This window comes from Heptranchias perlo, chromosome 19, assembly GCF_035084215.1.
Source record: "Heptranchias perlo isolate sHepPer1 chromosome 19, sHepPer1.hap1, whole genome shotgun sequence".
Taxonomy (NCBI): domain Eukaryota; kingdom Metazoa; phylum Chordata; class Chondrichthyes; order Hexanchiformes; family Hexanchidae; genus Heptranchias; species Heptranchias perlo.
Genome location: NC_090343.1, coordinates 5,042,609 through 5,103,556, shown reverse-complemented (window position 1 = coordinate 5,103,556; position 60,948 = coordinate 5,042,609). Strand labels below are relative to the sequence as shown.

General features: G+C 43.4%; 1 protein-coding gene across 1 annotated transcript; it reads right to left on the bottom strand.

Moving 5' to 3' along the window:
* Window positions 1-20,279: 20,279 nt before the first annotated feature.
* On the bottom strand, window positions 20,280-59,057 carry LOC137335400 (double-strand-break repair protein rad21 homolog). The gene is made up of 13 exons (XM_068000753.1): window positions 58,914-59,057; window positions 58,205-58,334; window positions 56,193-56,292; window positions 51,082-51,182; window positions 47,793-47,984; window positions 44,402-44,509; window positions 42,506-42,619; window positions 37,633-37,862; window positions 31,872-31,971; window positions 29,161-29,306; window positions 26,499-26,609; window positions 24,929-25,009; window positions 20,280-20,501 (listed from the first exon to the last, which is right to left on the bottom strand). The coding sequence occupies exons 1-13, from the start codon at window positions 59,055-59,057 to the stop codon at window positions 20,313-20,315; spliced, it is 1,746 nt and encodes a 581-aa protein (XP_067856854.1). The 3' UTR covers window positions 20,280-20,312.
* Window positions 59,058-60,948: the final 1,891 nt, after the last annotated feature.

The window sequence follows — 60,948 nt, the reverse complement described above, 5'->3', positions numbered from 1 at the left end:
CTTTTATTGCGAGGGGGATAGAATATAAAAACAGGGAGGTATTGCTGCAGTTATATAAGGTATTGGTGAGACCGCACCTGGAATACTGCATACAGTTTTGGTCTCCATACTTAAGAAGAGACATACTTGCTCTCGAGGCAGTACAAAGAAGGTTCACCCGGTTAATCCCGGGGATGAGGGGGCGGACATATGAGGAGAGGTTGAGTAGATTGGGACTCTACTCATTGGAGTTCAGAAGAATGAGAGGCGATCTTATTGAAACATATAAGATTGTGAAGGGGCTTGATCGGGTGGATGCGGTGAGGATGTTCCCAAGGATGGGTGAAACTAGAACTAGGGGGCATAATCTTAGACTAAGGGGCTGCTCTTTCAAAACTGAGATGAGGAGAAACTTCTTCACTCAGAGGGTAGTAGGTCTGTGGAATTTGCTGCCCCAGGAAGCTGTGGAAGCTACATCATTGAATAAATTTAAAACAGAAATAGACAGTTTCCTAGAAGTAAAGGGAATTAGGGGTTACGGGGAGCGGGCAGGAAATTGGACATGAATTTAAATTTGAGGTTAGGATCAGATCAGCCATGATCTTATTGAATGGCGGAGCAGGCTCGAAGGGCCGATTGGCCTCCTCCTGCTCCTATTTCTTATGTTCTTACATTAACACGCGTTCTCTTTTCAGACCTGCAGTGCGTTTCCAGCAGTTTCTGTTTGATTTATAGTAGGGCGCTTGCAGCAGAGGAACATGCGAAAAGTTGAAATAATCTATTTCTCACCTTACCTTGGAGAAGGCAGTGGTTTTTTTCAATCTGTAAAACACTGGCTGTAGAGAGCAGCCTGAGGCATCACCGAGTCACTCATTCTGTCACGTTGACCAATCAGAAATGGGAATATCAGCAGCTGAAACGGACATCCTTCTGCCCTGGGCCATTGAAGAAAGGAGAGTTTAAAGTTGGGAGCACCCTCCCATTGGTGTGGGCAGACCAGCATATTAAACAAAAACAAATTAAAACACTCCTCACTTGTAACTCTGTCCCTTCGAAATATACTGAACCACCTGACAACGTATTTAAAAGAAACAATAATAATAATTTTAATCAGTTATGTTTTCAGTTGCTAGAAATGACCACCCATTTTTCGATTTCAAACGTAAGGAATGTGTCTTCAAGAGGGAGCTTGACCGATTCTTGACTGGGGCAGAGATCGCACCATATAGAAGGAAAGTGATTTTACAGATAACAGATGGTCAGTGTGATCTTCTGGACTGGTTTTGATCACCTGAGGAGGCTGGAGTGGAATTTTCCAGGTATTTTTTTCCCCTTATTGGCCCTGGGTTGTTCTTTTTTTCCCCTCTCCCACCAGGGGATTACATGGATTTGGGGGGGTGGGGGGGGGGGGGGAGAAGTGTCTAGTCACGATGCTCCAGCCATCATGAGTGTAGGGCGGGTTGATGGACAAGCTGGTCTTTTCCCGCCCATCATTTTCATATGATCATATAGCAAAGATGGACCTGCACATTTAACGGAACATCCTGACTCTCTCTCTAGCCATGTAATCTCCTGGGAGAGGCAGAAAAGAAAAGAAAAAAAACCTAGGGCCAATAAGGGAGAAAAAACTCTGGAAAATTCTTCAGTTGTGCAGACAAATGCTGTGTGTTTTACATAGCATTTACAGCACAGAAACTGGCCATTTGTCCCAACTGGTCCATGCTGGTGTTAATGCTCCACCCGAGCCTCCTTCCATCCATCTTCATCTCACCCTATCAGCATCACCTTTTATTCCTTTCTCCCTCATGTGCTTATCCAGCTTCCCCTTAAATGCATCTATGCTATTCGCCTCAACCACTCCATGTTCCACATTCTTGACACTCTCTGGGTAAAGAAGCTTCTCCTGAATTCTTTATTGGATTTATTAGCGACTATCTTATATTTATGGCCCCAAGTTTTGGTCTCCCCCGCAAATGGAAACATCTTCACTACATCTACCCTATCAAATCCTTCCATCATCTTAAAGACCTCTATTAGGTCACCCCTATTATAACTATATAATTATAACTATATACAAACATACAAAATGGACAGGCAGGAAAAGAGCTGGTCAATCAAGCCTGCTCCACACCACGATGGCCACAGCATCATAACTAAACATTTCTTTTCTCTCTCTCCCTCCCTCTTTCCCCCCCGCCACCATGTAATCTCCTAGGAGAGGCAAAAAAAAAAAAGAGAAAAAAATCCCAGGAACAATAAGGGAAAAAATATGCTGGAAAATTCCTCTCCGACCTCCTCAGGCGATTGAAACCTGTCCAGGAGATCACGTGGACCAAGTGTTATCTATAAAGACACTTGCCTTCTATATGATGTGATCTCTGCCCCAGTTAAGAACCGGTCCAGCTCCCTCTTGAAGGCAGGCAGACAGTCAGCACCCACCACACCAGCCGGCAACCTATTCCAGATGCTCACAATTCTCTGGGAAAAGAAGAACCGCCTAACATTCAGTCTATTCTTACTCTTACTATGTATAACTAGAAGTTATGTTGCAGTTATATAAAGCTGCGGTTAGACCCCATCTGGAGTACTGTGTTCAGTTCTGGCACTGCACCTCAGGAAGGATATACTGGCCTTGGAGAGCATGCAGCACAGATTCACCAGAATGATAACGGGGCTTAGAGGGTTAAATTATGAGGGCAGGTTGCATAGATCAGGCTTGTATTCCCTTGAGTATAGAAAATTAAGCGGTGATCTAATTGAGGTGTTTAAGATGATTAAAGGATTTGATAGGGTAGATAAAGAGAAACTATTTCCTCTGGTGGGGGGAGTCCAGAACAAGGGGGCATAACCTTAAAATTAGAGCCAGGCCGTTCAGGGGTGATGTCAGGAAGCACTTCACACAAAGGGGAGTGGAAATCTGGAAAACTCTTCCCCAAAAGCTGTTGAGGCTGGGGATCAATTGAAAATATCAAAACTGAGATTGATAGGTTTTTGTTGGGTAAGGGCATTAAGGGATACGGAACCAAGGCGGATAAATGGAGTTAAGATACAGATCAGCCAAGATCTAATTGAATGGCAGAACAGTATCGAGGGGCTGAATGGCCTCCTCCTGTTCCTATGTTCCTTCCTTGTGCATTGAGAAGCACCTGCTTTTTACTCCTCTCCTCTCTATGTCTGGGAAAGCGCCCGATTTAACTCGACTCCTCCTTCCTTACATGAGGAAGAGCCCGGGCTTCAATCATCTCCATCTAATGACAAGAGGACGGAGGTCAGGAGCTCAGGAAATAGGCATGGGTGAACCCCCATCTTACCACAGCATATTAGCGGATCGCCATAACAAACGTGACTGCTTTATAATATTCAACGGAGAAACCATAATGTGAGAGGGTCTGTGCTTTGAAGCCAGCGACAAAAGAGCTGTTTATTTTCTGTGATAGTTCATAGAATTATCTTCTAATAAAGTTTATTAGCAGGGCCCAAGACACATTGAGGCATTACTTTCATCAGGCAATACAATAGCTGGTATAATGAGATTGAAAAAATTCCACAGAAGTATTCTTCTTTATAAAATGCTTCCCTCCGCTAATAATAAAATCTGAGATATAAATAGGCCACATCTGACCTCTGCGTACTAGTTCTTGCAGCTTTTGCAAGATTTTTCATTATATTTCCTTTATTGAATCTATATTTGGAGCCATCTCCTGCAATGGCTTCTCTTCCTGCTCCCGCACCGTTACCTCTGGAGTCCCCCAAGGATCTATCCTTGGCCCCCTCCTATTTCTAATCTACATGCTGCCCGTCGGCTACATCATCCGAAAACACGTCAGGTTCCACACGTACACTGACGACACCCAGCTCTACCTCATCGCTACCTTCCTCCACTGCCTCTGATTTGTCACACTGCTTGTCCGACTGGATGGGCAGAAATTTCCTCCAACTAAATATTGGGAAGACCGAAGCCACTGCCCTCGGTCCCTGCCACAAACTCTGTTCCCTAGCCACCTACTCCATCCCTCTCCTTGGCCACTGTGTGAGGCTGAACCAGGTCGTTTGCAATCTTGGCGTCCTATTTGACCCTGAACTGTGCTTCAGACCCCGTATCCTCTCCATCACCAAGATGCTCCTTAAAAGCTACCTCTTTACCAAGCTTTTGGTCACCTGTCCTAATATCTCCTTGTGTGCCTTGGTGTCAAATTTTGTTTGATAACGCCTTGGGATGCTTTACTACGTTAAAGGCGCTATATAAATGCAAGTTGTATATTTAATTATTTCAAGTCCAAAATTACAGTCCTGAAATGCTTCCTGATCCCACACACAACTGATTTTAATTGTTAGCAATGTAACCAAACACTTAGAAAATAGAAGGGTCATTTTCAAAAAAGAATAAGTATGGCAAATACTTAAAGTACCTTCTGAAAACTGTTGAATTATATCTCTGTGTATGATCTGCTACAAAGAAATAACTATAGAACAAGTAAAATGGACAAACTCATCCATCGCACTTACATTCCTACTGTCCCCGACTTTTATTACACGGACACCTGTCATCTCCATGCAACCCTATATGCTGGGATGGCTAAGGGGCTATGGGTGTTGTCGTTGCCAATCCCATCAGCTAATGGAAAGGTTGAACTCTCATCATCCATCCATCCATCCCGTCCATTGTCCCACACTTACCAACAGTTTCCCCAACTCAGCACACTATTTACATAGGAACAGGAGTAGGCCATTCAGCCCCATGAGCCTGTTCCTCCATTCAATTAAATCCTGGCTGATCTGTATCTTAATTCCATCTACCCGTTGTGGTTCCATATCCCTTAATACCCTCGCCTAACAAAAATCTATCAACCTCAGTTTTGAGGTTTTCAATTGACCCCCAGCCTCAACAGCTTTTTGGGGGAAGAGAGTTCCAGATTTCCACTACCCTTTGTGTGAAGAAGTGCTTTCTGACATCATCCCTGAAAGGCCTAGTTCTAATTTTAAGGTTACGCCCCCTTGTTCTGCACTCCCCCTCCAGAGGAAATAGTTTTTCTTCATCTATTTGATAGAGTGGTTCAAAATAATTTAAAGAAAAATAGAGAAGGTAAATGCAGATTATTCCTATTAATAGGAAAGAGGGCATGATCTCAAAATAAGCACTGGATACATAAAGGAGGAGATTAGGAGAAACATTATCAGAATGTGGAATGTTCTGTGGTGATCGATGTTCATTACAGTGTTCAAAAAGGTGCCGGAAAATATTTGAAAGCAGAAGAATAGCACAACGATGGGAAACGTTTAAAGAGGAGGTGGAAAAGGCACGAATCAGTAAGGAAAAAATAGAATCTATTGAAGGCTGGGGTTCCTTGGATGAATAAGGAGATAAATCAAATTTGAAACTAAAAAAAGTATTTATTGTTTACAGGGCAGGTAATAAACAAAATAGAAACAAGGGAAGTGCTAAATGAAAAAAGACCAAGATCCATCTAGTTCGCCTTCTCCCACCCTGGTAGTCGCATGATACGGTGATAATGGAGTTGACGACTAATTATAGCAATCAATCTCTATCAATTAGTCTACAACAGATCCAGGCATGAGGCGAGGAAAATCCCCAATGGTGGAGAGCTTTGGGAACCATCGATCCAAAGTCACCTGTTCCTCCCCAGCATGTTACACTCACCACATGTCCAGGATAAATATGATGAACATAGGAAAGCTACAAAAAGGGAGATTAGAAAGAGTGAGGGAATACAAGAAAATGAGCAAAAACTATATTTATAGGCACTTAAGTAATATGACGGTAGTCAAGTTACGGGTAGAGCTGCTATAGGATGAAGGAGGAAAGCTTGTGGTGAAGAATGATGGAATGGCCAGGATATTAAATAAGGTTTTTGCCTCAGTTTTCAGAGGAGGTAGATATTGGGATATTAAAGTTGGTGGAGGTTATTAGAATTATAGAATGATACAGCACAGAAGGTGCCATTCGGCCCATTGTGCCTGTGCTGGCTCTTTTGTAGAGCTATCCAATTAGTCCCACTCCCCTGTTCTTTCCCCATAGCCCTGTAAATGTTTTCCCTTCAAGTGTTTATCCAATTCCCTTTTGAAAGCTACTATTAAATCTGCTTCCACCACCCTCTCAGGCAGTTAATTCCAGATCACAACAATTCGCTGCATAAATTTGTTTTCCCTCATGTCACCTCTGGTTCTTTTGCCAATCACCTTAAATCTGTGTCCTCTGGTTAACGACCCTTCTACCACTGGAAACGGTTTCTCTTTATTTACTCTATCAAAACCCTTCATGATTTTGAACATCTATCAAAATCGCCTCTTAACCTTCTCTGCTGTAAGGAGAACAACCCCAGCTTCTCCAGTCTCTCCACATAACCGAAGTCCCTCATCCTCCCTGGTACCATTCTAGTAAATCTCTTCTGCACCCTCTCTAAGGCCTTAACATTCTTCCTAAAGTGTGGTGCTCAGAATTGAACACAATACTCCAGCTGAGGCCTAACCAGTGTTTTATAAAGTTTTAGCATAACTTCCTTGCTTTTGTACTCTATTAATATTATTCAAATAGACACAAGACTAAAATAGCTACTCAAAGATAAGCTAGACAAATTAGCAGGACCTGATGGTTTACAGCAGAGGATCCTAAGGGACGCTAGGGAGAAAATAGCAGAGGTTCTAACTATAATCTTTGAAAATTCTATGGAAGGGAGAATAGCGCCAGGAGACTGGGGGTGGGGTGGAATGTGACTCCCCCCTTCGAAAAAAAGTGATAAGCGATGAAATTGTAGACCAGTAGGTCTTTCTTCAGTTATTGGTGAGCTGCCAGAGTCATATGAGACTGGATGAAACTACTACGCAGTTGGAGAAACATGAGCTAATCAGAGTTAGTCAGCAGGGACATCTAAAATGCAGTCTGTGCTCAACCAGCTGAATAGAATTCTTTTGAATAAATAACAAGAGCTTTGATAAAGGATTTGCAATGGATGTGTATCTACATTTACAAAAAGGATTTGATAAAAGTATCACATATTATGGCCTGTGGTTATGGTAGTGTAGAGGTTATGTTACTGGTCTAGTAATACACAGGCCTGGACTAATAATCTACATGAATGTGAGTTCAAATCCCACTATAACAGTTTGAGAATTTGAACTCAGTTTTATAAAAAAAATCTGGAAATAAAAAGCTGGTACCAGTAAAAGTGACCATGAAGCTGTCGGATTGTCATAAAAAACTCAACTGGTTCACTAATATCCTTTAGGGAAGGAAACCTGTCGTCCTTACCCGGTCTGGCCTACATATGTCAGTCAGTCGCACACCAACTGGGTTAACTCTTAGCTGCCCTCTGAAGTGGCCTAGCAAGCCACTCAATTGTATCAAATCGCTATGGGCAACTAGGGATGGGCAATAAGTAACGATACCCACATCCTGAGAATGCATGACAAAACTAAAGGGAATGGGCCACGTGGATACAGAGTTGGTGGAGTTGGAGGGCGGAAAGCACAGGGTAGGGGTAAAAGGAAGTTTCTCAGACTGGAAAGGTTGATGTACCCAGGGGTCTGCGTTGGGGCCAATCTTATTTACTATATATAATCTGTATAAATGATCTGAACATAGGAATTGAGGGACAATATTTAAATTTGCTGATGACACCAGATCAGCAGTATGGCAATTTGTGGCAAAGATTGTAAAAGACTGCAAGAGGACACAGATAGGCAGTAGGGTGGGCAGATAGGTAGCAGGTGCAGTTCAATGCAGAAAGGAAATATACCGTAAATGGTGAGATCTGAAAGAGGAGCAGAGGGCTCTTGCTGTACAGATACACAGGTTAGTAGAGGTGGCAGTGCAAGTGGATACGTCCAATAAAAAGCAAACCGAATCCTTGAATGTAGCTGGAGGCACAGAATACAAAAACAATGAGTAAATGTTGAAATTTTACAAGACCTTAGTTAGGCTGCAGTTGGACTACTGTGTACAGTTTTGAGCATCCATTATAGGAAGGATATAAAAATATAAAAAGGTGCAGCATTGATTTACTGGGATGATACTAGGATGAGGTATGAAGTTATGAAGAGAGACTTGAGCAGTTAGGGCTTTTTCATAGGAGTGGAGAAGGTTAAGGGTGACCTGGTTGAGGTGTTCACTATAAAGCACCAGGACAAAGTAAATAATGATAAATTGCTTCCACTAGTTGGAACGGCAGTGGCAGACGGGCGCGAATTTAAGAAAGTCACAAAAAGAATTAAATGGAAGGCTGGAACATAAATTTCCTTACACAGAGGGTGAAGTGAATGGGGAGTATCTCTGTCACAAACCATTGTTGAAGCAGAGCCCATAAATTCATCTCAAAGGGAATTAGAGAGAGATAATTGAAAAAGAGGAATATTAAAAGTTATGGGAAATGAGCAGGGGAATGGGATTTGTTTGGTGGGGGGGGGGGGGGGGGGGGGAAATAAGGCAGGAAAATGGGACTGTGTAAAATCAGCCCCTGAATTTAGAAAGACCTAAATTCATGGCAAGCCAGAAGGGCTTCACGGCCTCCTCCTCCTGCTATAAATGTCTACGTTTCTATCTCATGGCCCAGTTTAGGACTCATGAACGCAGCAAATTATGCAAAGTAAATGACAGCACCTGAAAGACAGGGGAACCAGCCTTCTCAAGTTGGGAGTCCAAGTGTTTCAACACTTGAAGCGCAGCAGCATTTTAAACCAAGAAAATGTTTAATTCACGGAGACTCTGAGTAACTGTGAGATGAAGGAATTGCGAGTTCACACAGTAATATCAATTATCAAGGTATAAAACCTGGGACTGGTTCGCAGTGTAAAAGTGGTCAATATTAAACTCTGCAAAATCCTGAAGTAAACACATGCCAAACAAAATTGCAGGGCTATGGGAAAAGAGCGGGGGAGTGTGACTAATTAGATAGGTCTTTCAAAGAGCCAGCACAAGCACGATGGGCCAAATAGCCTTCTTCTGTGCTGTAAGATTCTTTGTGGGCTTGTCCCACACCTTTCTCATTAACATTTTCTTTTATTTTGTAACTACATTTCCTTGTTCTCTGTCCCCTCCCACTCCTCATTGGGTAGTGGGATCACACAGTCCTATTGAAATGCCACAAAACAAAGACAGCAACATACATTTCTGTAAAACTCCACATGCAAAGAAAACATCAGAGAGTTTACGCGATAGAAAAGTGGACACCTAGAAGGAGGGGAAAAATGGGAGGGGCGGGAGCAGTCAAGGCCGAATTCAACAAGCCAGAGACATGGGTTTTTAAGGAGGTTTATGAAGTCAACATAGGAGGTGGCAAGGCAAGGAGATTTTGAGAATTCCAGAGGGCAGGTGTGCAATGGTTGAAGGAACTGCCATCAATACTGGAATGAAGGGATCAGGGAATGAGTAGTAATGTAGAGGAGTAGCAGGGGTGTGCAGGAGATCCCTCAGATAGGGAGGCTGTGAAGAATTTTGAAAATAGATCCTGAACTTGCTGAAGCCAATAGAGTTTACTAAAAAGCGTGGGCTTGTGGGACTTTGTAAGATAAAGGATGCGGCCCACAAAGTTCTGAATAAGTTTGAATTTGCGGAGTATGTTGGTGGAGAGGTCAACAAGGAGAGCTTTGGAGAAACCAACCCTTGAAGTGATAAAAGCATAAATAAGGGTTTCAGCAGTGGTGAGGCAGAGGCATAAGTGGATAATGTACCAGAGATAATATTGATGAGGAGATGTAGTCCAGAGAAGGTTCTGGCCTCCTACCTAATCCAGCCCAGCTAAGATTGGCACTCTAGGGGAAACCCCCAATGTAAACATCTGTTGAAACAGAGACTAGAGCTTAGGTTTTCCTCTAACGCCTACACTGTAGGGCTGGAGCTACAGAGCTCAGCAATTTGTGTGTTCCCATTGATACGGCACAGTAAACCATCAAATCACCCTAAAACATCAGTCATTCAATTGCAGTATGAATGAGACTTGAAAGAAAGAACTTGTATTGGGGATATAGCACCTTTCATGACCTCAGAATGTCCCTGAACACTTCACAGCCATTTAAGTATTTTTGAAGTGCAGTCACTGTTGTAATGTGGGGGAACACAGCAACCAATTTACACACAGGAAGATCTCACAAACAGCAATGAAACAGATCAAGCAGATAATTTGTTTTTAGTGATGTTGGTAGAGGGATAAATATTGGCCAGGACAATAAGCTATTTTGTATGTTTCAATGAGATCACCTCTCATTCATCTAAACTCTAGAGAATACAGACCTAGTCTACTCAATCTCTCCTCATACGACAATCCCGCCATCCCAGGAATCAGTCTGGTGAACCTTCGTTGCAATCTCTCTATGGCAGGTATATCCTTTTTTAGGTAAGGAGACCAAAATTGTACACAATACTCCAGGTGAGGTCTCACCAAGGCCCTATATAACTGCATCTTTACTCCGGTACTCAAATCCTCTTGTAATAAAGGCCAACATACCATTTGCCTCCCTAATTGCTTGCTGCACCTGCATGTTACCTTTCAGTGACTCATGTACAAGGACACCCAGGTTCCTTTGAACATCGACATTTCCCAATCGCTCCTGTTTTTCCTGCCAAAGTGGATAACTTCACAAAGATCCCATAGAACTATTTGAGAAAGAACAGTGGTGAGGCATAAGTGGATAATGTACCAGAGATAATATTGATGAGGCGATGTAGTCTAGAGAAGGTTCTGGCCTCCTACCTAATCCAGCCCAGGGCTCGACAAGGTAGATGCAAGGTCTCCCCTGGCTGGGAAGTCTAGAACCAGGGGTCATAGTCTCAGAATAAGGGGTACGCCATTAAGGACTGAGATGAGGAGAAATTTCTTCACTCAGAGGGTGGTGAATCTTTGGAATTCTCTACCACAGAGGACTGTGGAGACTCAGTTATTGAGTACATTCAAAACAGAGATCGATAGATTTCTAGATATTCAAGGCATCAAGGGATATGGGGATAGTGCAGGAAAATGGCGTTGAGGTAGAAGATCAGCCATGATCTTGTTGAATGGCGGAGCAGGCTCGAGGGGCCAGATGGCCTACTCCTGCTCCTATTTCTTACATCCACCTGAGGGGGCAAACAGGGCCCTCGGTTTAACGTCTCATCCGAAAGACGGCACCGCCGACAGTGCAGCACTCGCTCAGTACTGCACTGGATTATGTGAGCCTGGATTATCTGCTCAAATCTCTGGATTGGGACTTGAACCCACAACCTTCTGTCTTAGAGGAAAGAGTGCTACCACTGAGCCAAGACTGACACCACGGCTTCTTGATGTTCTATGCCAGGAATGGGAAAGTTGCACCATAATAATGTAAATGGGGAATTTTACCACAACTCATCAATCATTAAATGCTGTGGCAATAAGCCTCTTATATATTGGGATACATCAGCAACACAGACATTTCTTAGGTACAGTAATTGGCCTCCTAAAACCTGGGTGTCATGCTAGGCCTCTCCAGGTGGCATTAAGAGTTAACCACATACTGTTGGACTGGAGTCACTGGCCAGACTAGGTAAATGGCCAGTTCCCTTCACTGAAGGACATGAGTGAACCAGTTGGGTCTTTACAATAATCAGACAGTCCACAAAGTACCAGATTTATTAAATTTAAACTCATAACTTGCCATGGTTACTGATCTAGCACCATAACCACTACACTGCCATACCCCAGTTAATGCCAATTGTACTGTTCTTTCAGATACTTTGAGCTGTACAATAAAATGGCCAGCTAACATCTAAAGATTTGATTTTTAAAAATAGCATGGAAGTTATCTAGCAGCTTAAAGGAAAAGGAAAAGTGTGTTATGGAGCCATACGGACAGAGATAGTCCGAGGTTTAATCTCTCATCTGTGTGGAGTGAGGGGAAAACAAACAAACAATCAGCCTGCTCGTGATCAGTGACCATGCTTAGAGGTGCAGGGGCAAGTGCATATGTGTGGATATTGGTTGAGGACAGGTCCTGCCTTGGTTGCAGTCAAATAACCTGCCAACCCTCACTGTCACTCGGGTGAGGTACTGGTGGGTGGGTAGCATAGGTGAAACACCACCCCAGCACAAGAGAAGATAGAACTTAAGGGCTTGCATTTATATAGCGCCTTTCGCTACCTCAGGATGTCCCAAAATCGCTTTACAGCCAATGAAGTACTTTTGAAGTAGTCACTGTTGTAATGTAGGAAATACAGTAGCCAAGTTGTGCACAGCAAGCTCCCACAAAGAGCAATGTGATAAATGACCAGATAACATGTTTTTAGTGATGTTGGTTGAGGGATAAATATTGCACAGGACAAAAGAAAGCCAAAGTTTTAAATTTTTTTTAAAAATCAAGGGCTTTCTTGAAGACCCAAGGCCATAGTCGTTGACTTAAAGCAAATAAAGGCCTCCAAGGCTGACAAAGATCAGCAGCAGCGAAATGCAGCAATGAAAGTTGTCAGAGCCCCTGGGCCTCGGTTTGATGAATAACCCGCACGGATGAGAGCCGGGTGATGCTGCAGAAACAACCAGCTGAGGCCGGGGCAGCAGTGCCGGCGCACACGTCTAGTCTTGGTGCAGCGGCACTGCGGTATCTGGTGCTAGTTCATCACTGGCCGGCTCCTCATCAGCTTTTTAAAAAAAAAACCACCGGCTCTCTAAGCTCAACAAAACTCCCCCTCCCCTCTTCCAGCTCTCGCTAGTTACTATCGTGTAAATGCTGCATTTAAAATGCATTGAACATTTATTTACTAGGTGATGTCCTGTCCTTGCTAACCTTAACAATTTGCATCCTGTAGCTAGCCTGAGATTCAATAGTCGCCCTCCCCTCCGTTCCCAATCGGTCCAAAGCTCTGGGCATTCACACTCCATATAATCTGTGCATACAACAATAGGTCACTTACCAACCTCGGCTGGGGCAGTCGCTGAGGGTTGTCTGAGGACGAGGAGCCCCCAATCCCCCGCTTGTTCGGCTTTGTTTTGGGAGGGTCTGGGCGGAGCGCCTCCCTCCTCCCCCTCCCCAAGCATGGAGCCAGAAATCTGCGTCTCCTCGCCTTTTGCGTGCGCTGGTACTTGTCACAGTCCGTGTGGGAGCGGCGGCCTGAAAGGGGGGGAAAAACATTGAAAAGAGACAGAGATGCAGGGCAAGCACACACCTCCCGGGAGGCTTGTGCTATTTTTACCCAATTGTTTGTTGTGGGGGAGGGAGGGCGGGGAGAGAGAGGGGAGAAAACGAAGCATCAGCAGCATGGACCTGCAGAACTGACATACTGAGAGCCAGTAGCTCAGTCCAGGGCTGGCAGACACAATAGGATAGATTCCCCAATCAGTCCTATCCAATGAATGGGTGCAACCACTCGGCACAGTCAGGTGTACTTTTAAACTACATGCGGAGCCAAAAAATGAGCACCAGTCCCCACTGGGATTGCCAACTCTAGTTGGAGATTTGATCCCGTCACGTCTGCAAATGTTATTACACTTCCATCTAAAGGTTTTTTTTTTCAAACCAAAACCAAGTGTTCAAATTAAAATTTTATTCTCCTCGCTCAGGATGCACTCCAGCCCCTGCGGTGCCCATCGGTCGCGGAAAGCCTCGAGCGACCATCTAAAGGTTGGGTTCCCGCAGTGGAGTAACTTTGCTCGTTTCAGTCAACACCGTTTGGTCCTCCAGTTCTGGCCTATAGTGCATCATCATCAACAACTCGCATTTATATAGCGCATTTAATGTAGGAAAAACGTCCCATGGTGCTTCTCTGAGGCATAAAAAATGGACACTGAACCAAAGGAGATAATAGGAAGGGGTGACCAAAAACTTGGTCAAAGATGTGTCATTAAGGAAGGCCTTAAAGGAGGTGAGGGAGGTGGAGAGGTGGAGGAAGAGAATGCCAGAGTGTGGGACCTGGACAGCCGATGGCATGTGCATCAATGGTGGCGGGGAGAAAGGAATGCACATAAGGCCAAAGTCAGAGGAATGGAGATTTCTGGGGAGTGGATTGTAGAGCTGGAGGTTGTTACAGAGTTAGGGAGGGGTGAGACCATGAAGGCAATTAAATACAAGAATGAGAATTTGAAGATGTTGATAGATCAGGAGTCAACGTAGGTCAACAAGGACAGGTGTGGTAGGTGAGCAGGACCTGTTGGGGGGTAGGATGTGGACAGCAGAGTTTTGGATGTGCTAAGGTTTACAGAGGGTAGGTGGAGGATTGGGGGCTAATCAGGAAAGCATTGGAATAGTCGAGTTTGGAGGTGACAAAGGCATGGATGAGGGTTTCAGCAGAAGATGGCTGAGGCGTGCAATGTTACAGAAGTGGACGTAGGTGATATTTGTGATGGCAACTATATGGGGTCCATAGCCTATAGATTACAAACAGTCTGGTTCAGCCTAATACAACAGCTAGGGAAGAGGCTGGAATCGGTGGTGAGGGTACAAAGTTTGTGGTGGGGGCTGAAGACATTGGCTCCAGGCTTCCCAATGTTTAACTGGAGAAAATTGCGACTCATCCAAGACAGGATATTGGCCAAGCAGTCTGACAACACAGAGATAGTGGAGGGATCGAGAGAGGCAGTGCAGACATACAGTTGGGTGTTGTCAGCGTACATGTGAAAGCTGACCCCATGCCTGAGGATAATGTTGCCAAGGAAGAGCAGTGCATCAAGGAGAGATCCATGAGAAACTCCAGAGATAATACTGGGGGGAACAGGAAGACAGGCTGAGACTCTGGCTACGATTTGATAGGTGAGGGTGGAACCAAACGAAGGCAGTCACACTGAGCTGGAGAGGTCAAGGAAGGATAATGCACCACGGTCAAAATCACAGTTGCAAAGGATGTCATTTGTGACTTTGGTTAATGTGTTATGGCAGGGCTCGAAAACTTATTGGAGAGATTGAAATAAAGAGCTGCAGGATTTGGGAGGTGAACACACTTTCAAGAACTTGAGAGGAAAGGAAGGTTTGGAGATGGACTGGTAGTTTGCAAGGGTAGAGGGTTCAAGGGTGGGTGTTTAAAAGGAGGGGGTGATGACGGCGGTTTTGAAAGCGAGGGGAGCAGTAGCTGAGGAGAGGGAACCATTTACAATGTCAGCTAGCATGGCGACCAGGAAGTGAATCTGGGTGGCAAACAGTTTAGTGGGAATAAGGTAAAGGGAGCAGGAGGTGGAACTCATGGACAAAATGAGAATCTCCCTCTCCCTTCACCCCACCATTTGTGGCAAAGACTTCATCCACCATGGCCCCCTACTCGCTGGGTCTCCCAGACCTCCCTAGCTCTTCTCTTCCCACTCCATCTTTAAAAACCTACTCAAAGCCCATCTTTTTGACCAGGTCTCCCTCTTTGGTTTGGTATCCAATCCCTTTGTGAAACACAATAGGACCTCTCTTTATTTTAAAAGCTGTATTTAAATACAAGTTGAAGTTGCCCAGTACGATATTAATGGCATCAGAAGCCTGGTGGACCCATGCGTATGTAATTTCCGTGTGTTTATGCCAGCATAGCTGTGATCCGCCCATCCATATAAATAGGGGTTTCAAAGGTTGTTAGGATCTGTGCCGTTGACAGATGTGTAAACCTATAGGAAGATTTTAAGACATTTCTCAGCCCTTCTCTTGCTTTCTTTCTCTGTTTGCACAGTAGTGTTACAATGGATTTCCCTATGGGAGTCCCCCATTTGTAGGGTTAATAAAAATTTAGTTCCAGTGAAGTTGTAGTCGGTGAGTGTTCTTGCTAAGGTTTTGTATCATGTTTGCACAGGTGACAGGAATGGGAGATTTTGGAGCTGAGCACATTTGAAGAGGGACTGGGGAAGATGTAGACAGGACTTTGAATGCTGTGAACAGGAAAGTAATTGTAAACAATTTTACAACACCAAGTTATAGTCCAGCAATTTTATTTTAAATTCACAAGCTTTCGGAGGCTTCCTCCTTCGTCAGGTGAACGATGTGAAAAAATGTTCACCTGACGAAGGAGGAAGCCTCCGAAAGCTTGTGAATTTAAAATAAAATTGCTGGACTATAACTTGGTGTTGTAAAATTGTTTACAATTGTCAACCCCAGTCCATCACCGGCATCTCCACAACAGGAAAGTAAGATAGGATGAGGATGGGAAGAGAAAGATGAGGATGAAGATTGATGTGAAAGTGAGGAGGATTTGAATTTTGTTGTGAAGGGGGTCCTTGGCATTGTTGTGTGTTGGGGGTCTTGCTTTTAAGTGTCAATAATCTGTCTTTTTGTGTGTATGTGTAGTTTTGATTTTCTTTTATGGATGGGAGTTTAAATTTTTGTGTTTGGAAATGCTTGGATTTTCTGTGTATTGGAACTCTCATTTTGTGTAATTGTGCAGTGCAATCGCTAGTTTAACACATGTGTATCTGGCCCCAGCTCCAAAAGATTGGACATCCTTGTCCTACTGCACAAATGATCATTCATGAAAGTACTTTTAGACAGTGTGAAGGGGAAGTAATTGTAAGTGTCTGATACACTGTATTAATAGAAGGTAATGGTGAACCCCTCCTATCTTGTCAGACCTAGTAATGTTATTAAACATCATCCTGAACTGCTTCCAGTGCACACGGAGGCGGTATTAACACTGGTTGCCACCTCCTCCCATTCTCCCCGTGCTCCTACACAAGTTCAGGGGCCTTATTCCCAGGCTGTCTGCACCCAGCCTTCATGAAACCCCTGACACACGTACCTAGCATGGCCGAGAGTAACTACGTCTGCAGGGTCTGGTTGCAGAGCGGTGCCATTTGCTGAAAAGATACTTGCAGCCAACCTCCATCACAGGAAATGAACTGCCAGTTAAAGTTGTTTCCTCTCTCACTAGTTTTGCCTGCACCTCCATTGCAACAACAATGATAATATGGCTACCCAATTTTATCACTCCATTTTACTAAGTGCAGGAGTAATGAATGGCTTCCATGTGGCCATTTTGCAGCCCATCCTGTGCATCACTAACTGAACATTCATCATGCAAATAGGAATTGGCAGTATTTGCTAGTTGAAGCACCATTAAGATTTCAATGCAACAACAGTTCAAATGTAACACATCCTCTATGGTGCTGTGCTGTTTTTAGGCCATGTATGCTAAGCATTCAAAGAGCTGTAAAGTTGCAGGAGTGCTTTGGAGGAGTGAAGAGCTGAATCCATGCTTAGGACAGATTCATCCTATAGACATTTTTCCTTTTTCCACTTTTGCAGCAGGTCTTTGGATGTTGAGAGAGCAATCATTCTGTTACCATCTTCTTCCAGGTGCATTGGATTACTATTCTCTGGGAAGGCTGCCTTTGAATGCCAACAAAGACATCCCTTTCTTTGCTGCATGTAGCATAACGGCAGCTCAGAGGCACTACACACCTGCTTGCTTTCTCGATCTCTCCACTGGTAAGAAACAGTATGACTCTTTAAACCCTTCGGTTCATTTAACACAAAATTAAGTTTAATTCAGAAGACTTGTTAATACAAATTTCAAAATATTTCCTTAACTTACATAGTTGTAGATCATGTGCAAAAAACTTAAAAATAAAACCTTTGGGGCAGCTCGCTCACTATTGCCGTTGCAACTTACCAAGGTTGTTTTTAAAGGCAATTTCACCAATGTACAAATTTCATACCTAAACAAATTCTGCTTTTCAATGCAAAATGCCTTTGTCCACTGTGTTTGCAGACATTTGTTTCTGTTGAATGTTGGTTAAAACTGTGCACTCCCTTTTCTTCTTTCCATGCTCTTTAATTCAACTGTATAATCTGCCAGGGGTAACTATATGTATTTCAAAATCCATTCTTTTCTGTCAATGCAGATAGAGGGATAAAAAGCCTTCTACACTTCACTGCTGCAGCTCTTTAAACTGCTGCAGCTGAATGGCAAATTCTGCCTTCAAGTGTATGAACTCCAGGGGCAGCCCACTCTACGGGTGAGAACTCAGCATGTATAACTAACTGGAGGCCTACTTGGAAGGTCCAGCAGAAATGACCAAATGCTGTACGTCAAGTGGATGTCCTATACACTGTTGCGACCTGATTTTCATCTATTCCAGGATCTATAGACCAACTCCATTGCATTCCATTACCAACTATGCCAAATCCAACCCAGGACAAGAAGCAATAATGGAGTGGGGGTAGTATCAGGACTGGGGCAGATTTTTCTCTATAGATCTTGGGTGTAAAGAATCACCAGGGCAGAGTGCTGGGCGAGGTAGAATCACAAGAAGAAAACAACCTTTCATTCATTAATTGTCACTATTAGACCCTGTTGTTATATTCTGATGGCTCAGGGAGTTTATCTTTGAATAACTAAGCCATACAGAGGGAAGTTTAATTGCCCTTTTGTTTGCCCGAGCTGTGGGGGCTGCAGGGCACAGGCCAGAGGCTTTCATCTGCAGGTCAGACAGCTGTTTCCATTTTTAATCCAATTATATGTCATCAAGACATTATGTGGGTATGCGAGACCTGTATCTAATCAAGTTGGTGCATGGAATGCAGCCATCTCCTACCAATGTGTCTTTGTTCTGATTTTCACTGACAGATGGGTATCAGCAAGCAGCTCAGTTGGGAATAAATGCAACAAGCTTTTCCTATCACTCTAGTTCACATGATTCATCCACATCACAGCAGTGAGACGAAACTCCTCGATGCTCTATGTTATGACCTCTGATAAAGGACTAAGAATCCCAAAGAAAACAGTTTAATGTACCAGCGAAAGTTAAATAATGTATTCCTTTGTAATGCAGTGTCTGATTCTTGCAATAAATTTGAACTAGTTTAGCCAGAAGGACATGGTGTGTCGGTAGATGTTTTTCCACTTAGTCAGAGTGTTCAGGAGAATGCGGTGATATCCATACTATTTCCAGTCATACTCAAACAGTATATGGGTTTGTTGTTTGACCAGATACTTCACCCAAAAGATCAACTTCCAGCTCATAGAGAACTGGCTTTTGTGGTGGGCAAGAGTATTGGGAAGTAGCCTGAATTGAAACAAGCTTGTGGTGCCTAATGGCCTTTTACTGTTCTCATGTGTACGCTGGACTGCTGTACAACTGTATTTGAATACATTGCTTATAAAAAAAGTTTTTAAAAAATGAAACTAAATTAATGTTCAATAATATTTTAACACACTACAAGTAGAATTCTGTGTTGTTGTGAACATTTTCAATCCAATCACCCTACAGAACAAAGCCTGCCAAAATGCTAATTTCCATAATTAATCAACCGCACAATGAAACTCTCTGCCAGCCCACTGTTTGCAAACACCAGCAAACATGTTTATTTACATGTAAAGGTTAAATAATCACAACCTAAAACCATAGCTCCAAACAGCACAAAACAAACACTCCCTATTGAGCAAATACAGATTATTTTGTGGCAATATCTCTGGCCAAAAAAAAATTACCTGCCTTCAAAGTGAATACAGCCGTAAGGAATAGTTATAACAAGCAGAAAAACAGAATGTGGAGCAAATCAAATTATTTGCAAAAATACAACTGTTTTTAAACACAAAAAAACAGCAGAAACGTAAAACTTTAACTCCTTACAATAATGTTTTGTGGTTGAAATTATGCTGATGTAAAGAAATGTGTAATATCTCTAAACACTTTCAATGTTACAATGTACACAATGATAGAATGAGGACATTCACCATGTAACAAGGTAAGTAAGTGCATCAACAGCCAACAAAGATTTTTGGGGTTAGGTTACCTGGTTTTGCCTCTTGGGCGCCGTTAAATCGGGTGGGTGCGATCAGGCTGTGTGCTCCTCTCCACCCAGTTTTCCTGTATTGGCTGCAGCCAGGTTGATCCAATACCCCAGGCACAGGACAAGGAAATTCTGCCCCTTTAAATTAACTTAGTGGTACTGAACATTGGCGAGTTAATGCAAGCAGAGGATAGATGGACCAAAGTACACATTCCAAATGGTATTGCTGTCATGCTTTAGGCTGACCTTCATTCAATGCGCTTTGAATTCTCTTCACATGTTAAGCTACACTCAAGTCATTAAAGGTGAACGCGGACACCAAGCTACTGAAGCATTAGATCAGCTAGGAATCCTTTTTTTTTTGTTTGCAGAGCCAAAACTAATTCTGAGAATTTAAACAGGTTTTCGGATTGCTCAGTATGTTTTAACTTACTTGTAACGGTGTTAAACTCTCCTTTATTCCTGGAGGAACCCTCCTTTATCCCGGGAAGGACTGCTGCATTATCTCAGGTCAGAAATATTAAAAAAGTTTATTTTAAGATATTTGTGACTTGAGGAATGTGAGTGACCTGCATCATTTGAATCTTGTGTTGTAGTTATTCAACATTAGAAGAAGGTATAAAAATACTTCTTGTAATTCTGAAGGCTATTTTAAAAGAGACAAAAAGAATACCAGTAAGTACTCAGAGGTTAAACGTTGCTCCTGGGGTTGCAATGATGTCACCATAGGGTTCTTTTTGGGCGAGTTCGAGCGCTAACTGTTTCTTGAGCATCAGGAGACTGTAAAATTTGGCAGCAGCCTGTTTGCGATTGTTGTTCCTGCACAGCTCCAGTATGCTGAAGAATTTTTCACCTGTTCTGTGCTGGATCCGCTTTAAAAATAAAGTAAAAACACAGGTAAAATGAACAGGTGCAGTTTTTAACGGCATGGAAAATAGCCAGGGGAAAAGTGATTTTTTATATATATAAAAAAGATCGATAACCCAGGTGAAGGGGCAGCACTAACAGTGCAGAACACCATCAAGGTTGAAAAGCATACAAGAGAATGTAAATCACAAAGCAAGGGTTGTGATGAAACAGTGAGGGAGACACGAGTGCAGAGTTCTTGTGTACTTGACTATTCAACTGCTCTCCTGGCTGGCCTACCAACTTGCACCTCGTAAAATTCAGCTTATCCAAAACTCCGCTGCTCGTATCCTAACTCGCACCAAATCCCGTTCACTCATCACCCCTGTGCTCGCTGACCTACATTGGCTCTCAGTACGGCAACACCTCGATTTTAAAATTATCATCCTTGTTTTCAAATCCCTCCATGGCCTCGCCCCTCCCTATCTCTAACCTCCTCCAGCCCTATAACCTTCTGAGATCTCTGCATTCCTCCAATTCTGGCCTCATGCGCATCCCCGATTTTAATCGCTCCAGCATTGGCTGACCGTGCCTTCAGCTACCAAGGTCCTAAGCTCAGGAATTCCCTCCCTAAACCTCTTCGCCCCACTACCTCTCTCACCTCCTTTAAGACGCTCCTTAAAACCTACCTCTTTGACCAAGCTTTTGCTCACCTAATATCTCCTTAAGTGGCTCGGCATCAAATTTTGTTTGATAATCACTCCTGTGAAGCACCTCGGGACATTTTACTCTGTTAAAGGCGCTACATAAATGCAAGCTGTTGTTGTGGACTTAGCAGCGTCTATGGGCACTTTTGCTTTTCTGCAGTGGGTTTGGGAATCTGGCACCATACCAGCTGCCTGCTGCTAGTGAACCTCATTTAGTTTTCACCCGGCACTGTTCTCCAACAGGTACTAAACGGAGTGAAGGCTGGCGAATCCAGGGGAGGCAGCTCACAACACCCATGAAGGCGTAGCCACCAGAACAAGGTGAGTCAGGTCATTTACATTCCTAAGTGGAGTCAATGGCAGGAAAACAGTGAGTTTGATGTTAGCATTTTATATTGGTAAACGCCTTCAGAGAGATGGCAGTAGTACCATCTCGGGAGTTCCAAGCCTACAATAATGAACTGACAGATAGCTAAAAAACGTAAGAAAAAAAGAGGATTCACTGCCTATTAGGTTGCAAGTAGATAAGGAAATATATCAGAACTGAGTGATGCCTGTTGCTCAGTTCAATTTAATACAGTGGAATACTCATATTACAACTGTATAGTGCAAGTGCACTCAAAATGACTGTCCTGGTAACATATGTAAAGTATTTCTAAAAAGGTGTGTCTGGTTCTCATGCAGCATGTACACTGTAAGGAATTTGCTGACAAACAACATTTCTGCAGGTTTACATTATACTAATACATGAATTTATTTCAGGTTCTTGCTTATCTTGTAATTTCTCACACACAAGATGAAACATGATTCCACCCTTAAATGCCAGATTGCAAAAGCCCCAACACATTTATTATTATTTTTTAAAAGCCTAAAGATTGTAAGAGAAAGGGAAATAGCGAGGGAGATAATGGGCTCGATAGTTCTGAGGCCATGGAAAAGAATAACTTTTAATTAGGATTTAACTACAATTTCACTACAGGGAGGATGTAGAGAAGACATGTAGATTGCTGCTGTGTAGGTAAAACAGCCTATAGTTGTGCAACTGTTGACAACTGGGACTCTTAAAAATCACTTTCAGAAAACAATCTGAAATATGACATTTTTAGGGTGCACTGTTACAGAATTGCTTCAAGTCAGGCAGATTCTTGTTTATATTGACTGGTTCCCAATCAAACGTTCATGGCCACAAGACAGTTTTGTGCCTGTTTTCTCAAAACATTTAAAAGTGCCCTGGAGGTCTAAGCATGTTATAAACAGCTTTAACAGTTATACTCCATGCAGTGTTATACCCAAACAGTCCAAGATAGTCTCCTCCAGAGATCTTTATTTCTCATTCATTCTCAGGATGTGGGCATTGCTAGCAAGGCCAGCATTTATTGCCCATCCCTAGTTGCCCTGAACTGAGTGGCTTGCTGAGCCACTTCAGAGGGCAATTAAAAGTCAACCACATTGGTGTGAGACTAGAGTCACATATAGGCCAGACTAAGTGAAGGAGGTAGATTTTCTAAAGAACATTAGTGAACCAGTTGGGTTTCTAATGACAATCTGGCAGATTCAAAACCAGCGTTTTTAAACTGAATTCAAATTCTCAAACGGTGGGATTTGAACTCATGTTCTACTAGATTATTAGCCCAGGGCCATTGGATTACTAGTCCAGTAGCATAATCACTACACTATCCTTATACGGCACAGAGTACAACTGTCAAAACTGGTGATAACGTGCTTAGTCCTCCTGGGCACTATATGAACCTACTCTGACAGCACCTTAGTTGTTGCTGTAGGACAGTTAATCAGACGGTTATGGGTCCAAGTTATAATTTACAACTATGTAATAAGTATGTCTCTAAACCAAACCTATCAAGTGGAACTTCCTGCTCAGTTACCTGTGTAGGATAATACATAGTACAAAGCTTCAGTTTTGGAAACATGGTCCAATCTACCCTATTATAAATCAATTGTATCGAGAGCAATGAAGGAGTCATATAATGCCAGGCCTGTTGGGCCATACATCCACACTGATGATGGGCGTGCACCTCAAATTTTCATGGCTGGTGAATGTCTCAAATAGCTGCAGTATCACTGTCTTCCAGCTGGTGGCGACACCGCGCTGTTACACGCCAGTGCGCTCAGCGGTGCCACCGACAGGAGCAAGTGGAACTGCAAGTTAGATATACATGCCGAATCCTTCAACCCTGGCAGGGCATAAAACGGGTTATAATCAGATCGGCTGCCTGTTATACACCCACGCTCGATTTTCGAAAATTATGCCCAGAGACTAAAACAAAAAGTCATGGATGGAAAAAATGGCCATTTACCTTATCTTCCTGTCCCTGTAGTAATTCAGCTCAGCCAGCCTAGCATCCAACTGCTTGAATGCCTCTAATGACTCTGAGAACGGCAATTCACCTGGTAGATTAATCTAAGTGTTCAGCACCCTTTGAACAAAACCATTTTTTCTAAGATCTAAATTTACTTTTCACAAACTTAAAATTCATTAGCAGATCTCCTATGACATTGCTCAGTGTGCTGCAGGATACTCTGCTTTGTCGCAACAGTTGTGTTATACCAAGTATAACACGCATGCAGTTACAAGCAATCTAATACATGATACAATTAATCTCCTGTATTTTCCTCCTGGACAAAAATAAACATCAAATTGTCTCTTTTCCTGCAATTGTTTTACTTGTTTTTTCCAACTCTAATTTTTTCTGTGTCGCCGTGTCTTCCACTCTGATTTCTCTTCTTTCTATGGCTCTCAATCTTTTCTTATTGGGGTGTATATCTGCTTGTACCTCCTTTTCTGTATCCCTCCCAATCTATCTGTACGGCCCTTACTTTTGTTCCTTTATCTACGTACTCAATCTCTACCACATCTTTTTTAAGGCCCAAAATAGCAGTACAATAGAAGGCAGAAAGTACTGGGTTGAAGTTAGCTCCTGGCAGGGAGAAGCTGTATGAAAGGTGATCGAATACGAGAGAGAAATTATGGTCTGGGGAGTGGGTCAGAGGCCGGAAGAAAATGGGGGTGGGGTGGGGCGGGGCTTGGGGTTTGTGTGTTTCGGACAATGGATGCAGAGGCCTGGGGGCACTTGTAGGATTGCTACCTGGGAGTTCTCATGAAGGACGGTGTCTGAGAGCCTTGACATCTGGGCTTGGGAGCATTCAATGGGTCTGGGTCTGGGTCTGGGTCTTGGGGGGGGGGGGGGGGGGGGCTGCTGAGGTTTAGGAGTACATAAGGTGGGCTACAGTCTGGAAGCACATGGGGAATGTGGGACAACTGAGGTGTGTGAAAACAATGGAAGGACAAACAGTGGCCATATCTTGACCAGAAGTAAACACTGTGCCCCCCCAGGACTGTTGCCAGTCCCCTCCCAATTGCCTTCCCACACCCACAGGACCAACCTGAGGGCTGATGCCGGCACTGCAGGGGCCCGAAATCGATGTCTACTTTGCCTGCCAGCTGCCTGGGGTCACACAGCAGGCGTCTACAGCTTGCTGGTCTAACTTAAATGAGGCTCAAGGTCCAATTTCAATCGGGCCTCGGGCCTACCTGACCTGGAGCAGGGATCGTTCCCTGCGCCCAGTTTGCACTGGCAGGCTGGCGCTATCCAATTTCTTCCCCTAGTGTTAATCAATAATGCCTTAAAGTAACAAGGACAAACGGGAATCATTTTTAACTAATTATGTGTACTAGTAGATAGTTGGCTTTATCTGTAAGCACAGGGAAGTACTGTGAAAATATATACCTGTAGGCTGTGCCAAAGGTGCTGCGTTCTTTTGTTGCAACGTGTCTCGTCACCATCCTGATCTCCTGCTCTACTTTGTTGCTGTGCAATAAATCAAAGTGAAGATTAAAGTTTTAAACTGTTCTCACTTTAAAACATCCACCACAATTCACAAAGACAAATACAGGTCGATACAGTAGCATAGCAGTTATGTAAATAGACCAGTAATCCAGAGGCCTGGGCTAATAATCCAGAGATCGTGAGTTCAAATCCCACTGTGTTTGAGGATTTGAAACAGTGGAAAATCTAGATATAAAAAGCTGGTATCAGTTTACCAGTAAAAGTAACCATGAAGATGTCGGAATGTTGTAAAAATCCAACTGGTTTACTAATGTCCTTTAGGGCAGGAAACCTGCCGTCCTTACCCGGGTCTGGCCTATATGTGACTCCAGTCCTATAACAACATGGTTAACTCTTAACTGTCTTTGCAAGCCACTCGATTGTATCAAAATGTCTACATGCAGCAGTTCAAGAAGGCAGCCCACCAACACCTTCTCAGGGAAACTAGGGATGGCAATAAATGCTGGCAATGCCAGTGACGCCCACATCCCAAGAATGAATTTAAAAAACGCAGATGAGGGAGGTTCATTTCACCCATCTCGCTCACCCTTCCATTGAAATCTACAATCGCCCAACACAGCATCGAACTGCTCCATTAAATTACCCAGGTCATTCCAGGTATTAATCACCCTGTGTGTGAGGAAGTACTTCCTGACATAGTTGGATCCTAAATCATTTTGTTTATCTACCCAACCCAGTGCTTCCCCATTTAGATTATGCTACTTCACTGCATCTATCGCTGTTCCACTCACTCACTTTATGAATGTTCTTTTGTAATTTTTAATTCTTTATAATTCACTGTAGGGTAAATTAGTGAGATTATGCTTTTGGTGCTTACTTGACTTCTTACTCGATGGAAGGCACATTGGCGACTTGGGCATTGTCAGCACACATGATTCACCGCGCTCCTGATTTTCTGGTCATTTAGTTTACACGATCATAGAATCATACAGCACAGGAAGAGGTCATTCAGCCCATCGTGCCTGTGCCATTAGGAGCATAGCCTCGTTGAATTTGCCCATATATTTCCAAGCCTAATATCATCTCCAAATTTTGAAATCCTTCACTCTTCCCCAAATCATTTATATACAGTCTGGAAAGCTGTACTTCCAGTGCCGATGCCTGGAGGACATGCCATTGCCCGCCAGTCCAATAGTCCCTTTTATACCAGCCCTCTGCTTCCTATCTTCCAAACAATTTCCTTTCCATGCAACATGGTTGCCTCCCGTTTCATGCAATTCAATTTTAGCTAGCAATATCTTCTAAACATTCAAGTATATGATATCCATTGATCTTTTATCCAACACCTCGATGAATCTGTCCAATAACTCTTAGATTAGTTGCACGTGAGCTGCCTTTCACAAGAAGGATCCAATCATAAAACACATTTATAGCTTACGTAGCTCGCTGTTTAGCCATAGTTCTTCAATTTATTATTCTACATTGCATGGAGCATTTGCATTTCACTCACCTCTGCAACTGCATTTTGCTGAACGTTTCTCTCTTCTCCAGTAGAAGGATGAACGACCAAAGAGTCCTCAAGAGGAAGCTCCACTGGTATTAAGTCTATCTCAATTTTTTTCTATTTAAAAAGTAACACAAAACATTTGTTACTTCACCTATTAAGTATTTACATAGAATTACAGAATGTGCAGCATAGAAACAGGCCATTCGGCCCAACAGGTCCATGCTCCACACGAGCCTCCTCCCACACTACTTCATCTAACCCTATCAGCATTTCCTTCTACTCTTTTCTCCCTCATGTGTTTATCTAGCTTCCCCTTAAATTTATCCATGCTATTCACCTCAACTACTAGCGAGTTCCACATTCTAACCACTCTCTGGGTAAAAGATGTTTCTCCTGAATTCCCTATTGGATTTATTAGTGACTATCTTATATTTATGGCCCCAATTTCTGGTCTCCCCCACAAGTGGAAACATCTTCTCTATGGCTAACCTATCAAACCCTTTCATTATCTTAAAGACCTCTATCAAGTCACCCCTCTTCTCCTTTCTAGAGAAAAGAGCCCCAGCCTGTTCAATCTTTCCTGATAGGTATAACCTCTCAGTTCTGGTATCATCCTAGTAAATCTTCTTTGCACCTTCTCCAGTGCCTCTATATCCTTTTTATAATATGGAGATCAGAACCGTTCACAGTCCTCCAAGTGTGGTTTAACCAAGATTCTATACACGTTTAACATAACTTCTCTGCTTTTCAATTCTATCCCTCTAGAAATGAATCTCCAGTGCTTGGATGGCCTTTATGACCATACTAACCTACTTTTAGTAATTTGTGTATCTATACCCCCAGATCCCTCTGCTCCTCTACCCCATTTAGACTCTTATTTTCCAAGGAGCATGTGGCCTCCTTATTCTTCCTACCAAAATGTACAACCGTACACTCTTCTACACTGAAATTCATTTGCCAATTACACGTCCATTCTGCAAGTTTATTAATGTCTTCCTGTATTTTGTCGCAGTCCTCCTTCATATTAATTATACCCCTCAATTTGGTGTCACCCGCAAATTTTGAAATTGTACTTCTGATTCCTGAGCCCAAATCATTTTATGTAAATGGTGTACAGTGGTCCCAGCACCGATCCTTGTGGAACACCACTTCCCACCTTTTGCCAGTCTGAGTAACTACCTTTAACCCCTACTCTCCGTTTTCTGTTTTGTAGCCAGCTTGCTATCCTTTCTGCTACTTCTCCCCTGACATAGTCATGAGTCTACCATGCGGTACCTTATCGAAGGCCTTTTTTAGACCCTCCACACGTCCTATTTCATCTCCCAAAATCTCCCCGTGGCATGCTTGTAAACTCTCCATTGCAAACACATGGCCTCCATTAGATGTTTCTGCAATGGTCGGTTTGAAACTGGGGACTCAATGTGTGGGGATTTGCAGGGGTAGCACAGCATCCTGCAGTTGGTTGCTGCACCATCTACTTAAAAAAACCTTGCAGAAGTTAAATGGGGGCTTTCTGCTTGCAATACCATGAAAAAGTGCCATTTAGGTCACAAACTTGTCAGAGATAAGTCTCAGCTCAGAGCCTCTGTCAGTAAATGGCTGCACGGGGTCCAGCATTGCTCATATCCTTTTCAATTTCAGATATTCATCAGGAGGCACCCGAGAGTGGAAAATCCACAACCTAACTGAATGGGCTAGATCAATGTCCTAGATCAAGTGTGCTAGATCAATGCTAAACATTCCAATCTCAAAACACCTTCATCATAGTCTCAAGGCATGTCGGGATGGGCAATTGTCAGCGTCGCCCACATCCTGAGGACAGATAAATTAAAAAGAAGCCGCTTGATGGCATCCGGGTCTGAATAGGGAACCATTCATTGACAGGGTTTACAGGTGACATGAGTTGAGCATCTCTGTGCTTGTAATGATGCTTCTAGAGGAGGTTGGAAGAATTTGGGGGGGGGGGAAGATTTCCTAATGTGTAACAAAATCACAAACACATTTATAAAGATTAATGATGTTAAAGTGGATTTTTTTTTACACATACATCACACAGAGGAAATGTCCCTATGTGGTTAAAACCCTTAGCGTGAATTTCCATGTGGGGTTCTCCTGCTTGTCTGCCCCAACTTCGGTGGAAGAGCTGTGGAAACCCAAAGATAACGGCGTAAGCACTGATTTTCTGGAGTTTCCACGGCTCTTCCCACGAAGTTATGGAAGGAAAGCAGGAGAACCCCACACAAAAGGTGCACCTGTGGAGCTGCACCTGCTCCACAGGTGTTAATTTGTTGAAAGTGCAGCAGAAATTCATTTACACAACAGGGTTTCCGCCCCACTTCCGCCAAAGTAACACCGGTGGAGTGGGAGAGGCTTGGAGGAATTTCTCATGCTAAGGTTTTAAAAAACATTTTTTTTGTCCAAATTTTGCATTAAAATGCGCTCTACACTTGTCTTCTCTTTTAAATAATTTCATATTTCTACATGTTTCTTTGAGTCACTGTCCCAACTTGTTCCCTCTCCATCACTGTCCTATCCCCTTCAGATTTTTCAACAATAAATGTTGGTAGGTTTCCCACTAGGCAGTAATAAAACCACCTCTAATATCCTTAAGAAGTATTTTGCTGCTAATTCAGAGTGTAGAAACTGTGCAAGTACAGACACTTACAGATCTACGGATCCCTTTTTCAGATGCACTGTCCTTGTCTTTGCTTATTTTCTGCACTGACATTGGTGTGTGATCAATGCTGCCCCTTCTGGATTCAATTATTGAAGATTCTTGCACATCACTAGGCTCCTCCATAATGGGCAAATCTTTACAAAATCCAAAAAAGGTTGTGTGGGGGGAAAGAGAAACAAGTAGAGGTATTGTTAGGAAACAGGACGCTTTAAAATAGATTTTGCTTGGGCTGGCCATAGTCATACTTTTGAAACTATTTTATTTATACTTTATATTAAAAATCTTACATCTGCATGCATTTCCCACCTAAGACCTTACTTCTGATTGTCATGCTTTTTGGTCACACTATTATATGAGCTGCTTTTGTCTTTGTTAGAGATGGGAGATCCTTCCTTTCAAGCATGGGGGAAGCTGCGGTTGCAAGCCTTATAGGGCCACCAAGGAGAAGCACAGTGATAAGAATTACAGCACTTAGGAGGTAAAGGTGCCATCCTGTGCACCCTGTGGAGATAATGCTCACAAGCAGCACAAGTTGGAGAACTGGGCTACAATGTTGTAACCTATCTCCGGCCCGTGCTGTCTGCAAGTACAGCTTCCTTGTTGAGGGACGGCAGAATTAGCTTATAAATTTCTGTAACTATCATAAAATAAATTTTGATAAATAAATATTGGTATGGACAGTATTTGTTGGAAAGTTGTGGAAAGGTAAGAAATGCTGGGAAGATGCTGAAAGAGGGAAGATCAGCTTCATTTACGACATGTTCTACGGTGATACAATCTGTGGGTTTTCGTAGCGTTAACAAAGTTGCTCAGTGGCAGGATTTACAAATTACTGGATGTAACTCTCGATCACAGTGCAGCACCAATCTCCCATTAGCTCTCTCCAGGTTACCCTCCTTCATTCTCTTTCTGTGGGCCTGCAACTCCAGTGACTTTCCCATTGTCTTGTTGTATTCTCACTTTTCATTGGATGGCAAAATTTAACTGCATTCAGTAGATGGTAATGATTTTAGAGATCTTGCCTGGACTGTACAGCAACACAATTCCTGAGAGGTCTAAGCAATGGAATTAGTGCATCAGCATTCCTATAGCGTACTCTACAGTGATTTGTGGTGGGAAGGGCTGCATTATATATGCATTCTGGGGGTTTCTAAATGGAGTCATCGGCCATAGAAGCTTGGGTAGCTCTGGTCTCCAACAGTTATCCGTTCATTCTTGTAGGACCTTCAAATAACACATGCGTTAAGAATTGCTGCATAATAAAAGCATCAAGGCTGCTCCCTAGATAATGGCTATTAACAGGGTCAGAAACCACTTGAAGATTTGTGAACCGATAGCCCTTCCTGTCCATATAAGCATTATGATGACATGTGGAGCCCTGATGGCGCTATGCATTCATTAAAGCCGTGGAATTTTGAGGAGCCTGCTAACGGGAAAAAGTCCTGTGGTCTCTCCAGTTGGTGTCTCAATCTCAATGGTAAACATGGCCTCACATCATTTGCTTTAAAAAGGAATGAACAACAGAATGGCTATCGGCAGATGTCCCCTGCAGTGGCTCTGGAAGAATACTGTAGCATAGAACCTTAATGCTTTTGTGATCATCACTGTCATATGGAGAACAGTCTCAAACCTTAAAGTTGCCCATACGTCAGCCTGAAGCAGGTGGCATGGCTCCATCACTGCCTTTGCAGTGAAGTGGTGGCGGCAAAGACAGATCTGTTCTGACATACCCAAGTAGGAATGGCATAATCTACAAATACAAATCCTGGAGCATTGTTGGTAGGGATTTATTCGGACATTGTTAACGTGAAGATTTTGGTCCCTCATGAAATTGTTCTCCGCATCAAATTCATGCAGCACAATGGGAACACTCAAAGGGATTCCCCTCCTTGCAATTTTGTTTGTTACTGCTTGTAATACAGCGACAAGTTAAAAGATTGCAGGAAAGCATTGCATAGCAAAGTGAAAACTTGTAAAAATCCAGAGCTACACAGGCAAAAAAAGCTCTGCACAATGTTAGATGCACAAGATAAATGCTCACTGTCAAGAAAAAACATTCACCACCAACTCCAATAATAGCAACTTTGCTTTAAGGACTATGTCAAAGCAGGCCAGGGCTGGAGCTGTTGTGCGTCCATGTTATAGGGGCAAGCCGGGGACAGAAATTTGCCAAAGTTTGTAAAATTCAGCGTCTGACCGTATTTCAATAATTCTAACATTTAAACAAGGCTTCCACTTGCCTGAAGCACGACCTCATTTAGCCCAGCAAAATCGTGCCATGGAAAATTTGATGCTACAAATCAAGCACAATCAAGGGGGTGCCTCCCATTCATGACTTCACCTGCCACCAATGAACCTCTGCATTATTGGCAGAGCCTTGTAATGTCAGGGCTCTTAAGTATTTTGTGACATTTGAATTTTAAAACTTAACCTTCAAGACTATTTTTAATAAACATCTTCCTTATTCCCAACCAGGTCCATCACTTGAGATAAAAAGAAAATTTGGCAAATGAAAAAGAAAATGACAGAAATACAAAGTAAGTCCTATCAGCATCTGTAAAAGTAAAGATGAATTAATATTTCCAGTATGGCTCCTTCTGTTCTGATGAAGATCTACAGCTGAAACGTTGACCTATTACAAAAAAGACCATCAAAAATCAACTTGAAACCTGTCAAAAAAAATTTTTTCAATTACTCACCAATTACATTGTGTTGCTCACTTCTCATTTGTTCAATATCAGCATTACTCTGATCTTTTTGCTCCCCAGGTAGATTTTTTCTCAGGCTATTTCTGAACAACTGATGAATAAAAGAAATAAAACAAAGTCATTTGTATGTAAAATGTTTGTATTTTGTACATTGGTTGCTGTACACAAAGCCCTTTTTCAACAATGGGCTACATAAATATCTGCCAATATTCTGGCATCCAGCACACTTGCCACCAAAAGTTTATAGCCCTGATTTTGCAATGGCAGCAAAATTGGGGTATGCTTGCCTGCAATTCAGGCAAGCCTGCAGCATAAGGGCAGCTGCCTTCACTGAATTTTGTGAGGCTAGCTCCTCTTTTTAAATTTAATTAAAAGATAGACTTGCATTTATATAGTGCCTTTCATGACTTCGGGACATCCTAAAGCGCTTTACAGCCGATGAAGTACTTTTGAAGTGTAGTCACTGTTGCAATATAGGAAACATGGCAGCCAATTTGCACACAGCTAGATCCCACAAACAGCAATGAGATACAGACCAGATAATCATCTTAGTGATGTTGGTGGAAAATGGGCACAGGGAGCCTGACCAGTAAAGGAGATTGTCTGGTAGCGAGGGGAGATGCAGCAGCTTTTGAAGGATTCCTGCTTGCCATTAAAAGGGAATGTTTTTTGTTTGTCTGAACAGACCCTTTTTCGGTAACAAACTGGAGACAAGGAGGAATGTGGGTAAGGTGATGACAAGGTGCAGCAAATGGAGAGTGTACTAGTTTGGAGGTGAACACCACCCTCCAGTCAAATCGGGGGTCAAAGCTGCCTGGAACAAGGTTGCAGGGAGGAATGGAGTTTCCCAAGTCCTGCGGAACAAATGAGCAAGACATTTTGAGGTGTTTGGAGAAGATCCAAAGTAAGTGTACCCACCTTTGCACACATTGTTTTACTACAGGGACATATTTTACATAGCACAAATCAAAATGATGAGCTGCAGCACTTTCAGGGAGGTGCATGCAAAGCATGGAGAAAATCTTTTACCCTTACTCATTTATCGCAGAAAAGCTAAACTGAAACAGCAGACATTTTGTGGGGTACACAAACAGCTTGCATGGTGACAGATAAATATGGCATATTCTAATACACTCACATGAAGATGGCTACAGGGGTGACTATCTGGGTGCTCCGCCAATTTCTAACATCAGGATGTATGTTTCCAGGAGAAGTCTGCTCATAACCACCACAAACGAACATACACTGACAGGGGGCCTCCTAGTGTGGAAAAGCTGTCTAGATTTGGGGAGATAACCACAGGCATTTTTGGCCTTGAGTGTGTTGAAGGAGTTGGGGAGAGTGAATTTGGAGTTGTACTGCTGCCACCCAGCAAGTATTCTCCTTTTCTAAGAGGCATGGTTACCCATACTCATTTTCTCACTCAAACACAGGCATACATTGCACAACAGTAGCATGACACACAATATATTGGCATCTTACTTCTGTGAGAAGCCATTCCATTCCAAAGCTAATTGAACATATCTTCCTTCTCTTTGTCTGGAGTCTTCCAAAGATGAGGTGGTGTCATCTAGTGGCACCCAGGACCAGAGTACTCCATAGCTGCTTGCATCACACACTCCATCCGGCACAAGCTCCACAGATCCAAGCATCATGGGGCATTTATATTGAGGAGATAGCACCAGCTGAAGCACTCATAACAAGTAAGGAGGTGCAACTGGATATAGCAAACAAGAAATAGGAAACAACTGCCCATGGTCACAGCCCAATGTGTTCCTCTGCTGTGTGGGCAAGGGATTGGCACCTTACTGGGCTTGCCTTCAGAAGAAAGATGAGTGGAAGACATTCAGCACACTTTTGAGATTGCGCTGAACACGCCGTCAGAGAAAGTGCAGCAGTGTACCTCCAACCTTAGCAGCAATGCTTGAAGGATTTTCACAACTGCAGTGCACCATGGAGCATGTGGCAACCTCAGTCATTGGCAAGGGATCCCCAGAGAAGAGAGGAACCAAGCCCAGACAGTTTCTTTCACCACCGTGACTGGAGTTATGGAGACTTTGGGTTCCAACTTTAGAGTCTGTCACTGCCGGATTTGACGGGGTGGCAGTGGGGATTAGCTTGAGAGAACCATGAAGGCTGGTGTCACACTACTCAGTCGTATGCTACAGTCTGCTCCCATGCAGAATATTCTGCAAGGGTGCCCAGCACCTAGGGCAAGTCAGTAGAAGGGAGAGGTGAGGTAGCTTCTTCCCAGGATAACTTCACTGAGCCCAACTTCTCAAAAGGACTGAAGAGTGCCAATTAGCAGGTAGATTTACTGCTCCTAGTGAGAGACATAGAAGTAGGATTGGCACTAAAAAAAGCATATAGAGACATTAAGGAGAAGTACAGTGGTAGGCACCATAAACATGATGATGTAAATATCACCAAAACATTTTAAGCACTTTACTTCTCCTTGGTATGGGCAGTTTCTGTTAGGAAGAGCCACGTTAAAGTAATATAGTGGTGGCAGTTAAGGTACAGTAGATGGAAATGTACAGGATACTGTTTCTGAGAACTGTGTGTGGTGTATTCCTCTGCAATACTTGTGCAGGGGACCAGATTTGAGAGTTAGAGAGCAATCATCAATGAGTGTCTGCCGCACCAATCTTCCTGGCTACACCTCCTCCATTTCCTCCTCCTGTGCTACTGCACTATGGGCCTCCTCTTTGTCTGCCACGTGCTTACATCTTTTAACAAATGTGAAGTTATTCAATGCAGCAGACCACGATGATTCTGGATATATCTGTTGGACTAGAGGACTATCCAGCCTGAGCAGTCCAAACAACTGAATCTTTGCTTTAGCATCCTAATTTTGTGCTCTATAGTAACTCTGGTTGAGGCACATGCCTCACTGCATTTATGTTCCGCTGGTGTTTTGACAGTTTTTCCAGTGGTGTCCATCAGCTATGGCTGCAGAAAAAAGCTGTAGTTTCTCGCAGCCATCTGTTTAGTCTATTTGAACCTTAAAATAATGTGAACTACATAGTCTGCTGCATAATTAAGCCAGCATGGGTACTTCCTGGATAATGGGCATATATTTGCATTATGATATTTCTTTTTAATAAGGTGCATTGTAGAATAACAGTTGATACACATCAGAAGCCACAAATGTACTTAGCATGGTAAGAATACCCATTATCTAGATACTCCTTCATTCTTTGATCGATATATATCCAGCACACAAAAAGCAGGACAAATCCAATCCGGCTAATTACCGCCCCATCAGTCTACTCTCAATCATCAGCAAAGTGATGGAAGGTGTCGTCGACAGTGCTATCAAGCGGCACTTACTCACCAATAACCTGCTCACCGATGCTCAGTTTGGGTTCCGCCAGGACCACTCGGCTCCAGACATTACAGCCTTGGTCCAAACATGGACAAAAGAGCTGAATTCCAGAGGTGAGGTGAGAGTGACTGCCCTTGACATCAAGGCAGCATTTGACCGAGTGTGGCACCAAGGAGCCCTCGTAAAATTGAAGTCAATGGGAATCAGGGGGAAAACTCTCCAGTGGCTGGAGTCATACCTAGCACAAAGGAAGATGGTAGTGGTTGTTGGAGGCCAAGCATCTCAGCCCCAGGGCATTGCTGCAGGAGTTCCTCAGGGCAGTGTCCTAGGCCCAACCATCTTCAGCTGCTTCATCAATGACCTTCCCTCCATCATAAGGTCAGAAATGGGGATGTTCGCTGATGACTGCACAGTGTTCAGTTCCATTCGCAACCCCTCAGATAATGAAGCAGTCCGAGCCCGCATGCAGCAAGACCTGGACAACATCCAGGCTTGGGCTGATAAGTGGCAAGTAACATTCGCGCCAGATAAGTGCCAGGCAATGACCATCTCCAACAAGAGAGAGTCTAACCACCTCCCCTTGACATTCAACGGCATTACCATCGCCGAATCCCCCACCATCAACATCCTGGGGGTCACCATTGACCAGAAACTGAACTGGACCAGCCATATAAATACTGTGGCTACGAGAGCAGGTCAGAGGCTGGGTATTCTGCGGCGAGTGACTCACCTCCTGACTCCCCAAAGCCTTTCCACCATCTACAAGGCACAAGTCAGGAGTGTGATGAAATACTCTCCACTTGCCTGGATGAGTGCAGCTCCAACAACACTCAAGAAGCTCGACACCATCCAAGATAAAGCAGCCCGCTTGATTAGCACCCCATCCACCACCCTAAACATTCACTCCCTTCACCACCGGCGCACTGTGGCTGCAGTGTGCACCATCCACAGGATGCACTGCAGCAACTCGCCAAGGCTTCTTCGACAGCACCTCCCAAACCCGCGACCTCTACCACCTAGAAGGACAAGGGCAGCAGGCGCATGGGAACAACACCACCTGCACGTTCCCCTCCAAGTCACACACCATCCCGACTTGGAAATATATCGCCGTTCCTTCATTGTCGCTGGGTCAAAATCCTGGAACTCCCTTCCTAACAGCACTGTGGGAGAACCGTCACCACATGGACTGCAGCGGTTCAAGAAGGCGGCTCACCACCACCTTCTCAAGGGCAATTAGGGATGGGCAATAAATGCCAGCCTTGCCAGCGACGCCCACATCCCGTGAACGAATAAAAAAAAAACACTGCAGAAGTTGAACCTAGTTCTGATCAATGTTCTGGGAAAATCACGTGGGATATTCCTTCTAAATGATGTTTCTGACCTCAAAACATTGTGATGTTGGGTGATGCTAACCTACCCACTCCCACATTCTATGGAAACCCCTATTTCATGGGGGAGAGGCAGTTTGATTTCCCCAGCCAGGAGCAGTGTTCTCTGCCCTAATGTCGCCCATTTTACCATATACTTTCAAGTTAGCTTCCTGGTTTTCTTCTTAGGTAGTTTTAGACGGTTTCTTCATTGTTTATATTGTTGTTGGTATTTATTGTTGTGTTAAATTTAGATTCATGTTTTTCAAATGTAAAGATAAAAAGAACTGGCATAGACTCGCACCACTGTTTCCCAGTCAACTGCTGTTTCCCATAAGTAATTATTTTTAGCCAAAATAAAGTTTTTATCTAAAATATATTTATACAAAAACAAGCATCTTTTTGTCCTTCCGCAACATAGTAGGCTTGCACCCCTGATATCAATGTCATAATTTGACTCCTGCACTCACCAGTATAGATGGATACTGATGGAATTGCCAACTTACAGTTTAGTTGAGGGATTTACTCGTTGCATTAAATGCAGCAACACCATCTCTGCTTTTGATGGCCATAAGGATCTATGATTTTTTTTTAAAAATGAGCACAAAATCACCAAGTGCCTAGCATTCTCTAGCCACATCAGCTGAACTGTCTTCACAAAATACCCCATGTCATTCAAGAAAAAGAAGTCACTCCGTATCCCAACTGGATGCCACCACATTGTCGGTAACATCTGGTTCCATGCATAACTTGGGCCATACTTTATTTGTTGCTTTCTCTGCTAAATCTTCACATTATTTCTCTGTAAAACGAATCAGTTACTTTAACAAATCTAAAGCAATTCAATACTTTTTTTGAGGCACTCTGATATAGATTTCTAAAGACATCCTTTGTGATTTTTTGGGGGGGGGGGGTGGTGAAAGGTGATATATTTATGTTTTAATAGGAAAGTTTCAACAAACAGTGGAAAAGTGAAGCAAACTGTTCTTTACTTAGGGGATATTGTTAATTTTCACCATGACTACAGCGCGTGCTAAAAATAAACCCAATGAGTTACCTTTAATAATCTGTAACTTATCAAGGGCTGGGCAGGCTGAGAGTTGAGTTTTTCAACTCCACCTGTCTCTTTCCATATCATCAGCTTCTTGGTGGGTGGAGCCAGCTCTATCGTTGCAATTATGTCTGAGAAATCCCCAATCTGTTCACGAATGGTCTTACTATCAAGCTCCTTAACACAATCCACAGTAAGCTTCCGCCTCCTCTTACCCCGTTTTTTTTCTGAAGAAACTAACAAGACAAGAACAATATCAGTACAAAGTACACTTGTATGACTTGTTCCATAGGGCTTACAACATTTTTGACACTATACTGTAAGTACCAATTACCATTTACTAGTCTGCCTCTTATTCTGTAACTATGGTACATTTCAGGCAGCATCACAAGACCGTACATTGCCACGTTGAAAGAAAATGCCATCACTAAACTTTCAATTAAAATATATAGAGAGAAGCAATCTTTTGTGCAATGAAAGTGCTGACACTTCTCAGCACTTATGTAAATAACATATCTTATCACTACAGGCTATCCTTTGCATAATTCTTGCATTGATCGTTCTGCCTCGATTTCAGTAAAAACTATAGGCAAAAATATATATTCTCCAAGAACAGGCATACTGCCACATTTATACATTCATGGACATGAGCATACAACGTACACAAGGTCAACCTATGGAAAATATCACACTCGTATCAACGGGATATTCTTCATATATTAATCAACAAAACCAAAGGGCCGATTTTCATCCCCCTCCCCACTGGGTAGGGAGGGGTTAAAGTTATGTCCGCGGCTGTACTGCACCGTTCCCAGCCCCCCATCCCCCTTCATTTTAGCTGCGAGTCAGGCACCCGCCCAGGTAAGTGAGGTCCTAATTAAAAGGTCAAAGTCGCACTCCGATAACGTCATACCCGCCACTACGGCATTTTCAGTTAAATTTGCGGATGCCCCACCCACTCTCGGACTCGCCAGCAACACCTAGCGGGATTGGTATCCAAGAACTCTTGAAGCAGTATAAAAGGGGGCTCTCAGCTGCAGCTCACTGGATCGTTTGCTGTCTGGATTGCCAGGAACGTTTTCAGCTTCCAAATCGCGACTGCTAAACTTTTGTTGCCGTACAACCCTTAAATCAGGTGTCTCTTATTATGGGAGTTATTCTTGCTTCTTTATTCTGTACGGAGGGAAACTTGAGGGAGGGGGTGCAGCAGCAGCAACAACCTCCGCATGCACCACCACCAGCAGCTGGACCTCTCGGAATACATCAGGTGAGAGGGCTGTGTGCAGGAGGCCATACTCAGCACACAGGGGCTACAGGCCAAGACTTACCTTTCTGGACCTATCAGGGGAACAATGCAAAAGGAGGCCGCACTTCTTCAGACAGGCTGTCGCAGACCTCTGCAACCACCTGCAACATGACCTGCTGCCTGCTGGACCAGGAAACATGTCTTGCCAATGCCCCTCAAAATCACCACAGCCCTGAATTTTTACACCACTGGATCCTTTCAGTATGCAGCACAGTACATCAGCTGCATTTCACAGTCTGCAGTTCACAGCTGCATTAAGCAGGTGACTGATGCCCTCTTTGCCAAGGCCAAGCAGTACATCACTGACCTCAGCAGTTAACAGGATGGTGCTAGGGGCTTTGCAGCAGCGGCTGGCTTCCCTTGCGTGCAGGGAGTGATTGACTCTACACACATGACCATTAGAGCACCGTAACATGAGCCAGCAATATTCATCAACAGAAAAGGGTACCACTCTATTAATGTACAGCTAGTGGCCGGCCAATCACAGGAGCAACATCATGCAGGTCTGTGCAAGGTAACCAGGGAGCTGCCATGATGCTTTCATCCTCAGACACTCCACCATCCCCGCTTTTCAACCATAGGAGGAGTGTGACAGGATGGCTGCTGGGTGACAAGCGATACCCCTACAGACTTGGCTGATGGCATCTCTGCACAACCTCACCACACTTGAGCAGCACAATACAATCGCCAGGGCACAACCAGGATCCTTAGAGAGCACATGACTGGACTGCTCAAGCAGAGGTTTGGATGGCTGGACCGCTCAGGGGGCTCCCTGCAATATGCTCCCAATAGTGTGTCACGCATCGTCATGGTCTGCTAGGCCATTCAAGGATGATGTCAGGAAGCATTTCTTCACACAAAGGGTAGTGGAAATCTGAAACACACTCCCCCAAAAAGCTGTTGAAATTGAAAAGTTCAAAACTGAGATCGATAGATTTTTGTTAGGTCAGGGTATTAAGGGTTACGGAACCAAGGTGGGTAAATGGAGTTAAGATACAGATCAGCCATTATCTAATTGAAGGCAGAACAGGCTCAAGCGGCTGAATGGCCTCCTCCTGTTCCTATGTTCCTAAAACTGGTACGGCGCTGAGTAGGCACTCATTTTGAAAAGTAGACTGAACACCAAGGGTTGAATGTCACTGGACTGTATCAAAGCTGAGTCATATGTTTATTTATGACTGCCTCACATGTGGTGCAAGCATAAACTTGCAAGCACCAACATACCCTTTTAACTGTTGTCATTTTGGGCTGGAATTTTCTCTACTACCCTGCCAGAAATCAGGCAGGATAGTGGCTGAAAATAAGCAAAAATAATGCAGTGAGGCCTATCACTGTGTTCCTGCCCTGACCTCTATTCCCCGGCCCATTCCAGGATGACCGCTGGCTGCTCCTTCACTGCCTGCCACGTGCAACTTATGGCAGGGAGGCAGAGCCCGGCAAGCTGCCCCTTTTCCCTACCTACTGCCTTTGATTCAGTCGACCCCAGGGACTGCTAGGAAAGGGGTGTAGTATAGTCCCTGGAGCAGGAGCGGAAAGGCCAATGATGCTCTTTAGGAGTGAGAAGGCCCAGTAGTGGGCACCTCTCCCTCACATTAGGCCGCAGACTTCTACCTTTTTAGATCTCTGCCCAGCCCGAATCCTAAAAACTGCAAATCCCTCCTGGATGTTCGGGGTTCTTCTGATCCCTTTAACTGTTCCCCATCTCTTTGGATGCTGCAGCAGTGGTGCCATTTTCCTCTCTAGCAGTGACAGGCTCCACTTTGATGGTGAGATTCCTATCTATCCAATGATTATAACCCAGAAAAATAGCTCAGGGCAGCAAGAGAAAAATCCCGTCCTGACCCTTTTAAGGCAGGTTAAGGAAAACCCAGCCCATTATCTTTGTGGAATAATCAATAATGAGTGTCGCAAGAACAAACTGTTGCACTGGTCCTGAATGACAGGTCATAGAGACCTGGTAATGCACAATTAAAACTGCAGTGCCACTTCCAGGTAAATCTTGCCTCCTATAGAATCAAACAATTGTGATTTTCCTTTTCTGGGGATTAATGTGGATTATCACTACTGGGATGCCTTGCATAGCCGGGAGTGCACATGATACAACGTTATCAAGAGCAAAAGGATTTGATGAATAATAACATATACCCTGTTTTGGCACCTTGCAAAATCTAGCTATGTTTGACAGGTTGTGAGGTTTTCCAGTCACAGTTGGTTATCAATTCATTGGTTTATTTCTACTTGAGGAGTAAAGCCAAAAAAAATTTGCCTCCTTGAAGGCTCACCCACAGCAAAATCCTATAGAATAGAATCATAGAAAGATTATAGCACAGAAGGAGGCCATTCGGTCCATTGAGTCCGCACCAGCTCTATGCAAGAGCAATCCATCTAGTCCCACTCCCATGTAGCCCTGCAATTTTTTTCCTTTTAAGAACTTATCCAGTTCCCTTTTGAAGGCCATGACTGAATCTGCCTCCACCACATCCTCAGGCAGTGCATTCCAGATCCTAACCATTCGCTGTGTAAGCGACCGTTTATCCCTAGACTATCCCATTCATCCTGCCCTACTGAGAAACCACAATCAAAGCAATTCAGAGATACCTCACTCTAAAGCTGCAAGGACAGAAGAAAATTGGAATGAGGCTAGTCCAGGGTGCCAGTTATGAGCCTAAACATCAAAGACATGACGTATGCAATTCAATTCATCAAACTCTGAATTGATGGAGACAATTTCAAACCACTACCTGTAATGAAGGACGCAAGTCTTGTATTTGGATTGTCTAATAATGTTTAGCCTATGCTTAGAGAAACTCTAGCACCGATGTATGCAAATTACGTGCGTTCAACAGCGAATAAATAGGAAAGGAAATGACCAGTTATGTCAGATCGCCTCTCCCACTACACGGCCCCAGGATTTTCAGGGCTTCCTCCAAGAGCTATAGGCACAGGCCCAGCACAGGGATGCAGACGAGGCAAAAGGGGGCATTTCCAGTCCTCCTGCCTCACTTCCCTTTGAGATAGCTGGTAGGGCACCCAAACGGAGGGGTGCCCCAAAAAGCTGGAGGAGGGATTGCAGGAGTTATAGGAACACCCCAAAAATGTAGGATGGCAGGTGACTTTTGTTTCTTTTTCCCCAGCCTGATCTTTAGGCTATTTGGCTGCTGCTGGCCTGTTTCAGCTCCCCCATTTCCAAGGGTGAGCCTCCATGGGGAGGGCGCCCAGCCATGCAAATGACCAGTCAGGAAATAGGAGCGGACTCCTTCCCTGCAAGCGTAGAACACCTCTGGTACGCTGCACCTGTCTGACACCTGGCAGGGGACCTAGAGGAATATCAGCCCTCAGGGCTGATAATTGACCTTGTCTAAACGGTTTCCTACACAAGATCAAGAAATTGAAAACAGGAATAGCATTTATACAAACACTAATTAATGCCAGGAATAAAGAAATAACTAACCCTGCTCTTACAAAGAGCCGTCATGAACTCGATGAGCCAAATGGCCTCCTTCTGTAACCATTCTATGATTCTGACCCAACAATGCATTGTGTGTTACATAGATAAAGAGAAGTAAAACTAACCAGTAGTATCAACTGGCAGTAAGGCAAAGCCCTCCTCTTCATTGGACAGCAGAGTTGTTTGATCACATAGAACACTTTCTGCTTGAGGCAAAGGATCAGAAACCTCTGAATCACCTATTAAAATAATCAAATGTAAAAAAAAATCAAAAGCACCTTCACATTTCCTTTAGCTGCAACCACACAATCTTATAGTACTTTGAAGAACAACAAAGTGCAGACACTATTCAACAAGGTACACATTGCACTAACTTACAGCTGTGTTAAGTTTGCATTATTTTTAGTATTCTTAAAAAGGATTCACCCAATGCAGCTACATGATGCATGGATGTTATCAAAGCTACTCTGGGCTGCACCATGGCAACTATTTCTACATGTGCTCCTGACAATTTGGAATTTTCACTCTGTTTCTCTGTTTATCGCGGATAACAGAAGGGAGAAACTTGCACTAGAGCAGATCCCAGTGAATTCAAAGACGCCGCCCTCAAGATCATTAGCTGAGGGAGTATAAAGGTAGCTGCTGATTGGGTGCCTGAGGCCTATCCCCAGCTCAGGTTTAGTATTTTTGTTCTCAAATCCTTCCTTCTCACCCTACTCACTCATTCATTTAGTCAGTGCTCGGAAATTATACACGTATGCACAACATCATGCAACTCATTGTGCTGTAAACTATATTTTAAGTGTTGCCTTGATGACAACATTCTAACCTATGTTCCTCTTTGCTTTCTTCAGGTGTGCCCCAGGAAGCAGAACCAGAGCACAGTTGGTATGCTTAATAAATGATTCTAGTAGCTGCGAGCAGCTCATTGTATCTTTGCTCAGGAGCTGTTCATGGGTGTTATACTGATGTATAGCCAGGGCTCCATAGGGTCTTTTGGTCTCCAAGAGGCCAACCACACACTTTTCCTTCTGTGTCAACTGATGGCGGCACAGTGGACTGTCTTAAAATGTAGGCATCATAAGCTTGATGTCTCAGGCAAGAGTCAGGTGCTGTGGTACTCATTAGTCACTGGCAGTGCTGCGCACATGGAGCAGTTTGGCTGGACGTCAGGTTTCAGTTTGTGACACACTCACCCACTGCATCCATCGTGGATCAGAGTATGCAAAGACAGGGTTTCTCAGACAAGTCCAGGTTAGTGCACCTCAGCTGCCACCTATCCATGTCTGTTGCAATGTTATCTACCAGGCAAGCATCCTTTGCTCCTCCTCTATCCATCCATTTAATAATATAATGAACCCTACCACCGACTTCATGCTACCAGTGGGGAAGTAACCAGACAGAATTTTGAGGCCTTGCACCATGGGTGGAACCTAAGATGCAGCAGGAGGCTTATCAGAAAAATCACGGGTGCACTGATCACGATTCTCTGTTCACTAATGTCAATGTACGGAAAATCACGGGGAAGGCACTGGCAATTTTTGGATAAGTTGCCCACTCGGTCCAAGGCCCCACCGGTGGCATGGGAGGTTTCAGCCACTGGCTCAAAAATACATTCTGCGGGTGTGGCATTTAGGTTAAAGGAAACTATAGACTCTTGTGATTTAAATCTGCCATTTCACACAAGTTAAATTGGTAAGATTTCTGGAATTGGGTAGGATTTTTGTTAGGAGGGTATTAATGGATATGGAATCAAAGAGGATAAATGGACTTGAGGTACAGATCAGCCATGATCTAACTGAATGGCGGAAAAGCCTCGAGGGGCTGAATGGCCTACTCTTGTTCCTATGTTCCTTCCATCTTTGGATCAACCATATCAAAATCACTAGCCTGTGAAAAGATTTCCTTAATGGTGCAGTTGAACGGCTCAGCTTTGTAACCTTCAAAGCGAAATAACATTTACATGGAGCATAATAATGCTCAACATGACTTTTCACTTCAAATGCTATAAAAATCCATACCAATCTTATCAGTTGGTAGCTTTTTATTTGGTAGATCTTTAATAATGCCTCCATTAGTGTCTGCAAAATCCGCAAAGGCATTTTCAGCTTCACCACTGAGAAGCTCCTCTGAAAATAAAATGAAAGTGCTCTTAGCCTTTATAGAAAGGATTACTTTTATAAGTCAATTAAACACAAACCTATTGCAGCAAGTTATTTTATTTTTATAGCACTGTTTTATCAATTATGGGTTGGTATTTATGACTCATCTAACGATTAGAGAAAGCATTATGTACAGACCGCAGAAACCTGATTGACAACGGGATAATCAAATCCTGTTGCTGTTATTAAGGTGCAAGGATTACTGTGGCTCATCAAGGACTGCCAACTTTCACCAAGTCCAAAATTAGACAAGGGGCAGTACAGCTGTGGGACAGGGAGTGGAATCATGTTTTAAGTTCTCAGATTTGTTTACCTGATGAAAATTTATCAGACATTTTAATAACCTATATTTTCTATCCCGCCACTTTTCTCCCCTTCTCTTCCCTTGGTGGGGTATGCTGCCATCTACCTTCTGCTACCTCACCCAACTGATCATTATTAATGTGCAAACCTGAACAGTGCATACTGGCAGGATGTTCGACTGCTGGAGGGATCACAATTACATTTGAACCTGTCCTCACCCAACGTCTACATATGCACATTTCTAGAAGCGGTCACTGGATGGCAATCAGGCGTGGAAATCCTGGCTGATTTTCTTTTCTCTTTGGCTTAGAGGGATTGAGATTAATTGTAGCATCCCTATCAACACCTGGGCTAACAACAGCTAACTCAGCATGAGTACCTTCTGGGATCCTTCTGGTCTGTGTGGCTCAGCTATTAACTTAATAAACTTGCTGAGCACATCAGGGGACTCTACCTTAATAACCTCAGTAACTAATGCCTTACTTAACGTGGCAAATGGGAAAAAAATTTGACTTCTGATATCGTTTAGTACTTGTTGAGTATTTGGGAGTTTGCAAGGAATGTTGTGAAATGCAGTCTAAAAACAAAGGGTGCTATAGAAAATCCAAGCAAACTAAGATGGAACAGCGTATTATCTTTCATCTCTGTGACCGGAGTTCCCTTCTCAAATTACCTCTGCTGTGTGGTTGTGGCTGTCCTAACTTGTCTAAATCAATCACTACCATAGACTTGGCTATCAAAATGGCCAGACTGGTAACAGGGAATCTACAATCCACGAGTGCCGGCAGCAGCTGAGCAGCGTGCCGCTGGTAGGCAGGTTTCTCCTTCTGGAGGGGAATTTGCTCTGTTTTAGTGATGGTAGGCAAAAAAGGATAAGGCAGCAATGGACAGAGAGGTTTCCTGCATAGTGTGGGAATTTTTATTAATGGCTGGGAACAGTCAATGACTACAGTAAACAAACAGCGTAACTTTCTTTGGCATGCTGACTAACAGAGGAATGCTGACTAGAAACATGAAACAGAAGAGAAAGACAGACAGAGGTACATAACCAAGGACAAGAAAACTAAAAACACAAAAGAACACAAGAAAAATCATTAAAGAAAAGACAGACAATGAACAAAGTGTAAAGAGAGAAAACAGAAAATGAGGGATAACGGTACAAAGAACAGATGGAGAAAGGCAGAAAATAGAAAAATAAGACAAAAAGAAAAAAAAAAGAAACTACTAAACGTCACGGCCTAGATTTTGGCAAAGGTTTTTACACTGTTTGTTTACTGTAATCACTGACTTTTCCCAACCATCAATAAAAATCCTCACACCATGCAGGAAATCTCCCTCTTTCCCCACTCCTGTATTCTCCCTTGTTGGCACAATAGCCGAATGGCCTTCTTCTGTACTGTATGATTCTATGATTTTGTTTTAGCAGAATTGGGGCACACATCTGGTGGTTTGGGAACTTCCACCCACCAGAGATGGATCTCTGACCCGGCCGATCCTCTGGCTTTGAGGCCATTTAAATGATGTTGGTGGGCTCCCCAGCCTCTGCTAGTGAGTACTGCCAGAATGGGAGTGGAGTTTTGCAGCTGTAACATGGTGGAGGGGGGGGGGGGTGCGCAGGGGAGGCAGACTTCATATTTTCTGTAAAAGGGGCTAAATGTTGAAGAATTTAAGGTTTCCTCTTCAGTCTGTGCAATCCATCAGTCTGTGAAGGACTGCACAGACCCCAGCCACTCCCTGAACCTCCTCTGAAGCCACAGCGATGCCCGATGCCAAGGACTAACAGGCGTCCCTGGTGTGCAGCGTTGCAAAGGCACAAATAGCAAGAAATACTTTGGAGGACATATTTCCCTAACTTGCATCTTGTATCCCCATACCCATCCATCTATATGTGGGTGTATTGTACACTGCTGGGCCAATGCAGCGGGAAATAGGGAGGGGGCACGGGAAGGAAATAGCAACCTATATTGATTCTTTATTACTGTTGCTGAGGCATTGAATACATCTGCAGTTTTTGCTTGAACAGAAAAATGTTTACATATACGTTGGGGGGGGTGGGGTGTGGGTGGCAGCAGGATAGCTTCATTCAGCAAGGCACGTGGCAGATAGGTAATTTGAATTAAGGTGAAAATCAGGTGGTTTGGTAATCAGGAAGCTAAAATTGGGGCCAAAGTATACTTCTATCGGTCTAGTCACAGGCCAAAGTCAAAGTTCAAGCTTTGCATCCCCATATCTTATGCTTGGATGACTTACTATAAGATCTGTGAGTATAATTTACAAACACTGGGAATGTAAATACATTTACTGGCTAGATATTTCACAGTGCAGACTTCTATCCCACTTATTCACAATAATTATGGTTCTGCACCTCACAGTGAGAAATGGAAAGAACTAAATGTGTCAAACGATCAATGTGTAGTCAACAAATTGCAAATAGGCCAAATACTTTTGGGCTATAAATTTACAGTACAGCCTGCAGTTCAATGCTCATTTCACCAGTTCCATTGCATACTCATCATACACATGTTCACAGCTCAACTACAAATCACACAAGTGGTTTCATGCACAAATGATTTCCCATCATCTGTCAGTTGTCACAACACTTACAAAAGGCTACTCTATAGCTGGATAGCCATGTACGGTACAAATAAATCTGGACCATAAAAACATGTAAAAATGTACCATACATCTAGTTTGGGAAGCTCATTTTGCCTATGCTACCCATATTTTTCGGATTTCGGAGAAGAAAAATTGAGCGAGGTGTAAAATGAGCTGCTGGTTCGCTATCACCCGTTTTTCGCCCTGTGATAAAAGTTAAAATGACCCCATTGGGAGGTTTACACAAGTGCAAAGAACAGATTAGGAAATGGCTAAAAGGGAACAAAACATTTAAAATTGGCAGAAAGACAAAGAAACAATAGAGTTATGCTTAAAAAAAAATGAAATATACCTAACATATAAGCTGCTCCTTCATCTCCAAACCCATCGTTCTGAAAGCTATTTCTATCACCATTTAATGCAAATGTTTCTTTCACGGCATTATTGGAATTCTTCTCTGGTGTTTGAGGAAATATCGATTCACTGGTGCTCATCAGATTGTCATCCAAGATGCCACTATTCCTTAATATTCCGTAATCATCACCTGGCAAAGACAGTAAGTGCATATACAATTGCTTTTTTAAAAAAAATATACACATGATTAAGCCATAGGCAATCTTGAGGAGAATTCAGGAATTTTCTTCACTTGGAAAGCCCAAGTGAACTAACAGTAGGCTTAGCAATGAAGACGAGTGCTTCACTAGGTTACAGGCATTCATATACAGACACAGTTATTCACAATTCATATATGGATACCAAGAAAATGTCACTTTTTTTTATAAAAGGGTTTATTTGTTAAACACCCCCACTGCACAACAGTCCCTAAATAACAGCTATCATTCTCCCAAAGCTTTAGTCTGTGTTGCAGAATAACTGCCTGCTATGAGGTGGATAAGAATGGCTCAGCTCAACGTGCTTTTGAAGGACACAGAAAGTTAATTACCTTCTTAGTTGGCTCTTGTGTCAAAAGGTTATGGGTTCAAGTCCCAGTCCACAGACTTGAGCACATAACCTAGGTTGACACTCCAGTGAAGTACTGAGGGTGGGCTGCACTTCCAGAGGGGCCGTTTTTTAGGATGAGACATTAAACCAAGCCCCATCTGACCTCTCAAGTGGATGTAAAAGATCCCATGGCACTAGTTTTCCCTGATGTCTTGGTCAATATTTATCTCTCAACGAGCATCACTAAAACAAATTATCTGGTCATTATCTCTTTGCTGTTTGTTGGACCGTGTGGTGAGCAAATTTGCTGTTGCGTTTCCTACATTACAACAGTGACTACACTTCAAAAAGTACTTCATTGTCTCAAAGAACTTCACAGCGATCGAGGTTATGAAAGGCGCTATATAAATGCAAGTTCTTCCTTTCTTCTTCACTGGAAACATATTCCTCATGCCACAAGATCAATTCCCAGGGCTGACAATGAGGAAAAACACAAAGGATGCTTCAGTGTCAGTGATGTGTTGTTGCTCACATTACCTTCCCTTCATACTCCATTAAAACACTAATATATCAGTTTTCTTCTAAAGGAGAACACAAATGGTATAACTAACTAACTTGCAGGAGAGAGGGACCACTGGCCTGCTTCTGTGGGATCTTGGTAGTGTCTTTTGAGGAAACAACACTGGCCAAAAGGCAGCTCATCTTGGGTCGATAAATCCAAAGAAAATAAATACTTGCATACCTAGCTTCCTTGTCATATATTTAAAGCATCTGAAAATGCTTCACATAATTGAACACTTCTGGACTGTAGTGACTGTTGTTATGAATGCATACAGACTAACGTAGTAAAGGTACAATGGCAGCCTTGCAGATCTTCTCCAGTGTGCCCTTAAGATGTGCATGCAAAATGGCATATCCAGTGGAATGACACTTAAACATTTCCTCCTGCTATCTAGCAACAAAGCAGGGCACTCAGCTTAGTTGCCAACTTTTTGTTGTGGCTGTACTAGAAATATGGGCCCTATATTGGGCTTTACAAAAAATTTAGTTCCATCAACATGACATATTAAATACTTTTTAGCATTCATACAGTGACATCTAGACACCATCTTTGATTTGTGAGGGATAGATAGAAGACACAGTAATTTCCTGTAGTAAATGCAAGTAGAAATCAGTTAGGAATTCTGTGCTGAGGTCTCAGATCAGTTATGTCATCATGCTGAGCTATTCAACTAGCTGTACCTGAAGCTCACTAACTCTTCTGGCTGAAACCAGTGCTGTCAGGACAACAGGCTTCATCTAAAAAATTTTAACTCTCAGAAATGAAGGATTCATGAACTTAGAAAAGCTAAATTCAGTTCCCAGATATATGCGGGTAGATTTTCATCTTTACTGCCTGGGCGGTAATCTGGCGCAGTAGATCGCCAAGATTTATAGAACTCGCCAATTATCACTCCAATGAAATTAATAAAAATGAATTAAATGAAAATCAAGTAGGTTCTACAGAGGGCAGGAAAACCACTCAGCCAGATTACTGCCCAGGAGTTGAAGATGAACATCTACCCCATGGTGAAAAATCTATTTCATAAAATGGGCTTCAAGGGTTGCTCCCAGAAGAACATGTTCTGAGAATATGGAAAGCTACGACATCTGCAATATGAACTTGGATTTCACACTGAAGTGCAGTAAATGTTGAGGATGCTGCAACACTCCAAGGCAACCAGGACTGATCAATCCCATAAGGCTATGATGGCCACGAGCTCCAAGAGTTGAGTGAGTAAACAGAGGCTTCATCCACAGAAACAGCTGAGAAGCAAAAGGAGTTTCCCAGGGCAGTGCCAATTCCAGTATCTGGGACATGACCACTCAATTCTACAAAAATTATTGGTTGTTGCTGCCATTAAATAGCACCCTAAAGGAAATGAGGTCTCTCTTCCCTCAATGCTGAGATCTCCTTCAGACAGAATGACCACTGGAAAACTCAGAACTGGTAAGACTAAAGCATGATGTGGAGATGCCGGTGATGGACTGGGGTGGACAAATGTAAGGATTCTTACAACACCAGGTTATAGTCCAACAGTTTTATTTGAAATCACAAGCTTTCGGAGGCTTCCTCCTTCGTCAGGTGAGTGTAGGATTCCATAAAGGTATAGCATATATAGTCAGAGAACAATGCCTGGTGATTACAGATAATCTTTCCAACTGCCCGTTATCAAAGCAATCAAAGGACTTGAATGGTGTTCAGACAGGGAAACATTACATACAAGACTACCGAATACACAAACGGTCACAACACAAAAACAGAGAGAGAGAAAGCAGAAGAAGGAGGTAAACCATCTTTTCCCCACCTCCTCTTCAACCAAATATATTTGCAGAGTTTCAACTTCTTTGCTCTCCCTCCCTCCCAATGACTTGGCAGCTATTCCTTTATCTGGTGCAACCCCCCACCCCCACTATGTAAAGCGCCTTGGGATGTTTTCTACCTTAAAAGCAAGATATAACTGTAAGCTGTCATTGCTGCAGTTGCAAAATTTACAACTAATCCAATCTAATGTCTTCCTCTAATGGCTAGAAATACCTTGTTATCCTAAGGACAAAGTCATGTACTCACTATGCAATGTATGGAGACATTTCTAACCATAACTGTAGATCACGGATTAGTTAGGCAGTAATTTTAAAGAGCTATCATCTCTCCTCACCAAATCCATTATCCTGAAGTATACCGCACATATCTTCTCTAAGGGTGATCGCTTCAGCTGTGCTCTGGTTTAGTGTAAAGTGCTCAGCAACATCAATTGCACTAGAGAGACAAAGTCAAATTTACATGAGTAGCAACTGCATGCTGTAAAACAAAGGTTACATTTCATTCTCCATGAGCTGTATATAGTTTAAATGTGCAACAGGGTTGTTCACAATAAACACTGAAATATTTATCTTGTTTTATGTCCTAATACAGGCAGTTATGTTTTTAACTAGCCAAAGCTAACCTGAGTTTTATGTAAATAAATCTCTCATTTTTTAATCTTTAGCGCAAGTGCAGATAGCATCATGATCGAAGCAATTTATCGCTTAAATTATCTAAAGCATAAGTAATATGCAGGATGAAAATTTCAACCTGGGGCTGTGGATTTGTACCTGTGATTCTCCGCACATAATGAGCTGCAAATCTCAACCAGCTTATTGAGGGAGGCATCAAAAGGAAAGGAGTAAACAAACAGACTTCCTTTTAGCAATGTTAGAGATTCCTTTTGCATTAACACTCTGGTGTTTCACAGATAAGTGCTGAACTCTCAACCTGCGATGTACTAAGAGAGTCAACTCCTGCGGCTGGACCACTTTTTCTGTAGAACCAGCAAAGCACATGGGGGACGATTTTTGGATTTGCGTCGGGGGCCGCTCCTAAAATGGCAGAATCCCGGAGCGGGTTCTGAACCCGGCTCCAACCCGCTGACTTCCGGGTTCCCCAATGACGCGATCGGGTGCGCACGCAGCTCCCACATGCGGGACTCCCACCAGCAATTAAAGCCGGCGGGATGATAATTTACATTGTTATTTAGATAGTTGAGGTACTAGACAGACCTCACTGACTAGAGATTTTGGTAGGGGTGCAATTTTGAAGGATCCTCAGTGTGTTTCCCATGCTGTGGGAAACACTCCCTATTGGAGCAGATGTGTTCAGCCAGCAGCCAGTGGGAGATGCAAAGGATTATTTGACAGTTGGGGGGGAATACCTCATTTATTGCAGCAGGGCACTCTGTCATTTCAGACAAAGTTTTGGCTGCAACACCTTTGTCTTTCCACTCAAAATTATTAATTTATATCCTAAACTCTGCTGTGCAAACACATTTACCTACTTTGCGGACCCCCTCAAACTCACACCGTCAGGATGGATGGCACCATAACTGCATTCATCACTTCATCCAAGGACGAGCAACATCACCAGCCTCGCCAGGCCACGCCGTCCACCTCCGCCACGTGGAGCTCCACAACACAGTGCTGCGCCACAGGCACCTGCACAAAATAGTCGTGCAACGACACATATACCCACTGTAGGGTGACCCATGGGTGGCATTAAGTGTGGGTGTTCATGGTGAACCTCACGAAAGGGACTTATTACACAAGCCAGTCAAGAATGGCCAAGACATGGCAGTGGTGGTGACAATAATAATATTTAATGTGCCATTAACAAAAATCAAATATAAATAAAAGAACATGACAAACCGTCAAACACCCTTGTGCAACTCCTTTGTGCTCACAAAACCTTTGCCTTACGCTTACGAATACTCCTACGTGGTGCTTCCCCTATGGCTGCAGCAGAGGTAGTAGCAGTTTGCTCTTGTTCATGCCCTAAACGATTAGATGCTTTGGGCCTATGCCCTCTGGGTTTTGGTACCTGTGAGGGCCCCTCCAAAGACTGCTCCACCTGCACTTGTGCAGAGGCAGACTCGACCACCTGGAGAGGAGGCAGCATTGCGGGTACTGGTTGAGGGGGGGCAACAGGTGAGACATGGGAGCGCTTTGAGTGACGTCCCCACTTCCATGTCCCCTTTCGCCATCATTCCTCTCCTGGGCCAGGCCCACATCACTCCTACCACCCTGCTGGACGACAGTTTGGAGGACATGTGTGAAGCCTTGTACAGCCAGTGCTAGTGTATCTGCCTGCCTGTTTAAGGCGGCAGAAAGTTGCTCACTCCGGGTCCGAAGGACTGTTGTTAGGGCCTCAATGGTGAGCTGTGCTTGAAGCTCGATGGAGGCTAGCCTTCCCTCCATCGCAGACATTCCCACACTTACCCGCGACACTATCTCAGAGATGCTCTCACGTCCCTGTGACAGTATCTCAGAGATTCCCTCCCGTATCTGTGCCACCATTCCATTCATGCAGGAGTTGGACTCCTCCATCATCTGCGCGATTGTGGAGAGTGCACATGGCACCTGTTCCAGCACCTCACAAATGTGCTGCTGCCGCTCGATCATTCTCCTTTTAAAGGATGGCCCCCAGGGTTCAGCATCTCTCTCCAGCTGAGCAGAGCCTGGAGAAGAGTGCTCTCACCGATGCGGACTCTCAACAGCTGCCCCTGCCACAAGTGTCTGCTCATGCTCACGTGTGTGGTGACTCACCATTTGTGACCCCAACTAACAAAGGATGGGGACCCACCGAGGTGTGTGTATCTGTGCTGGTGGATGGCTCGCTCAGATGTGACGGTGTCCCCTCAGAGGCCGGCAAGTCCTCTGAGGAACTGCCTTCCGCCGTCACGGCGGTCGCTGAAGGCCCTGTAAGAGAACGGAAGGCAACATTAAGCATGATGACAGATGTTGAGGTGCTGAAGATGGCAAAGTATGTTAACGTCATTTGCTATTGTGAGTGCTGAATGTTAAAGTTCTGTCACCAGCTGTTTGTCGAGTGGCAGTCTTGGCGTCCTCGATGGACAGGCACTCGAGGGTGTGGCTCACTTCAAGAGCCTCCTGCTCCGCGTCCGTGAGGACGACCTGATGTTGCAGCCCCCACTCTAGTCTTCGCCCACTCCCGTTCACTCTGGGCTCTCTTCTCCTATAAGGGGAGCAAGTAGAGAGGCGTGAGTGACGGATGGTGACGTGGCCAACCGCTGAATGCATTGGTTTGGGTGAGGCTGACCGTGTAAGAGATGCATCAGAGGGTGAGTATGAGACAGAGTCATGACATTGTATGAGGATTGGGTTGAGTGATAGTGGTGGGATGAGTAAGTGCTGGTAAGTTGAGGATGAGCTTTGAGTGGATGTGAGGAGTGATGTGATAGAGTAGTGTTGGCAGTGCAGAAGGAGTTGTGTGGTGGGGGCGGTGATGTGGGAGATGGAGTGTAGGAGAATGAGTGGGTGTCCTCACTTTGGCTGATCTAGTTAGGTCATTGAAGCGCTTCCTGCACTGGATCCAGGTGTGGGAGACGTTGCTGCTGCTGGTGACCTCCTCTGCCACCTCGAGCCAGGCCTTCATGGTGGCAGGGACAGGCCACTTCCTCCCGTCCACTGGGTAGAAAATCTCCCTCCTCCTCCTCCTCACCCCATCCAGTAGGACCTGGAGTGAGGCATCGTTAAATCTGGGAGCAGCCTTTCCCCTGGGCTGCTCCATGCTGTACTTTTGGTTGTTTGCTGCAGCTGCAGCATTGGAGGACTGCCCCTTTAAATAGGGCTCCTCCAGCTGACAGCCTGTGATGCGGGTGCGCAGTCCGCCGCAGTGCAGGTTGACGACGGGAAACCCGGAAGCCACGGTAAATGCCTTCAATTTACCCACGATCAAGTGGGAAACGGACCGATTTCACTGGGCGGGTTACACACGTGCCCAGTTGCCGCCACCCCCCCACCCCGCCTCCCTGGTAACATCAGGGCCACTGACTTTGCCATTCTTGGAAACTTTGCACCACTTGCTACTTTTTCAGTAGCACTGCTTAACATCGGAGTGCTCCAATCAAAACAGGAGAGTTCAGAAGTGTAGATGGATGGGAATGAAGTGCAGTCATCTGCACCCTTTCTTTAGATTACATTACAGTCCACAAGATACTAGAGTAAATTAAATCTCCAGTAGTTACAATACAGTATTCATACTTAAGACTGCAGTCCAAAAAATCCCTTACTGGCATTTATTCTCTGACCATTACTTTCATTGACTAGGATTACAACAAATTATTTTATAAATTGTGGGGCTAAGAGGGAGGGGAATACTACCACTAAATAGCATAATGTCTGTGAATCATGTCACTTTAAGTGTATTTGTGCATGTTATGATATTCCGTAACTATGGTGATTGAGAATATTTAACCTGAAGGCATTACAATGCTCAGCAGCAATCGTATTTGAATTATTAGCAGGTCAGCACAAATGGAACTGAGAAGTTTGGGTAGAAAAACTGGTGTCATCAATCTCATGTAGAGCCTGTTCCTGAATGAGATACAATACAGTGAAATGTGTACCCTTAATTGTTACAATCTCATACTTACAAGCATGTTTAAAATGTTATAGAAAGCACTTAATGGTACTGACAAAAAAAATTATCTTTGGAAATTTCAGGATACATATAAACGGTGGTTAAAAGGAGAGATGTAAAGTCTTTCAAGGATTTAAGTGAAGTAATGGTGCTGGGTGATTATGTATATGGATGCTAGATAATAAATATAAAACAAACAAACAAACATTCAGTGAGATGGCTGACAAAGCTGGGCATTTGGCCATCTTAAGAACTTCATGCAACCAGCAAACGAGTGGGCAGACAGACCCTTCAACGTCAGTCGGCCAGGAAAGTTCACCCAACTGGTGGAATCGGCCACAACACCAGGAGCTGTGCCACAAAATAATCTTAAAGGAAATGATTCCAGGGACACGAGTGGCTTCAACCATAATAAGGTGGGGTACAAAGTGGCAAATATACGATTGAGAATAAAATTAAAAACGGCAGGAATTATTTATATATAGCAATGCAGCATCAGATCAGGTCCAAAGTCAGAGATCGTACTGTGACCAAAGAGCAATGTATCCCTTCCACTGTCCATACAAATTTGCATTTTCAAAAGTGTGGGTGCTCTAAACATGAATTAAATGGCAAAGGGAAAAATGCAAATCTTAAATTTTTGCTTTTATTTAAAGCACAGATGAAAAGCACGTCTTAAAAAAATGATCTTCTCTGTATAAGAGTAGTTGTATTGCTAAAATAGCTGTCTGTCACTTGCAAGCTAAACCACCTTTAAGAGCACAAATGTAGCTGAAAAAAATGAAAATGAGCAGCATGCACACACCAAGAACAGGCACAGCTTCGCCCACCAATGTATAAAGTTCATGGACTCACTCCACATCAGGCAGCTGATTGGAAAAATCATGAAACTCCTCAGGTAAAGTTATGGCACTGTAGATAGCTTCAAGGTTTTCTTCAGCAAGATCCACAATATCTGTAATACCAAACTAAATCAATTAGTACTTTACAATGATTTAGAGCATATGGATTAATTTGAGTAATTTCTGGTTTTCTTTCCTACAGTTCCAAATAATGATGCAGAAAACTGCAGTAACAAAAAAAATACTGACTTGATTCCTCCCTGAGGGCTAGTCACTCCCTGAGCCATAAGACGGAGCTTTAAATAACATTTTGAGCAAATTATACATGGTATATTGGAAGGAGCTGGGAGGGGCAGATGGTTTAGTGTTCAGAACCATACAAATTACTCAGGGCAGGAAAATCACAGAATGTGTACTCATAATACCTAGAGGAAAATCAGCCCTACTGTGATACTTGCAGTATCACCAAGAGCCCTAATGTTTCTCTGAACACATATTTGCTACAGGAATATTTAGAAAAGCTTTTCATATGGTGCTTTATACTGCCTGCAGTCATAATCTCATTTTCTACTTTAGCTTTTCTACCAGTTCATCAGTTTAACATCAGCAGCAGGGAAAATTCTATATGAAGGACAGAATGGTGGGACATTTACAGAGATACGGCATGGATTTACAAAAAAGGAACCATGCCAATTAATTATAATTCTTTAAATAAACTAACCAAGGATGTAGCTATGTAGGTGTGCTTTACTTGGACTTCAGTAAAGTTAGTGATAAAGAGCCTGACATTCCTGGGGTCCACTCTGCTGGTACGTGTAGTGGAATGGAACTCTACCCACTCTATCCCCAGGTCATCTGCATGGCCAGGCCCGGCCGCCCATGCCTGCCCTGAACTGCTGGCAGAATGTCTGAACAGCACCATGATACTCTCAGTGGAGAAGAGGCCTTTTCAATTCTTCTGCACCCAATGGAGCAAGCGGGAGCTTCCTGGGGAAACTGAAAAAGGTAGATTCAAGCAGGGTGTAAGAAAGCGTTTTTTCACTTGAGAGGATGGTTAGTTTTTAGAATAAATGAGCAAGGGCGGTTGTAGGAAGCAAGAAACTCAGATCTCTTCAAGGTCCAATTGGACAAGTATCTTGAAAAGAAACATATCATTGGTTATAACTGCTAACAGGAAGGCAGACTAGATGGACCCATGGTTTCTCTATCCTGATCTACTTGTAGATTTATACTCGAGGAAAGTTTCTTTTTTCCTTTATCCTCTGCATTACTTCACTGTTGCCCACATGGGCATTCTGCTTATTCTTCTGCACTTGTGTCCCAGTGAACATGGTTACCTTGAATAATGTATTCCTCAAAAGTATTCCATTCATTTTCTGGAGAAACCTCATTCTCTTAGTTCAATTAGTTCTCTTCTCATCCCCTTAAAATCTGCTCTCCTCTTTCTCCATCAAAAGCTAACCTTAAACTCAACTATTTTGTGATCACTGTTTCCAACGTACTCTCTCACACTAACCTCCTCTATCATCCTCTGATTATTAGAGCATCAGGTCTAGAATTATCCCTCCAAGTATGGGTTCCTTAACCATGTAGCAGCCCAATAACATATCCAGAAACAATTTATAACAATAGCTAGTTACTATAATTATCAAAATTTAATTGAAAATCCTTTGCAAAAAAGGCAAAAGTTCTGATGACGAGTGCTCTAAATGCCAGTAACACTGACATGGCACCACAAGAAAAGGAACGAATGCCTGCAGTGTGATAAGTATTTTTTGAGGGATTTATGAATGCTTCTAAGAAAATCCAATGATGTCCAAATCCGCAAAGTTGACAACCCAATCCAAGGATAAAAAGCGAGCCTGTGAAGCTCTGTGGTGCCCTTTAGCAATATTTTTACTGTCGTCCATTAAATTAAATCTTAAATAAAAATCTAAATAAGAAAATAATCTTTCAAAAATCAAAAGCGATATCATTTTACACTAATCAAAACATCTGTCTAGAGATCCAGTGACTGTACGGTACCTGGACGAAAGGCTATCTTAATCTTTGTGAATGCCTCATTGCAGTCTGCCAAGAGGTACTTTGCCTTCCTATGGTAAATCCTCACCACCCCTAAAAGCAAGTGTCCGGAAGTTCTCAGTGCTATTTTAACCTAAAGAGGGGACACAAACATCACTACAAATTTATTTTGCTGTACAGTAATAAAGTTGTAGTTTATCATACAGCCTGGACTTCTTTGTGTGCTTCACCAATTTCTCTGCATATCCCAGTATTGTCAGAATGTGACAGGGAGTTTACAAAAACATTAAGTGATGAAAACATCACACAAGACTGAACAATGAAAATATTCACTGCCTGGCCGATTTTTATATTCAGTACAATCTTTAGTAGCAGGTTATTTTGTAAACATTCTACTCAGCTTTGAACAGAAAATAAAACACAAACTCTAATTTGGAGATGTGAAGAAAGGCTAAACCAACAACGAAGAATGAGCACCTCCAACCTCTAACTCACTTCCAGACAGCAGTCATTTTGAAATGCCATGGGCTTTGAATTGTATTGTAATCTACTGAGCCCTACAAATCACATGATAGGAACTTACTTGTGCACTGTTATTTAAAGTTCAACTGGAATTACACTCAAAGTATAATGCAATTTGATACTGATCAGTCATGTCATATATAGTAATACTGCGGTACTAGCTCATTTAATGCATATTCAGGTACATTACCTTGGGTGAAATAATGTTTTCAACAGTAGTTTCCAGGTTGCACTCAAAAACATGGGCTTTTGTTATCTTTTTGTCCCAATGGGCGGCAAGCCAAATCTTAGCCAGTGGCCCACGCTTGCTCAAAAATAAAGTAGCATAAAACATCGCTGCAGCTGCCACAAGTTGAGAAAATGCTGGTGAGGGGGAAAAAAAAGTATTATGAAATACTGCAGAATAATGGATCATATTAGTAACAATAGATAGGTGTAAGAACTTTGAGTACACAGTTATATCACAAGAATGGCCTCTCTTTTTCATTTCCTGTTTATCACTGACATGCACATTACATAAACTGTCAGGGTTGGACTTTAAGCTGATCTGCAATATATTGGCTATTCTATTCTAATTTTTTCCCTGTAATGTTTGGAATTCTCCAGTTAGTCAATCTGATGGTTTGGTGCTTGGAATCTGATCAATTTTGCCAGTACAGTTGCTGGTGATTCAGAGTAAATATTTGCCACATATAAAGACATTTTAACTGCAGGCAGCCACAGCCATCAGTGTTATAGAATCATAGAGTCATAGAGTTATACAGCACGGATAGAGGCCCTTCGGCCCATCGTGTCCGCGCCGGCCATCAAGCCCAGTCTAATCTAATCCCATATTCCAGCATTTGGTCCGTAGCCTTGTATGCTATGGCATTTCAAGTGCTCATCCAAATGCTTCTTGAATGTTGTGAGGGTTCCTGCCTCCACAACCCTCTCAGGCAGTGAATTCCAGACTCCAACCACCCTCTGGGTGAAAAAGTTCTTTCTCAAATCCCCTCTAAACCTACCGCCTTTTACCTTGAATCTATGCCCCCTTGTTATAGAACCCTCAACGAAGGGAAAAAGCTCCTTAGTATCCATCCTATCTATGCCCCTCATAATTTTGTACACCTCAATCATGTCCCCCCTCAGCCTCCTCTGCTCCAAGGAAAACAAACCCAATCTTCCCAGTCTCTCTTCATAGCTGAAGCGCTCCAGCCCTGGTAACATCCTGGTGAATCTCCTCTGCACCCTCTCCAAAGCGATCACATCCTTCCTGTAGTGCGGCGACCAGAACTGCACACAGTACTCCAGCTGTGGCCTAACCAGTGTTTTATACAGCTCCATCATAACCTCCTTGCTCTTATATTCTATGCCTCGGCTAATAAAGGCAAGTATCCCATATGCCTTCTTTACCACCTTATCTACCTGTTCCGCCGCCTTCAGGGATCTGTGAACTTGCACACCAAGATCCCTCTGACCCTCTGTCTTGCCTAGGGTCCTCCCATTCATTGTGTATTCCCTTGCCTTGTTAGTCCCTCCAAAGTGCATCACCTCGCACTTTTCCGGGTTAAATTCCATTTGCCACTGTTCCGCCCATCTGACCAACCCATCTATATCGTCCTGCAGACTGAGGCTATCCTCCTCGCTATTTACCACCCTACCAATTTTTGTATCATCAGCGAACTTACTGATCATACCTTTTACGTTCATATCCAAGTCATTAATGTAGACCACAAACAGCAAGGGACCCAGCACCGATCCCTGTGGTACCCCACTGGCCACAGGCTTCCAGTCACAGTCCTTTTGTTGGCTAGTGTTCATTGATCACTAGCTATTTTTTTTGCTTACAGTATGCATAGCAAACTAAAGTGGGACTCCACATATGTGAACAGAGCAGGAAACATCCCTGTATAGATAACTGAGCAACCCGATTAACATCGGGACTAATTTCATTGTCGTACTTAAACTATATATTAAAATAAGCATAACAACAGATTTACAATGTAATGAAACAATTGCACACATAGGAGTTTGGATAACCAATCAGTTCACATCAATGGCTTCCCATTGTAGAAGTCTAACCGTACTGGGCCAGTGACAGGACTTGGATTTGTGTTGACAGTTAGGTCCCCAATCGTGTAGGTCCCCAATCTCGGTCCCCAGCGCTAAACCCATTGCAGGCACAGAACCAGCACAGGGATCAAAAAAGTGATTTTCTCTTCCCTCTGCACCACTGGCACAAAGGA

What these genes read in the sequence shown, in the direction of transcription:
- LOC137335400 (XM_068000753.1), bottom strand. Translation starts at nt 59,057, where the DNA reads ATGTTTTATGCTACTTTATTTTTGAGCAAGCGTGGGCCACTGGCTAAG. An exon ending in AATCAGCTGCCTGATGTGGA is followed by an intron (nt 51,183 to 56,192) that starts GTGAGTCCATGA and finishes TTGTCTCTCTAG; the next exon opens with TGCAATTGATGTTGCTGAGC. An exon ending in AAAAAGGGATCCGTAGATCT is followed by an intron (nt 26,610 to 29,160) that starts GTAAGTGTCTGT and finishes CTTTTTAAATAG; the next exon opens with AAAAAAATTGAGATAGACTT.